At 43.2% G+C, this 72,089-nt stretch overlaps 1 protein-coding gene and 1 long non-coding RNA gene across 2 annotated transcripts in view; one reads left to right on the top strand and one right to left on the bottom strand.

Annotated features, from left to right (window-relative positions):
* Positions 1-13,061: 13,061 nt before the first annotated feature.
* On the top strand, positions 13,062-41,509 carry tmem161b (transmembrane protein 161B). The gene is made up of 12 exons (XM_064296497.1): positions 13,062-13,292; positions 23,057-23,160; positions 24,973-25,056; positions 27,542-27,639; positions 27,878-28,034; positions 30,779-30,930; positions 31,193-31,253; positions 31,355-31,495; positions 33,908-34,021; positions 34,415-34,589; positions 35,417-35,513; positions 36,615-41,509. Exons 1-12 carry the CDS (start codon positions 13,290-13,292, stop codon positions 36,899-36,901), a joined length of 1,473 nt encoding a protein of 490 aa, XP_064152567.1. The 5' UTR covers positions 13,062-13,289; the 3' UTR covers positions 36,902-41,509.
* A 7,362-nt stretch (positions 41,510-48,871) lies between these two features.
* LOC135264516 (uncharacterized) overlaps positions 48,872-72,089 on the bottom strand; it is a 46,429-nt gene continuing 23,211 nt past the window's right edge. The window contains exon 2 of the long non-coding RNA XR_010332712.1: positions 48,872-50,187. This is a non-coding gene — a long non-coding RNA (uncharacterized LOC135264516). The remainder of the gene's footprint in view (positions 50,188-72,089) is intronic.

The following is a 72,089-nucleotide window of genomic DNA, read 5'->3' as shown; positions in this document are numbered from 1 at the left end:
ATCCAGGCTACTGACCAATCGTACCTGCCTGGCAATCAAGGGAAGAGTTAGTCATCTTTAATTATGCCGATGTCTAGGGATGATGTCAGGCATAGACCCCACCCCCCGCGCCGTTACTCACGGCGACTGGCCCGAGGGCCAGCCGTCAGCAACTCATCACGCCAGCTCAGACACCTGCAGACCGTTACGACACTATGACATCACTTGGACACTAGTGACAGAAATACTGCATCGGGTGGATTGCGTCACTTGCCTGGGCAGAAATATGATCCTGCCCTCCCCACACTTCTTTAAAAAAAGATTCAGAAACAGAGGTGCTGTTCGGACTATTGAGGGGTCTCTGGTCCGTCACAGCAAGGTCATGGTTTGTGAGGATATAGAACATGGAATTTGACCCCTTGACCACAGGTCTGAATTCCAACCCAACGGAATAAATAAATAATTGAACAAATATATACATATTGTTCAATGAACATATTGTTCATATTGTGACAGCGGCGCCGGCTCCAATTCACCAGCACTGGTCCAACACCCCATTGAACACTTTAGCATGAAACACCACATGAAAACAGAAGCACATGGAGCAAGGGAAGGACTACAGAAGGAGATACGACAGGCAGTGTGTTGGGGAACTCTCCTGAAAACAATCAGCACTCAAACAGGAGAATGACACTTCTCTCAGCTCAGGGACAATTCTTGCATGAGAAATACCGCTGCTCACCACTCTCTGTTTTCTTTCTTTACATGCAAGTGAGTGAAGACAGGAAGACCAGCCACCAGGAAACCCCTCTTTGACTGCCAGCCCATTCCTCCTCACTCCCTTTCACAAAATCTCTATTCTACGTCAGCGTCGTAAAGTGGGAATTCCCTCACGACAAACCTACACTTCCACAAACCAATGCACAGTCCCAGGGCATGCCAAATCCACGTTAGTCATGGAGAATGTGAGGTTTCTACGAAGGCGAGGAACTGCAGTTTTTAAATATTTTACATTTTTTAATTTACACAGGGTTGTTCTCTCTCTCCCACTCTTTCTCTGTGAAAGAGTATCTCAGCAACTCATCAACAGCTTGGAGAAAGTCACTAAGGAGCTGGTGCAGCTGAAATAAGTAACAGCTCAGCAATCACCTTTACTGGATCCAAGAACAACTGCTCACCAGCTCCAACTGATGCCCCAGCATGACACTGAAGCCTACTTCCACACATTTGAGTTAATGACTCAGCGAGAGGGCTGGGGCCAATGTGAGTGGGCTCAGAACCTTGGGCCCTTCCTAACAGGGGAGGCTCAACAAGCCTTTTACTCGCTTCCGCTCACAGGTGCTCAAGTTTTTGGACACAAGAGCCACATTGGGCCACCTGATAGTAGCACACAGGGCCTCCTCCTGTGACAAGCCCATGCCCACAGATCCTGGGGTCAGTCTCAAAACCTGGTTGATGGGCTGCTCCATCTACAGCAGTGGTAGTCACCAAGCCCTCACCAGGGAGGTGAAAATAGCCAGGAAAAACATCAGTACCCTTCTTGACACAGGTAGCAGTGAAGGTAGCACTCCCCCAGGTGCTTCCCCCAGGACACAAAGAGACTGGAACCCTGCCTGTGACATGTACATATGGCGTTCATCATGTACCAATCACAATGGGTGTAATGGCAGAGCTGCCCATGCCCCTCCTTATCAATTGTGACTGGCCAGGATTCAAGGCACTGTGTGGCAGGGTATTATAGCTATGGAAACCTTGCACATGGACCTGGGAGAAAAAAAATGACTATGATAATAAAGGACATCCAATCATTTTCTTCTGGTTTCATTGGCACACCTCTGGTCCTCACATGTTGACAAACACCAATAACAGACTCCAAAGGCAATCAAAAGCCTAGAATCAAGACTAGATACTGAAAGCTGTTTTATACCTGCTCTAAGGAAGCAATTGAAAACACCCGACTAATCAGAACAACCTGTGAAGCAATTTGTCCCAAACATTATGGTGCCCTAAAATGGAGGGACTATGCATGAAAAGTGCTGTAATTTGTACATTTGAAAACAAATCTCAATCTAACAGAAATGCGCTTTATGGGCCCTTCACATGACACATGACATTTAAACGCATTATGAAGGGGAAGCGGTTTTAATTTTACCTTTTGAAAAATAACAGTAAACAGTGAGAAATCTTTAGAAAATGATTTTGTCCATTTGCATGATTGTCATCGGTGTGACTTTTTCCTGAGATGAGGCTCAGGGCTGCCTGTTTTTGGGGGTCATGAAAAGGCTTCCACACTCAAGTTGGGGGATGGACCAAGAACCTGTTCACCCCCAGCAACACCACACCACGTTTTTTTTTTGCAAGCTTCCTTCGACGTTGTTGATATTCGTAAGTTTTAATTCAGGAGGCTGAAGACTGCAGCTGTCTGTCTCGCCTGGATGAATAGGGGGACCTTTTTTTGGTTGGGAAGGGGGGGGGGCGCGGGGGGGGCGGGGGGTTGCGCCGGGAGAATCTGTGAATGCTTTCCCAATGAGAGATCGGGCATATTGAAAACTATATTAAATTACCCTGATTAACAATTTAGCCACGAACAGGGGAGCTGTGGAGAATCTCTATAGACGGGACTGGGGGCCATTCATGCTAGCAGCTCAGAGGTCGAAAGGTCCCCCAAGTTCACAGGCTCCGGGCCTTTGTTATGCTAACGCACCATCTAGAATCAGCTGCCTAGTGGGGTGTGAAACAGAAATGATTCCTTGAGAACTTTCAGTAAGTTGTCATCCTGTCTCCCCCCACCCCAATGCCATGGCTGGTTCTTCAACTTGAACCTTTTTTTGTAAGGGGAAGGGGGGGGGTGGGGGGGGTGGAGGGGGTATGGGGGTGGAATGGCAAAGCAAAACAAACGGTGGCCTTAACGAATGGTCCCGCTCTCTTTTTCCCAGTCGCACCACCCTCCCCATTGACTCCCTCTGCATTCGTAATTCACCCATGGCCTTGTGAGACTTTATTTCTTTCAAACTCATAAAGACACATTGCTCCCTCGTAGAGCTACCTTACAAAATGGCCCAACACATCTTGTTATGAGAAAATAGAAGTAAATACTCCTTAGAAAGTTAGTAACCTATTTATTGACTTGAACCGTATTCATATTTGCATACACATGCGGGACATCTAGGAAATATGTACATAATTAAGTGTCACAAATCTGAGAAAAGTGTGGTTTATTTGTTATTAACCCTGTAAGGTGTGAGATCACAGATACACTATCTTAACTGAACATTCTAATGCTGATGTAACAGTCACAACTGGTAACTGAAAGACAGATTCTAGAACTTATTCTAGTAGACTGACTTAGAATTTAAAAAATTCCAACAAACTTACTTTTCAAAGGGTTAAGAGGCAGTGAATTGTTCTACGATGCCTGGGAAGGTACAAAGGGTACGATGGAATGTATCAGGCTTTCAGAAATCTGCCTTCTACCTTCTCGGGTGTCCCACTAAAACGTTTTTTTTTCTTTGATAATCCTACTAGTTCATTCAAAAATGTATATTTGATAGGAACGTTTTAAGTCTTGTGTTGACCATAATAAGTAAGCATATGATTGTTCAGGGGGAATCTAAATTCATAAGCACATTTTAGACCACAGAGTAACTACAAAAAGGATACAAAATGAAAACTGGCAACAAGAGGTCAAGTTCAAAATCAGAATTTAATATTAGAATACAGGAACAAAATTACTGTACAGTATGTTTTATCCAATGATCTCAATACGTCCACAAACAATTCATTTCTGTGAGAACATTATGCGATCAGTATACTGCATTTTTAATTAAGATCAATTAAGGTGGATCATGATGGATCAATACCTTTGACTTATACATTAAAATCAGAGAAAATATACAAAGGAATGAATAAAAAACATGATCCACATTTTAAATAGCACTTAAAATATGCCATCATGCATAGGTGCATGTTCACCAGGCTTAATAAAAGGTAGATAACAGATGATATTATCCTAGTAGTTTAATGTGATCATTTAAACATTAGCATTCCCTGCAATGAATGAAGTAAAGCGTTGTCAAGTGCTAAAAACCAGAAAAATGTTATCCTATGAGGTATTATTCATGTTCATTTTGAAAACAAAATCACAACAGGTCAACTACCCTTATAGCTATGTAAAAATCGCTTCAAAACACATCTGACGCACGATACCAAAAGTTTTGATTATCTTCCAGGTTAAGAATTTAGCACAGCCTATTTTGGCCGACGTTCCAGTTCTTTTAAACCTCTTAAGATGTGTGTAGTCTCCGTAATCTCTCAAAATGAGGCTTTTTAATAGAGAGCATAATTAGTTTCCTTTTAAGACATCACAGGAGGAAAATATAAAAATACATTAAACTTGCATAGGTTATAAATAGACGTAACAGTGTGATGAAATGTTCTACAGTTCGCTTCCAGATGTATATGTAGGCTATAGGCTATACGGCAATTACTGAGGAAGAATAACTAAAACGCATAATTTTGAGCGCTAAATGGGATCAAGGTGATCAACATGAGTTCCATTATGCTGATACTGAAATTTCAACTGAAAAAGTACGTGAAATAATGTTTTAACTTGGAGAATACTAAAATGATTAATGGCCGTGCAAATCTGAATAGTATTACATGATGGTATGACGGTGAAGGATTAGGTTACATTGTAAATTCAAATATTTAACCGCAAGGTACAGCATCAGAACAGCCTAAGCACACTAATTAATTATTAGGCAAGTAAATTATTTGGTTTTAACGACTTATGCTTGAACTACATGTGAAGAATTATGATTAACAACAATAATAAACTTTGTGAAAACAGTAAATCATTTAAGTATGTAATTTTGATGCATTTAATACTATAAACTGAAAGTAGCAAAAAAAAATTTTTTTTTTATAATATCGCGTTCTATTTAGAGAATGAATCTGAAATGTACATAGGATTATATTGATGAAACCACTGAACTATTTGAAAAAAAATTGAACAGAAAAAAGAAGAATCCTGGCAATGAAAACAGCATTAATGTGAGTGTTACGTTTAACAAATGCGTCGTTCCTATGTGAACCCCCTGGGGAAAGGTAATCAATACAAGTTAACAAGCAGGGGTTGATAAGATAACATATATGAGAGGTCAAAGGTCAAATGGCGGTCAAACACTCTTAACCCCAGGGGTCACAATCTTTAACAGGGAAGCACACATATTGTTATTTATCGAAGATTAACTGAATCTGGCCATCAATAAACTCCCGAAGTTTCTTATTATTTTGCCTCAAAAATATGAATTCGTCATTAAAAACATTCTATTTTTTCAAGAAACCAATGATAGCTAAAAGTCAATGCATTGAATTTGAAATCATATGCCATTTAAAATGAATAAGCAATAATAATGATATATTCGACATGCTACTGTAGCATTAGTAACTACAACACGCCTGCTACGTCAATACATAAACGGCTTAAAATGTACTATCCCATAATTGACCAAAGTATAATATATAAATTAAAGCATTTAAATAGTTATTGGATACCTAACGTGTAAATTAGTTTCAGAAACAATTGTTTTTTAACATTTTTAAAATGGAACAATCTGATTTTTCGTCCAGATATAGAAGCTAAATGGTCAGGACATGGCCAGGCTATTCTAATCTAAACAATGCCTATGAAAAGATACAAATAATCAGGGTCTAAAATCAAAACAATACACAGAAATACATATTTGTGTAGTGCACCGAAGCACTTTCATTACAGCAACGTTAACCTACACTGGGCTTCTAGCCAAAACGATTTGAAACATTAATGAGTTTTCCATCTAATCTGCATATGAGAAGGGATGTGCATGCACTCACCTTCTTTGACAATTTGTAGTAGGCCTAATGGAAATCGGGAAATGCGTTGCTTACTCGAACGTAAAAAATATAAAAGAAAATGAGAGATTAGCCATAAAGGCCTATACTATATATTTCTTATGATATTATATATTTCTTTACGTACTTTATGCAGACGCGCACACACACGCACGCACGCACGCACATAAAACCTTAATGACTATGCTGATTGTGTTATCAGCTACCAAATAATTTAACAGACCCTGTTTTGCATTTCACTAATAACACCTCATGGAATTATCATCCAATAACATGTTGCCATTTTACGCTATTACGACTGGTCTTTATTATTAAAAGGAAACAAGTGCGCACACGCAACAAAACGTTTATTAATACAGGAGATGGATACGATGTCATTAAACAGATCAAATAATAATACATAATAATAATAATAATAACATTTGAGGCTTACATTTCTGCTTGATCGACACCAACTACTAGCCATCACTTTTTCTTACTCTACCATTACTATTTTTGAAGATTAATGTTGTTCTACTATTTATTTTTTCATTATAAACATTCATCATAAACAAACGTTGGTTACACATTTCTCTTGTTGCGTAGGCATCTTTGGACAGTTAAAAGGCATGTAAAACGATCTGAAAACATCTAAACTGCGTTTCCTTAACAGATTGTTCAAAATGATACAGTAATAGGCTATAGAAAATACCACCAATCAATGAGCGTTTCTAAAATTTTGCGCTCCCGGGCCAATTTTGGCCTCCTGAGAGGAGCCGCCACTGGCAGCCCGTCGTCTCAAAGTGGACATGAAAGATGGACTTGTGGCCAAGTTACTTTGCTAAATGAATCTGCCAGGTGCTCCTCGGTGTTTTTACTGATGAATGCAAATTAGCGCTAGTCTGCACGTCTCACACCGGGGGGCACCGAGAACCACTGCTCGCAGTTTGTCGAAAGCAAAGGGAATCATACAGATCGGTTTATTTGGCACAATGAACCTACAACTTCATATTAGGCCTACCTACAGTATGTAGGAAAGGAACTAAGTAGTCATAAGAAGATTCTCAGATTGCCTGTAGTCTCCTTTAAAACTCCCATACTGAAAACACCGAAGAGGTACATATTTGTATACATTTATGAAGGTGGTTAGTTCAATCTATTCCTGTCCATGGGAATGGAATAATTTTAACGTTTGTCTTTAACCTGGCACAACACACACACACACACACACACAAACAAAATTATTTTCATTCCCAAATTTTGAGACTCTTGCCATGTCACAATGTATGGCAATCATCTGTTCAACACGGGTCTGTTGAAGAAAAACTGAATCAGGTATTATTTTTAGTATTTTAAAATTATTATTGTTACATTTTTTTTTGTCAGTCGTTGCTGATCTGTTTCAGTGGCGTTTCGAGCACATTTTCGGAGGGTCACGCCGAAGTCCGTACCATTCAAGCCGGCATGAAAGAGAGCGTGGGGAACTGTCCGTCTCAGAGATAATGTGGGTTCCACACACAGCCGAGGAGAAGGAATCTCAAGGAAAAGAGGCTCTCCAAAACTCGCGGCGCCTCCTCCACTATTAAGAATACACTTCACTGAAGCAGCGCATTGGGGGCGAAGGGGGGGGGGGGGGGTGGTTGGGAGGTGCGGGGGTTCTCAGCAGGGGTCAACCTGACCCAATAGGCCCACAAAGCTCCCCAGTCGTAGCCTGCCCGGCCCCCTTTTCAGCTCTCCACCATGGCCTCTCGAAAGTGCCAGGAGAAAGAAGCACGAGCGACAGAGGAAACTAATGGGGGGTGGGTCTAATTGCCATTGGACATTGTTCTAAAGTTTGAGATTGAATTTGAGAAACTGCTATATCGGTTGAGGGGTGTTATTCTATCTCCGCACACAATTTTGGTCATTTCAGTCGAGGCTGAGGTCATAATTTGCACCAAATGGACACCGAGTACTTCCATTTGTCATTCAAATTTCGGAACGGAGTGTTCTGCAAGTTGGAATGAATCTGCACGCCTTAGCTCAGAGTGGAATAAAGCTAAAAAGAAGGAGGAAATTGTGATGTAGAGGATTTGTCTGAGAAATGTATCAGAAAGTTCATGATATTAGTAGCCTATATATGTTGTTCATTCTGTAAAAATTGGAAAAAATGTAAAATGAACCACTTGTGTCTCATGAAAATCAAAAAAACAGTGAACAAAAAAATCTATCCAAACAAGATCACTTTATCAAACATATACACAGTGGATGTAGATTTAATCACAGAAAAAGACAGTTATGCTTTTACTTAGATATTAAAGTCAGAAAAAACATGCTTTTGAATTGTCTGGCACATTGGAATACCACGCACTACTTTAAACCATCTGTGAATGAGATCTGTGAATCTGACACTTTTTATACTGTAACTGAGGAGGAAAAAAAATGCATTTGACCTTTAATGTTTTAAAAGAAAAATCTTAAATATCAAATTCCATTACGTCCTATCTTCTTGCACAGCGTGTGCTCTACACAGCAAGGCTCTCTGGTTCCCTTTCCCATGTCAAACATGTCCTCTCACAGGAGTGGGCCTACTGTAAAGAATCCCTGCGAACAGAACTGGGAGCGTGCAAACACGTGCGCGTGGTGTGCTTCGGCATGTTCCCAGGCGGAGAAGAGCAGAACCGTGCTCAGCGGAGTAGCGGCAGTCCCACCATTGAGGCCTGCAGAGCTGAACGGGAGCACAGAATGACAGACAGAACATCTTTCTTCCTGGTGTGACACAGAACCCTAACGGTAATGCCACTTCACTGTTGCATCAAGTCCCTGGCAGATCCTCTGAAGCCTGTTTTCAACAAGATGGCCAGGGAACATCCCCCCTTTTGGACTCCTTAATGCGGAGGAGCAATTCACCGCACAGCTACTGCAGACGAGTCTCAGAAACGTAAACATCTTCTAGCCAATCAGGGCCGTCTCTAATTAACACAGGCTAAAGGAGGTGGAGTCTCTGGTACGGACTGGCTGCACTTGGGGGAAACAGGCAGGCCTTTATATCTCACCAATGAGGACAAGTTATTAACTGGCATAATGATTTCGCCTTTGATGAAATCTTCTGTAATTTCTGTACTGCCTTGCAGTAGATGGCGTGGATGTGTAATAAACTACTCGATAATCCAGCATTTTTCACTGTAAAATGGAGAATATCCCCAAAGAGCTGAAAATTCTGCCGCTCCACGGCTCTGTATTAGCAGAAAGCATTAAGATGAAAGGGCCTAATGTAGTGTCGGCTTGATGTGACATTTACATTCACAGGGTAATCTAAATATAAATGGCAAAATATAACACTACTAGTAATATCGGTATAATAGTGATTTGTTGAAGTGCACATCATATTTGAATGAATCTGGCCAGTTGTTTCAGATTAAATTTCCATTATTTCTTAGTGATCAAAACACAAATGTCCTCTGTAATATAATAACATATCAGAAATGGACATTGCAAAAGGGGAGGAATAGATAAACATACATTTTTTTTCCCACCGTAGAATGCTTTTATCTGGGCTAATAAATATAAAGTTACAACTATGCATGGTTATGTTAGGTGCATAACAGCTCAGAGACAGAAGGGTTACTGTAGAGAGCAAAAAAATACCAATGACCTGACTGGACATTTTTGGAGGATTTCATTTAACACAGGCTGCAGAGTCCTTAACATAAAATAGAATTACTTGATATGTAATCGCACTCCTCTATACTTACCATTCTATTTCATCAGCTTCGAAATTTAAATATATATGCTCATGTGAAAAAAAACCCACTTTATTTTATGATATCCAATTGACTTTATTTTATGATATCCATATAATTAGGCTTTTTATAACACTGTAGCATTTCCTATAATCTTCTCATAGAGATTCCCTTTTACATTTTTTTCCTTTTTCTTGTGGTGGGAATTTAAGTCTTTGGTGCCACAATTGCATGTTTCAGGTTTTGTGAATAGTTGTAGTTTGGAAGCAACAGCAGTGCATAAATAATTCAAAGATATCTGCGTTTGCATGATTTGCATTCCCATAGATTATGGCGGAAAAATAAGAGGAAAACATACTAAAGAGACGTCAGACCCGCACTTGAAACTATTTTATTTTATTTTGTATTTATTTATTTATTTTTTGCCACTGTTGGTATGAAGTTGACATCTTTTCTGCTCTGTGGTACTGTGGCACAGATCAATGGCACCCATGTCAGAATGTCTTTGATTAATAAAAGAAAAAAAAAAAGATCTATAGTGCTCGCCAGCTTTAAAAAAAAAACAAAGAAGTCAGCCATTAAATATGAAGTGTGACACTGTAAAATGAATGTGTTTTATTGATTATGCAGAGGCATTGGTGAAACATTTTTATCAACTTATTTATATTGTACTTATTTATATTGCAGTAAAATTCAGAAGGAGGGGAGAGGAAATCTCACATGGATTGTGCGGAAATAGAGCTGAAACCACAGTTGCATATGTAGTATGCAGTTCTAACCTTTATGTTTCATCTAAAAATAAAACAGGCATTTCATCTTATCTTGCTAATCGGGAACATACTGTACATGTGTAATTCTGTGTAATTTTTCAGAGAGTAAATGTATTGCCATTGCTCCTCACATACAGTATTGGAACTAGATCAGGTGCAAACAAACATGTATGTACCAATGACATTCCTCTGCCACTTCTGACACTATATACAACATATTCATATTAATGTACAGGCAGTGCCAGCTATTTACACCTGCCGTTATTTCTAATAATTCATCATTTAAAAAAAGTTGAGCGAGCAAGAAGAGGAATCTTTCAGGGGCTGTGGCTACCTGTGTGGACCCCTTATCAGTGCCCCTTAATCATTCATCTGTTGAGAAGGTGAGGACACTTAGGCGAGGTCACTTATTCAGGGGAGCCCAGTGAGTGAGTGACTGAATGAATGAGTGCAGATCACCCCTGTTTCTAAGGCTACTTCAGCATTACCGGTGATGTCGATCTTCGAATGAAAATTACTGCTCGGACCCAAAGCATCAGCAGGTCATTCTGTTCTTTATTAACACTGTGAATAATGTGGCCCATTTAGACAAAGGTGTGACACCTCCTGCAATGTTTACATGTCTGACTGACACCGAGCTGCGCTCGAGAGTGATGCCATTGCCTCCCGGCGCCACAGAGATTCATGACTGAGGGGGAGGGGTGGGACGCAACTGAAGCTCTCTCTCTCTCTCTCTCTCTCTCTCTTCATCTTCAGTTAGCTTTTACTGGCATGACAAACATATGTAAATACTACATTTTACAGCAAATACACATTTTAGGAAAGCTTAGTATCACAGAATGAAAAAAAGAAGGGCAACTATGATGACCAATTAACCTCAGTAAGAAATAATCATTTAAATCTCTCTCACGCTCACCTTTAACTTAGTGTGATTCATCAAATATAACGCACCCAATCACCTATTACTCAGTACCTGCTTTTGTGAAGGTTATACACACACACTTACAGTTAAGCATAATTGGATAGATGAGTCTCATATTGCTGTATCAAATTGTAAGTGATGTTCCAAAACTGAAGAGCTGCTCTGCTCTTTACCTCCATTAAAAGCACTTATTAAAATCTGTAAGTTGCTATTAGTTTTTATGCTTAATGAAAGATGTTTTAGATCCTTACAGAAGTGCCTAATGACAAGTCATAGTCTAAAGCAAGAGAAGCAGCTGGTTAAGCGACGTCATATATCCATAGGCTGTCTGAGCCACAAAAACCGTCTGAGCCAAACAAAAACACCCCAACCCAAAACTTTTTTGAACAGGGCTCATTTAACCGTTTATTTGTTTACACATCAGAAATGATGGTTACCACCACAATAGACCTGGGCATTTAGCTTTCACTGGCTAACGTCTTGTAAACAGATAGAAGGGTGTGTGCTGTGCTTGCAAAACACTGAAAACACTGAGCAAGGAAGGGAAACAACAAGTTTATCTGTATGGTCATTATGCACTGTGTTGGCCAAAAAAAATTATTCGGTGATTTCTCATTACTGCTCTATTCTACCAGATTTAGTGAACTGAACCTCCAGTATGGCCACGAAAACTTTGCTCTGCCACCATTACTTAAAAAATTTAAAAATTTGAAATAAATTTACACTCATTGCATCTTTTCATTCATTGTGCCATTTTCAGTGTTACCTGCAATGTTTATAAATGGATCATGTTGAATTTTGAACCTTTACTGTAATGAGTAAAAACAGATTGCACCAAGACTATGAGGACAGATTCATGTCTTGTTGAAAAAAAAAGGTGTGATATAGCCAATGCCTATTGACCTGAGGTACAGTAGTAGGTAAGATGGATCATTATTGATAAAGCATAATGTCCCCTTTTTTCCAAAGGCAAAAAAAACAACAACAACAAAAAAAACAAACAAACAAAAAAGAAACCTTTGTGGGATTATTATTGATAAAGCATAATCTAAATAACTGTATTTATATAAAATTACTTTTGTGGGAGCAAATGTAAATATGAATACAGTAAATAATTTAAATACAGTTATTAATGTATTTTTTGTTGTTGTTTTTTATTGTGAGCTATTGCAATAGATTGCATGATTGCATGCCATAGTGTTTGGAAGCCGGCTGGTCCAGAGTTTAGCGCTGGAAAGGAGATTCAATCGCGATACATCTGTTTCAGTTTGGCTCAGTACACTATTGATTACAATCTAAACACTGACTTCGTGCTTTAATTTACCTCGTGTTTTAATCTGTATGAGATTATACAAGGATAAAATAGGAAATAAGATAATTCTGGATAAGAAACATAATTCGTAACTCCGATACAGTACTATGCACAACCGCAGCGTAACGGCAGCGTAACCAGATTCTCATCAACAATTCAGCATGACGCAAGGAGACCCCTCACAGCTAGCAAACCGGCAGAACAAAGTCACGTGTGTTCACCTCTGCTTCTGACAGTGGGGTCCTTCCATATTCACAGTGATATCAAAATTAATGCCTAAATAAAAAGAGGAGACGCGAAATAAAAATGTCAACATAAAAGTCGTTAAAAAGAAAACGACTCGGGAATTTTTACTTTAACAGAGAAGGAGCCCATTTCTAGTGGAAACGTCCTTATAAATATGTTTTACGTCAGACGATGCAATGACGCTTTGGTGCTGCGCGACAGGCAAATGTAAAGGCCAGCTAAGTACCAGGAGTCTTAGCGTGACCTCTACATACAACAGTTGAAAACACTGGAGCTGAGGTTGAATCGATTGTGGAATGGGCTGTGAATTAAAATTGAGCGAGGAGGTGATTTGAATAATTAAACGTATTACTCCTAGGTATTACCTACGTCAAAAAGGCATATGTGCTCCGAGCCGCTTGATTTCCGACTCTGGGTGCTCAGTGTGACAGTCGGTGTTGAAGAGTCTGTTCCTGCAGTGCAACAACATGGTGAGTACATACAGCATAAGGCTAACGCTGGACAGGTAGCTTGCGAGATGGAGGTGTACCTGCGTGGTGGTATATGGCTAGTTCTCCAGCTAGCTTGCATGCCATGGCGAACTATATTAGTGCATTATTTCCTGTGTCAAGCAAATGACAATATTATTAAGAGTTATAATAAATATGTGATTCGCTCTGCATTTTCTTTCTGTTTCATTGGCCCTAACCAAATGGTTAGCTAGCCACCTAGCTAGCAAGAAATTACTGACTTTTCATCGACCGTTAGCTAACATTCGCTGACATTACTGCAGCCAGCTAAACCTCTGTTTTGCTTTAAAGTGTGAAATGCGTTTTAATTGATAATCCGTTTTAGGATTATAATATGGGTGGGCTAGGTTGGTACGAGGCCAAAACTCCTGTGCAGAACGACCTGTGCATGCTGTGAAGGACGCTGATTCATGCTGAGGTGCGTTTCACCTGCACGACAAGGTGAAGTGTGACCTCGACTTGCCCTCCACTGGAAGCCACAGACTTTCCTGGTTTAGGACATCCATGTTGTGCAACCCTTGCAGTGTAACTCTGTTGTTTCACCTATGCACATCTGTATCTTGATTAACGACTCTCTTGTCTTAATTTGGCCATGGTGGAAATAAGCATCAGGTGTTATTAGCATTAGTTTGTTTGCTGTGTAAATTAATTGTGAATTGTCAGGACTAGGCCTGTAGCCTCTGTAATACCCCAAGGGGTGCAGGTGTAAACTGTACTGGTGTGGCCTTTGTGCTTTTCTATGGAATTCTACAAATGGATTGGCTGTCTATTTTACGACCCAAACTCCAAATGAGCCTGTTTTATAATGTCTGGATTGATGTTTTGGCAATGCAAAGCATCTGTTTGTTTGTCTTAATTAAATTAAATCTATTTTATGTTGTTGCATACTTTTTTTGCTTATTGAAAACCTGCAGTGTCTTTGGTGGTCTGAGGAAGAAGGCTGTGCTCTCATTTCACTGCTATTTTCTCATATTCTGCTGGTTGGACAACTGTTGAGCAGTGCCTTAGCAATTCATTTCCTTAGAGTTTGCATACAGTTAAGTGCAAAGGTATTGGGACAGTAACACAGTTTTTGTTGTTTTGCCTCTACTCTATACACCGTATTTTAAATGAAACAATGAATATAAGGTTAAAGGACAGTCTGTCATCTTTAATTTGAGAGTATTTGCATCCATATAAGGTGATCTGTATAGGAATTAGGCTACATTGATTTGTTGCAAGTACGTGGAGTCATTGCTCTGTTGTGTTACTAATAGCATTTTTTTTTATCTTAATGAGCATTTTTCAAACTGATTAGCCTGATTAATTGTGTCACTCCTTCAAAGTCCTGTGCTCTTTAAAATGGACCTAAAGCATTAAAAGTGCAGTAAAGGCCAGAGCTGCATTGATCTTAGCCAGGGTGATGACAAGTTACAGATAATGGTAGATAGCCTGCTTGTTTGCAACCATTCATTTTAACATTCAGGAGTTTAATATTGTAGGTCTTCAGCTAGCTATAACCGGGAGTCTTCTGCGCATGGGAGTGGTTAGCTTTGTCCAACACCTATTAGCTTCCAACTGCTGCACCTGCTCCACTTGCTCGCGTGTTATCTGTTATCATCAGTGAGTGATGCTCATTGTAGGAGTGCACATACCGCAGATCCTGTGACCTTGTGTGGGTGCAAGCGGTGCTGTTAAAAACGCGTTGCGTAACTTTAAAGGTGCAGAAAGAGATTAATGTAGATTAATGGCACCTGTTGGATTATGGGCTGAGGTTTGCACCTGAGCAACCTCACAGTACAACCTGCAGCATGTGCAAGCTGTGACCTCACAGAACAATGATTCTCTGCGTGTTTCTGTGGGCTTACACTAAGGATGGGTACAAGTAATTGACTGATCGATTACTCCTCAGATACATGCCTACCTGACATTTTTTTCCCCTCAAAGACTATATATGTACAACTATGTGTTGGGACCTGGCTCTATTTATTAATTTATCATACAGTATTCATTCAGTATGCTTTTGGTTTGTAGGCCTTTGTATATGAGCAGAATATACACATATATTTTGAAACCCACATTTTGACTGCAATTATGCTTTTTTTTGGGTAGGCCATTGTATAAGGGGAATAAAGTCTGAGGGGCTGAGCACAGTTTGAATGCCCTGTGCTGAGGGAAATCGCCCAAGGAGAATTTTCCACCTCCTTCAATTGTACAGTAACCAAAAATGTGATTCCATTGCAGTGGAAACGTTACTCCAGCCAATGTCCCTTACCCTATACCACTTGGCAGCTAACACGTCTTTCTAATGCCTCAAACGGGTTGCCTATTGAAATTCATCTTGGTTTTAGGTCAAAATGGTCTCGCAGCATGTTTGTTATCACAGATAGCTAGCTAGCCAACTACTAAATTATATTCAATACAGAGGCTAAACTATAAGTGTTGTCAAGCTGTGGTCATTCATGGACAGCAAGCTGACTTGCAAGTATGGTACTGCAACTGTTGGTTTGCTAGCTCTTACAAATTTACACTTTATTTATCAAGTCAGACCGATAAGCATTCATTTAGAATGGAAAAGCTCAAAAATTGTAATGCTGTGTTCATGCGATGGGACTTTACAGGTGTTTGACTCATGCATGTAGCATGTTGAAGCTAGCCATGACTCTTAGCCATGTCATTGGTCTGTTCTCACTCTTTTACTCTGTGTGATCATACAGCCGTCTCGGTAATAAAAGTGTGTATTTTTCCATAGCAACATATGTGAATGAATTAACCCCAAATTCTGTAATTCCTGAAACGAGTTGGGTGGAAGAGAAGTTTTAAATATCCACATTTTTGAAACGCTGCAGAATTTTTTATACCTAGTGACATTGGTGCCTTTTCAGTAACATAGCTTCCAAAGTCTAGTTTATTTATTTTTTTTGTGGGAGATGGGGGAAGGGAGAGCATGGGGGGCACTGGGTCTTCTTCCAGTTGAGCTCATGAAGGAGATGAAAGTGGAGTGATTGAACTTAGGGGGGTGGTGGTTATCTTTTTTGGGGGCCCCCCTCTGGCCTCATTTGGCCCCGGTGTGTTTGGGGTCACGGGGGCCCCCGAGAGATAAGTTGGCGCACACTGGTTTAATTTCCCCCCTCCTCGGGAGTCCGACGACCGTCTTCAGCGCGATCGATGGAGTCCCCCCCCCCCCCCCCCTCGCAAAGCGTGCAACCGCTGTCCCAACACCCCGCTGTAGAAAAGAGAAGACTTCATTTCCACCACCATCCTGAAGGTTTTCGGGTCTGAAAATAAATTGGCGCGTAAAAGCTCCCCCGTTCGTCCGAGCGACCGGCGAGCGCACCGACCGCGGGTTTGAGTGCGCCGAATGACCGAACGCCGCCCGGGGTGGGGGGGGGGCTCGACCGCCCCTCGCCCGCGCCCCTCGCAACGGTGGGAAACCGCCGGACCCGACACGCCGCGCTTTTACTTTTCAGAAAACGGCTCTTTGCCAAATCCCTCTCAAATCCCCCCCCCCCCCGTACTCAGATGGGATTCGGGGAAGCAAATTACTTTTTACCCCTCCACCCCCCCTTGCATTACCGTGTGTTTTAACAGAATACCGCTGTTCCTGGAAATGTGCTGATGTGCAGAACGGGATTGTGGGAGGGCGGGGGAGGGCGGGGGGGGGGGGGGGGTTGAAGTCTTAATATGGTTGGCCAACGCATTTGTTGGGAGAGACGGGTGGGAGGGGGGGGTAGGGAAAATGAGCCAATAAAAATGCACATCGGAGACATGATAAACCAACACTTACCTTCTCACCCACGTTTCTCCTGCTCTACATGTTCACGGCTTTATTCCTTCTCATCGCGTGACCGAATCCGCCGGCCGGTGCTAAAGTTTGCCTCCGTCGTCGTGCCGGGGAGGCCGAGCGGCCCCGGGACGGGTCTTCCCGTATTTCCGAACGCCCGGCGGGGTTAACTCGGAGTGACGGCCCACCCCGGGGAGGATTTGGCGTTGCCAGTTTTGGCGGGAGATGATAATGACATGCTTGAAGGGCTTCCGTGTCTTATCCCTGCCATCCTCTGAGACTTATCATATCAACAACGTTTTTGAGATTCTTTTTTACATTTATGTTTCACTTGTAAGCAAAAGCGCCTTGCGGTTATATGATGTCAAACATCCTCATGTGAAGATTTATTTTTCTGTTATTGGACTTACTGTAATATTTTATTCAGCTGCAGTACTAAATTTCAAGAGACAAGTAGGCTACACATGTCTATGTAGCTATGTCCTTCTGAGGTATGTCTGAGGTATAGTATATGTCTGAGGTTATGAGCGTTTATTGCCATTTCTTTACTTATTAGACTTTGTCAGTGTTAAAATGAGACTGTTAAAACTGAAGTGTTACTGGGACCTGATCGTTTGCTTTGCCGGTTCATTGCAGTCATTCCTTTCACAGAATTGTTTCAGTTGTTTTCTTGGCGCTGATTGCTAGGCTTCATTAAGATTTGCTGTGGAAGAGAATTGAAGCAGGCCTCGGCCTTTACACACGTAGCATCTCCAAATAGGAGCGCTTGTGTAGGACTGGGTATGCCTTAGCTCATAACGGATAAGGTTATGATATGGACAGGAGGAAGCTAATACTAGGCCAGCCCCCCCCTACTGTGAAACGCCACACAGTTCTCTACGAATACAGGCTCTGATATTCTGTGTCTCAACCCCCCGCTCAAACGCGCATCACACAAGTGATCGAGAAGCCGCTCGGTTTGTGAATCGTACTAATCAAGAGCAGCCGGACGCACGCGTCGGACCGCGGCATCGACGTCTCGGTCGACCGGAGCCTTCCGTGCTGTGCTGGCTCGGAGCCCAAGTTCACCTGCAAGGCGCGGGGATGACGAGGCCGGTTCTAGGGGTCTGCCCAGGCTCTCTGAAGGGAGGTGCCCCATTACTGTAGCACCTTCAGAAATGTGAAACCCGGGCGCTTTCTTTTGCCTACAAAGCCTCTGCTTTTTTGGGGAAACTCCCAATTCAAGCGCGTCCAATGGATCCACCCGCAGTCGCTGAATTTGTTTTAGGTCCTCGAAGGCCTTCGGCAGCGCACGATAAATGAATATGACTATTATCTTGCTTGCTTTTTTTTTGCCTTCGTGTTTCTCATAGTTCGGTTTCCGCGCAAGTACCCGTTCCTTCCGCCATTTCGACTAGGCGCTCGATTTTTCCCGTCGCCGAGGAGACGAGAGAGGCCGTGCGGCTTTTTGTCCTAATTCCTCCGCCGCGGGAAGTCCTAATTTCGGGGCCCGGGAAAAAAAAAGCTCCCAGTCCCCTCTCCCCGGGGTGTTATCTGAGGGACGCACGCGGGGGAAAGGAGTCCCCGCTCCACTCCCGGGGGCCTGATAAAATGCCGTTCAGCCCGGCCGCCGCGTCCTCGCGCGCCTCTCTATCTGCGCGGAACAGGCGGCGGCGCGACGCGCTACGGCGACCGCAATTAGGCCTCCCCGAAGCTCCCCGCTTCAGGTGCGGTTTGGCGCTCGACGCCAGCGCGACTGCTGCCCCGACGTGATTGCTAAGCTACGGGGCTGTCTGGCGAAGGTAGAGTTCCGTGGTTACTGCCGGGTGGTTTAAACGTGGCGGTAACCTGGCGCACGGGGTTGAAATGTCCGCTCGTTTTATCCCTGTGATGCCGTTTTGAGCTCTGTGAAGAATTTGTGCCTTGCGCGTTATGCCTGGTCTATCTGGAAAAAAGTGCAGCAGGGTTCCTGCATCGGTTTGTGTTTTAATGGACTAACGCCACTTTGGGAACTGGTGTCCTCAAACAGATGTTTAGCTTCTGTAACCAGTGTCGTCACTTTGGTTTGCTTACAGTAAAGCTTCCTGTCTCTTCTCTCAAAATCCAACAGCCAAACCTATTAATCACTGTTAATCCCCTTTCCAAGGGTATCTATGCAAACTCTGTAGCTGACATGAATGTAGTAATTGTCTAAGAACTCATCTGACTATCCTAATTACCAAAGCTCTCTGGGGGTGGGAGGGATTGATTTTTTAATGGTGCATGTGTCCTTAGTAGGGCTGCCTAACAGTAGTGATGCCAGATCATAACTAAGTGCTAACCGACAGTAGAGACGTCAGATCATTACAAAGAGCTAACTGACAGGAGATATGTCCAATCATCTCAAAGCTAACTTGCAGTAGAGATGTCCGACCATGTTGAAGAGCTAACTGTCTGTGGGGATGTCCGAACATTTCAAAGACCTAACTGACAGTCGAGATGCTTGGTCATTACAAAGAGTTAGGCTAACAGATGGTAGGGGAGTCAGATCATTTCAAAGAGCTAACAGACAGTACAGATGTGCGGTCATTACAAAGCGCAAACAGACTGTGGAGGTGTCCGATCATTTCAAAGAGCTAACTAACTGAAGCGATGTCCAATCGCTTCAAACGACTTTCTGTCAGTATTGATGAGGCCTATTACACAGTTTGTTTATCTTAGCATTGCGGTTTTGGTGCCGACAAAAAAAAAAAACGGTTGAAAGAGCGAGTTCGGGAAGCCGTGGATTAGGCTTGTGCTTATGGACCTACAGAAGCCGCACACCGAGGGACCTCTTAGCCAGACAGAATGATACACACTCTTATAACGCGGACAGCAGCCTTCCGTGCTGCCAATAAACTGCTCACACTTCTTTGTTATTGTGGTAGTCAATCATATATTTTAAATTGGTGAAAAAAAAAATGCCCCATTTCCTGCTTGTTCTTATGTGGACTACACAAATAGCAGAATTATGTCGGTCTTGGGAGAGTATCTAGGTGCGTTTTGTTTGCTATACTGAACGAAGCCTGGAGAAAGCGCTGTCTTAAATGATTATCTTTGAAAAAGCTCGGCCTAATTCTTATCAAAACACACTTGAGCCGAAGCGTGGAGCTCCAAAGTGGCGTACAGGGGCCCGAATATTTTCAGTTAATCCTGTGGGGAACTAGTTTTATGGGTCCTCTCATATTCTCTCTCTCTCTCGCTCTCTCCCTCCTTTCTTCATCTCCATCCTCTCTCCATCTCCCTGTCCCTCTGTCTCCCTTTTGCCCTTTCCTTCTCTGTCTCACTCTCATCTTGGTGCGTGTCAAATGGCAACTTTTGCAGTGTCTCAGAAAATTGGTTTGCAAGTTCAGATTTGTTGAGCCTTCCAAAAAGGAAAAAAAAAATCCATAACCGTTTTTTACAGTGGAGGGAGAAGAAGGTAAAGAGTAAAGGAAAGAGGAGATGCACTGAGATCTTGGTTTCTTGGAGTTCAGCATGAACTCTTTACTGGTCTACTTCAGCACAGCAGTAGCCATTGTTCTCCCTGTTAGCTAAACATTTAGGAAAAAGTAAAGCACTTCAGCACTTGAGTGAGCTTGAAGGTCAGCAGTGCTGTAGGTCATTTGTGGTTTTTTTTGTTTCCCATTTTTCATTGTTATTCCCTAATCTTATCAAAAATCAGTCGAGAGCTTTTGATTTCTTTGGTTTGTACCACTTGTGGAGTTTTGCAAAAGAGGCGCAGTGTAGTTGAAGTTGGCTAAATTTTTGCAAATGAAAGATGAATATAAATGCTGCTGTAATCATCATCTAATCAGTTGAGTGTCCACTTTATTCATCTTAAATAGCTGGGAACCCTTCAGTGTTTTTTTGTCTGATGTACTCTGTCAAAGTTGTACTGCATTAGAACTGGAATGATAAGAAATTTTGAGGAATCGATAAATAGGGATAAAATTTTCGATGAATATCATTATTTTTATTATTATTTTAATTGAAAATGTATTCAACAGTTCAGTATTCAAATATGTCTATGTTCATATCCTGTAGTTTTTGCACCAGAGGCATTAGTTACCGTGACTAAACATGAGACTGAAACTAGAAGAAATCTTCTTAAAACAATATCCTCTTCAGTTGTTTACAGTTTGTCCTGACTTACTGAACACCTTACCAAACTTCTTTGCATAGCTGTGTCCATGCATCTGTGGTGATTGTTATTGATCCGCATTCAGTCAGAAACTGATGTGCAGAACATTTATTTATGCATGGAGGAAGAAAACGATAAGTTCTCATTATTTTCACAACATTAATGCTATCGATAATTATCAATAAATTGATAAGTGGTATCAGACCTATGGTGCATTGCTTTAAATTTATAGGTACACGGCGTACTAATGTTTTGGACGTATGTATCTATGTGATGGCAGGCCAGGCGACGCGCGATGTCTCCAAATAATACCGACGGTAAAATGCATCGGGTGGGCGTTCGGTAAACCTAACGAACTGCGCGTTTAAGTGGGCTAAGGCCAGGGGTGATATTTACGGGGCCGAGCAGAAGTGTCGCTAAAACGCGCCCGAGCGCCGCGGCTCGTGGGCTGGGGGTCACGGGGTCACGGCGACGTGTCGACGGGCCCTCGGCCGATCGACGGTCGCCGTCCTCTCGGTTCGCCGCGGCGGCGCGTAATTGCGGCGGCGCACTCGACGAACCCGTAGCGGTTAGCGCACTCGAGCGCCAACAGCTCCCGCCCGCTTGACGGAGGCAACCCCCCCCGAACCGATACGGATGCGGCTTTCAAGAGACTTTTCAGAGGTGGCCTATCAGGCCATGGTCAAGCTACTAGCTCGAGATTGGAGCCCTCTCGGATTCAGGTTTTTTTTTAAACGTTTTTATTTATTTATTTTTTGTTGCGGTCGCCCTGTAGCGCGTTTGCTCAAGCAGATGTTTTCGTGTCAGAATGCGTCCCCGGCCCTCCCACGCGCGCGCCGATTATCGCTGGAGTGCTCGAGGCTGAAGCATGGTGGGTGGGAGACTCTGGAACTCGGGTAACATCGCTGGTTTAAATTTCTCTTTGAAAACTTCTTTGGACTTCGGCTTGCTCGGATCTTCAGTTTGTGACCAAGCTGAATAAAAGCGCAGGTGAATTTGCAAGTAGTCACCCTGCTTGACTCTTCTATTCAAAAAATAAATTTAGGCTAATTTTAGGCACCTGCCAAACTGACATTTTGTATAGAGTAGGGCTGGGCAAGGATAACTGTACTGGTTTTTTAATTTCTTATCAACTTCTGCTTTTGCTTAGGCTGTGTAATGAACGCATGGTGACATTTCTACTAGCCTACATTTATTGAAAAGCTCACAAATGACCGCTGATACCTGTTTTTATGTGGTGATATGAAACGTTTTACTGCTGTCTATTCTACAAATAAACTGACATTGGCAAATAGCCTAGAGCTAATTACCAAATTGAGGTAGGGGTGGTAACAAAAACCAGAATTCACTCTGCCCCTCCAGGAATGGACTTACCCACCCCTTTTTTTTTTGACCATATCGCCAAATTCCCTACGCCCGTCTTCTCTGCTTTGTAACTACAGGAAGTTGGGGTTGGTAACAGCAGTATCTGGTCCTGTGTTGCAGTATACTGCAGTTCATTACTGTAGTGTTGTCCTTAGTCGCAACCTTTATCGAATTTTCAGTAGAAGCGTCAAATGAAGATGCTTTGGTTTCAAGACGGCAGCGGCTTTCAGTGTTAAGATTATTGAGCTGGATGTCTCTCGCATCTACAGCATCTGTCAGTACTACATTTCTTACTCAGTTGTAAAAACAATGCCCTATAAAGGTTAGCTATGTAAATGTAAATGCTTTTTGTAGGAGTCTCCATTAACATTTCACTCTCGTTTCATTGAATTTTCAGTTTGTGTGTTTTTTCTTTAAAAAAATAAAATAACATTCATTGTTCCTCTAAAAGTGCTTTCCCCTCCTTGTGTTTACCAGGGTGTGATTGGCGTGCAGCTGGTTGTTACCATGGTAATGGCCAGTGTCATTCAGAAGATCATACCTCACTACTCCTTTGCAAGATGGCTACTCTGCAGTGGCAGGTAAATGAGACTTTTGGGGACACTAATGTCGTCCATTTATGTGCTAGCATCGCTACAAGTCTTTAATGCTGAAATGCTATAAGCGTGTGTTTGCGGTTTCCCTTTTTATAACCTCATGGTTTATTTCAGCCTAATTTGAAAGCAATCCTGACGATGTGCGACGGAGTGCTTCTTTATTTACCGTACTCGTGAACGGCCTCTTTCATTATTAGGCTGAGGAGGATTTCAAAAATTCATCATTAAGACGGGGAAACTGAAACCAAAGGGCATCATCAAATATTTGTATGACCCCAAGAGTACGCAGAAATAAAGTGCTAGCCTCATTTCCTCTAATTAGCGCACATGTGTGTATCTGTGGGTTTTTTTTTCTTTCTTTTTCCTCCCTCCTCGGTAAACAGGGCTCTGAACGTGCTCAATAATTCATCAGTGCTTGTTTTGGTCTGTTAAACTATTTTCTGAAAAGTTTGGCCCGAGCCGAGGCCTGCAGTGTCACTCCGGAGGCTTGCCTAATTAAGTTTTCACCGATAAATAAATAAACATGAAAACCGTAAGACGGCATCAGTCCCCTAAAACGGCACCGCCTCTGGCTTCTCGCGACTCGCGGGTTTTCCTCTAAAGTTTGAGGTTTGAAAGATACGCAGCGTTCATGAGCTTCCTCGCAAATTAGTGTATTTAAGCTCAGCGCTAACGGATATCAAACTGCTTTGAAAAGCCACTGTCTTCTAAATTGTCATTAAAAAATGTAAAGATATTGATTTGCCGAGTGCTGTGACACATATTATTTGCCTTTTTTTTTTTTTTTTTGTAAATTAATAATGCTTAAACATAAGCTTTTGTAATTACCAGTTGGTTAATTGGTGCGCCTAGTTGTTAATAGCGAACCACGGAATTGAAATTTGAGCCGGCATATTGACACTGAGGATACTTGACTGTCTTAAGAATTATGCTGAGGCTATTCTTTGTGCCCATATTCCCTTCCTAACCGGACGGCGATGTATTCAGACAGTCGCGTTTTATTTTTCTTTGTCTTATGATTGAGGCCAGGAAAGTACGGAGTGCAGATAATTCCCCTTTAGTCTTGGTGGATTCTGCTCTGCAATCTCTGTTGAAAACATGGGGTACCACTGAGCCAGTTCATTGTTTCAGTATCTCACTCTGTAGAATGAGTGGCTGTCAGTAACAGTCCAATGCATAGAATACATGCACTGCATTAGAATACACAATGGGTTGGCAAAATACTTTCATTCGGTTATTTAAGATTGTTGAATTATCCAAATTTTCTGAGGTCAGGTTAAACCGAAGTCTACCCGATGCCATGTAGGATTTTCATTGACACCGTTAATATTACGTGCTCTTTATCCTTTCTGTTAAAGCTGATTTCCTCATCCTGCTCTTCAGCACATTCTCTTCTCTCTCCCTGCTCAGACTAGTTCCTTCTCTCCTCGCGTTTCTCTTTCAAATCTCTTCCCCTTTTCCCAGCTCATCCTCTTCCCTTCTCTCTCTCTGCTCACTCGTTCCTTCTTTCTTCTCATTTTTTTACAACTTCCTTTCTTTCTCCCTGCTCACTCATTGCTTCTTTTCTCTCATTTTTTAAAAAATAATTTCACTTCTTTCTCCCTGTTCATCCTCTTCCCTTCTCCTTCCCTGCTCACTTTTCCCTTCTTTCTTCTCATTTTCTATATCTTCCCTTCTTTCTCCCTGCTCCCTCTCTTTTCTCCCTCCCCTCGCCGGCGTTCTGCTCCCGCCGTTAAAAGCGCACGCCGCGTGACTGTGTTTTTTTTTTTTTTTTGCATCGCGCCTTCCTCCTTTCAGTCTGAGGTGGTACCAGCACCCGACCGAAGATGAGCTGAGGAGCCTCGCCGGGAAGCAGCAAAAAGGGAAGAACAAGAAGGAGAGGTAGGGAGCCGAGCGCCCGCCGCCACCGCCGCCGCCGCGGATCGATGCGCCGCGCGCCCCTTTCATCAGGACGGAAACGAAAAGACGCGCCCCCTCCCCCCTTCAGGCAGACGGGAGAGCGTGACCGAGCCGGCGAAAGAAACGAGGCCGACGCGTTTGAGGGAGTTAGCGCTTAGCGTCGGGCTTCGAGCGTTTGAAGCGAGAGGCCCGGAGAGTTCCGTTGTTCTCGGCTTGTCCGACCACATCGCCGTGCCGAACTTCGGCGAGTGACCCGTCGTTTTTATAGCCCTTTTCGTTTCGTGAGTCCAAAGCCGGCTCATAATGGACTGGGCCTATAGAGAGGCTTGTGAAACTCCATATACGAGTACTGACAGACGACTTCAGAAACTGTTAGATGCACAAACATGGCCACACAAATGCACACTCAGGAGCAATACTTTAGTCACGGAGTTGCAAGGTTAGTGTTTGTTCCTCGTTCTCTCTTGTTGTCTGAGAGTAAAAAGGGCAAAAGGTCAAACTGTCTGACAAAGAGTGTAAACAAGGCAGAAGAGTGTAAATAAGGTGGTGAAAAAGAGAGTTTGACAAAGTCGGAGAAACTAGAGCGTCTTTCGCCTTGCTGGGCCGCGCGTTTTCACAAAATAACTTTTGTCCCGATTCGCTGGGGTGCGACTCAGGTGAAAGCCATGTTTCGTGGGAGGTCTGTGTGCTGTTTCTGTTGCTTCGAGTGCCTTGGAAAAGCTGATTAAAAACCCATTCAATAAAAACTTTCTTCAAACGAGGGGAAAAAAGAATAAGACGGAAAAGATTAATTTCTAGGCTCTTGCCGGCATGCTGTTGCAATATGCATTTTTATTATGATTTTTTTTCGGTTAGCTTTTGTTAGCATGTAGCGACCCGTCGCCCACGGAGGGGGGGCTTCCAGCGAGATGCCCGGCGATGAATGCCGCCAGAGCGTGTTGTCATAGTGTCATAGAGAGGGGCTTTATCCTGAAAGAGGGGCCGCCCGACCCGCTAACCCGCCAGCCCGCCGGCCGGCTGGGGCGCACGGGCTGAGCAAACAGTGCGCGGGAAGGGGACGATTCAGGGAGGCCCAGAAGAAAAGGGCTCGGGGTCCCAGGGACAGCTGCGACTCCGCCACGGGGCGCGCGGGCGCGAGGGCCAGCGCCACACCCTCTGACAAGGAGCCCCCCCGTTCCCCCCCCCCCTCCCCAAATCGCATTCAGAATAAAAGGATGATGGGAAATCTGGTTCATGTTCGTGTTTCCCCCCACCCCCCTTTTTTTTTTCCTTGTCTGGATTCTTTTAATCCCCTTCCCCCCCCATGCCACTTTACAAACGCAAAATTGGTTACCCTTGGAAACGGCTTTCCCAGTTTTTTTGTTAGTTTTTTTTCCGCGGGGTTGCCCCACGCTGTCCAAACGCGAGGTCTGGTTGCCAGTCGTTGGGCAGAGCGAGGTTGCCGGTATCAGAGCTGCTCGAGGAGAGACCAGCTCAAAGGATGCCGCTCCGTCCTCGCCCTCCCGTCGCTTTTACATCGCGTGCCGGGTTCGCAAGATGGCTGACAGGGTTTCTAATGGCGGATGACGGTAAACGGACAGCCTTGTTTGGGGTTTTCATCTTTCCGGCTTGTGACGGTTATTAAACGCTCCCGTGGTTTGGCAGCGGTTGGAGTCCGCCTTCCCCCGTCAGATTCAATCATACCTGGCCATGAAAATAACGAGTGAGGTTTTCTCTCATGTGCAAAAACGCATCGATTCTGCGGGCTCCTTCTGGCCGGAGCAGCCAAATGGGCCACAGGAAGTGGGCTTTGACAAGAGGAAAGCGATATTCATCCTCGCCTCTTGAACGACACCACTTGTTAGTGTTTCCAGAAGAACATATAAGCATATTTCCATAGGCATCTTTTTAAATGCCTTATTAACCCTTTACAGTATATATTTGTGATTTAGAATATTCTTGCCAGAACATTCTACTGCTGATGTAACAATCGCTACTGGTAACTGAAGGCATTGGCGTTGTAGAGCACTGGTCCCTGGTCTGCGGGAGAGTCGATCATCCCGGCTAGCTGAAGCCCTCCCACCTCTGAGCTGGGCTGGAGCCCTGTGGGGATGTCGGCTGTAGTCCGCACTGGCGCAGTCCGCATTCCACATGCAGCTGCGGGGTCCAAGGTCTGCATTAGAACAGTGACTCAGCAGGATGAGAAGGCCAAAAACCCCGTACAAGTCCACCTTAAAATTGTTGCCCAGTTATGTACACCACCATGTTCACGTTTTACATCTTCCTTTCGTTTTGATGTGGGTTTTGCCTGCTGTTTGTTAAACCACTCTGTAGCAAGTTGTAACATTGGGGTTGTTTGTCCACTTGTGCACAAGTACACACTATCTGACGGCCTTTGGTTCTCCTTGTTACTTCAGCGAGAATATGACATTTTCTATTTTTTGTGGGGTTTCTGTAATGGACATTTCTTTTTTTTATTTTTATTCAGGAAATACAATGGTCACATAGACAACAAGCCACTCACCATTCCCAAGGACATTGACCTGCAGTTGGAAACTAAGACCATCTCGGAAGTGGACACATTAGGTATGGCGACCATATTCGTTTCAGTAAAGTTGTGAGTACACGTTCGATTGAAACAAGGTTTTTTTTTTTTTCTTCCCTGTACCGTGGCCTTCTGTTTTTTTTTTTCTTGCTTGTTGTTCAACACTGCAGCACCCATGGCGGCTCTCTCCCTGCTCCCTTTGAAGCGTTTGACTTTCAAAAAAAAAACACCCCAGTGCCCTCCCCTGCCATAACCTTTTCATGTCCTCCCTGTTTTTAGCCTTGCACTACTTCCCCGAATTCCAGTGGCTGGTGGACTTCACAGTGGCGGCCACGATAGTGTACCTCATTACAGAGATCTACTACAGCCTGTTCGAGCCCAGCGGCGAGATGAACATCAGTGTGGTGTGGTGCCTGCTGGTTCTGGCCTTTGTGATGTATCCTTGATGAGACCTCCGTAACATTCGGGGGGGGGGAGAGGGAAAAGATTTCTGGCTCAAGGATAGCCCTCCATCCACCCCACACCCCTGCCCCCTTACCCTTTACTCCCCTGTTTCTTTCAGGACATGTAGGCTGTACCTAGCCAAACTTTTTTTTTTTTGTGATGTTTTTTGCGAGGTCCCCTTTAGCCCTTAGCAGGCCTGGTGACGTATGCATTTAGCCATAAGGAAATGAGGGGATAGGAGGCACGTGCCAGGCTCACGTAGGATTACTGCAACAACTGTTTCCTCAGGAAGCCATGCAAGGCTAAATGTAAACAGCAGTGGTTTCCTTGGGAAATGGGAAGGAACTATGCTTCAATATATTTGCGAACGTGACAAATGTATTTCACACGGACTTATGTGTACTTAATTTCTATAAGGGGCTTAGAAGACGGTTTGCAGTCAGGTTGATGTTATTAGTGGGTTTTATTCATTTGTCTTTGGTTTACTTCAGTAGTGTCATTTTTAATGAATGAATATACATATAGGTTTTGTGATGCGTTTTATTGCAGTATCAAGATTTTACGCACATCTGATTTTGAGTGTTCACGGTACCATTACTATGAAGCTACACAGGAGAGTCGGAAGGTGTGTGTTATTTTTACACCTTTCCTTGTGTCGGAGGTCTGGAATTCGGTGCACGTGTCGGTCTTGGATGACCGGGATGCCTGGTTAACTGCGGAGAAGAGCCCCCCATCGGCTCGCACCCGCTACTTTCTTCCGCCAGAACGTCGCTAGATCATAACCATTATCCTGGTCCGCCGGCCCGAGGGCTCAATCTCTCCCCTCGTCAAAGAGGCCTCCCGAGCCGCGGAAGAGACCGGCGGGAGTCGCGTCCTCCCCGCCCCATTTTCACGGCCCGCCAAACCCATTTTACCTGGGCGGGGGGAGAAGGGGGCGGGAGACGACGCGATGATGCGGCCCCGGCGTCCGAGGCGACCCCGCTCGCCTCCCGCTTCATTTCGGCCTCCGGAGCGCCTAACCTCCCCACCTGTATCCCAGAAGCCCCGGCCTCCGCCGCGTAAACTATATTTATGCCTGTCAAAGGAGCGTTGGGGAAAACGGGCCTAACTACATGGTGCGGGACCTCATTCCCATTTGGGCGGTTGACCCAATTACCACCCTGCGAGAGTCCACTCTACTACCCGCGACGGAACAAACAGGCTAAATACAGCGAAGTGTGTGTAATGGTGCGGCCATTGCTTTAATAATCCGGCTCCTAGCCGAAGTCCTTGAGTGTGTCCGTACTGTATAATATACCTGGGATGGTGGGGGGGGGGATAAGACCTTTTTTCTTAAGTTTTTTACAGCGGTAATAAGCGCTTCTGGAAACCACTCGAAAAAAAATTAATGTTTTGTTGACGTTGTTAAACCATTCCATTTCCCTCCCCGAAGAGGGGAAATAAGTCTTCTCGAGTGTTTTTGACCGAGTAAAAAAATCAGTTATCCTGATTTTCAGTTTTCCCCCACCCCTCTCATCCAAGTGTCCCCTACTTTAATGAATTTCTGGCCAATAGCAGAAGGCTTAGGCAGAGTAGTCTGATATGCGATAGAGCCAGCCTGGCCCGGTCTCAATAGTTGGGAGACAGGGATAGGACAGGGGGAGTGGCTTTCCACGGGCTGAGCTCGCTGTCTGAGCTGAGCCCGCCGCGCCCTGTCCCGCCCGGGAAGCCGCTGTAAAAATCGGCGGTCGACCCCCTCTTTAAAGAGCCGCCGCTAATGATCCTGGCAGGGGTTGGCGGAGCGGTTTGGGGCAGAGCGATTTGGGAGGGCTGTCCTCTTTGCTCGTAATGGCCTCTGATGAGGGCCGTGTCCTCCGCTGCCGTTAATGCATTTATGGGGCCATTATGGAGAGTCAGCAGATTCCCTGCGGTTTTAGAGGATGGCGCCCCTGAGAGAGAGCGGGAGAGAGAATCGTCGGTCGCGGTGTCTAACAGGCACACGACCAGCTTCTGCTCTTCGTTCTCGAATTAGCCTATTCGCGTACTTCGCCCGACGGTTTTCAAGCCATGAGCCACCGCAGCAAACTGCACGCGGTTCGATTCTGGAGCCGTGGATTTTGACCTCTGACCCTGAGAATGACAAGACACCTGAGTAGAACATAAAGACTCCTGAGAATGACGATACGCACCAGAATGATGTGAGAAACACTTGAGAATGCCGTGAGACACTGCTGAGAAAAAATGCCTGAGAATGACGAGACACTCCTGAGAACGACGTGAGACACTGATGAGAAAAACACCTGTGAATGACGAGACACTCCTGAGAACGACGTGAGACACTGATGAGAAAAACACCTGTGAATGACGAGACACTCCTGAGAACGACGTGAGACACTGATGAGAAAAACACCTGTGAATGACATGAGACACACCTGAGTACGATGAGACACTGCTGTAATTTGTATTGTGTATTTTCTTCCACTTGTATCACATCAACAATGGAGGACCTGAGTGTTTATTTGTATCGATTTTTTTTTTCAGTTTTTTTATTTATTTATTATTTTGAGCTCTGCCTTTATATGAGCATTGTTAAAGGGATGTCCTTGGGCTTCTTGTAAAGTGCCGCTGGTTAATTTATTTATTTTCATTCATTTCAGATTCATTCGTTTCTTTATATTTGTTGCAGTTATTGATTTGTTTGAGTCTGGGTCTTTATAGCCATTTGTAAGAGTCTTCCTTAACGCTGCCATCTCCCAGCAAGGTCCTGTTCTCTCTGACTGCTCACTACTTCAAGGTGGAGGAAGGCGGGGAGAGGTCTCTCTGCATCACCTTTGCCTTCTTCTTCTTCGTCAAAGCCATGGCCATCCTCATCGTCACTGAGAACTACCTGGAGTTTGGGCTCGAAACGGGTATGATAAAGTCGTCGTTGGCAACGAGGCCAGTGGCTTACTCGCGCTCTTCTACGCAGTGGCAACGTTATTGCATAATGATTATGGGACTATGTAACTCTGAGCTTGTAGGTTCAGTTACCAGGTGGGGTCCTACCTTTCTTCCTAAGGTACTTCCGCAAGTAAATGTGCAGCTGTATGAATTTATTGTATCTGAAGGGATAATTGCTGTATAAGTTGCTCTGAAACCTTATTGGTTTTGTTTTTTTCTTTTGTTCTTTAGGATTTGCGAACTTTTCAGAAAGTGCCGTGCAGTTTCTCGAGAATCAGGGTCTGGAGTCGCAGTAAGTCCCCCGTGCTTTGGGTGCTTTGGAGTGTGTGGAAGGTGCGGGTCGTGTGCCCTTAGGAGCAGTCATAAAGTGGGGGCCTTTGCATTCTCCCCCAGGGGTCCCATCTCCAAACTGACCTTCAAGCTGATCCTGGCCCTCCTCTGCTCCCTGATCGGGGCCTTCCTGACCTTCCCTGGCCTGCGCCTGGCCCAGATGCACCTGGACGCCCTCACCCTGACCACGGCCAAAGTTACGCAGTGAGTGCTCCATCTCCCAACCCTAACCATAACCCCTAACCACTAAGCCCTTAACCCTAAACCCTAACCCGCAAACCCTAATGCTTTTTTCCTAGCGCGTAAATCCTATAGCCTAACCCCTGAAGCCTCAGCTCTAAATTCTGACATTTATTATTTACTTGTACACGCTAACTCATACCCAAGTTGCAACAAATGGCAGCCTTCCAGACTCCGAGGTCTCTACAGCAAGGATTCCCAACTCAACCCAACGAAACTAGTTTTTTTAATTCACTGTTAGATCATCCCTGATTCATCCCAGATATCAGATGAGGGGAGTTTATTGGCTAATCGATCGATTACGCGGCGAGTGAAATAGAAAAACTACCACGCCCTGGAGTTCTCAGGAACCAGGGTCGAGGACCGTAGCTTTTCAGGAAACCGAACCACCGACGGTTTTTTTATTTTCCGTGACCGTTTTTGCATTCCGTTTCACGTCCGACGCCACGTCCCTCGTTTGAGCTGAAACGGGTCGCTCGCCTCGCTCTTGCGCGGTCCGGGGCTCTCCGAGAGGACGGAAATCAATCACCGGCGCGGCTGAAACGCGGGGCGCGGGGACGGAGAAGAGGATAATTCCGGTGTAGAGCGCGCCTCGGCGAAAACGGCGGTCCGCCCGCCCGCCCGAGCGCCTCAATCCAAAACAAGATGATGGAATGAGATGTGCGGCCGGGCTCCAGCCCCGTAAACGCGCGCGGGAAAGACGACATATAGCACTGGCCGGCCGCTGGACCGCGCGGAGGAGGAGGAGGAGGAGGAGGAGGAGGAGGGAACGAGGAGGGTGGGCTAAATTGGTGGCGGCCGGGCCCCCACTGATCAAGGATCGGTTTCCCTTTTAGAGCGAGCCGTGTTTATGGGCGAGGAGGCTGGGTGGGGGGTCTGGGGAGGCTGGGGCTGGGGGGGGGGAAGTGAGCGTGCTCAGTATGTGGGCCATCACCGCGGGGCTCAAAATAAGCGCTCCCTCGTATCGTAAAACGAGGAGAGGAAAGCCAGGCGAAACATTTTGGGCACGGCAGCCATTTTTTGAGTCGGCTTGGGCGCGCGAGTGCCGCGGACATGCCCACCGAGCATCTGCCCGCGGGCGTCGCATTTCAAACGCTCAGCTGCCGGCTTCTTACCAGGAAATTCTCAAATAACTGTCACAATTTTTTCTCGCACTTGGAAATGACTTCATTTTAAGGTGAACTGCTGGTCATTTTTTGATAATTCATTTGGGGGGAACGGCCCCAGATATGGAATTTCAACCTCCATCCTCACCACGGTACTCAACACTACCCCCCCCCCCCCCAACTCTGGGGGGGGGGGGGGGGTGATGTCCAGAAAGACTTAAGTCGAGCTTTGAAGGGAAGAAGCTAGGGAGGAACTAACGCTGGAGAAAGACCTCCTGCTCTTCTCCCTCCTACCTCACCTTATTCTGCCCCCACACCCCAACCCCCCCCGCCCCCCTGCCCCCAGAACCTTGCACAGCGAGCCGGGCGTCGGCGTGACCCCCTGCTTAAAAGCATCCCGAATGGGATAGGCGAGCGCGGGGGGGTTGGGGTGGGGGGGTGGGGGGCGGTAGGGGAGCAGTAGATTATTTTTTTTCCACCTGGAACTGGTTTCCATTTGGCGACGCGTCAGGCGGTGTAAATATGATGCATGGGCCGGCGGCGGCTCTCGCTGCGGGGGCAGATAATCCACTTTACGGCGCGGGTCTCGCTGCCCCCCCCCCCCCCCAACCCTAGCCCCCACCCAGCCCTAACCCCCACCCCACCAACACTCACCTCTGGTTTGGGGTTTATAAGCCTTCGTGCCCCCCCGGCTGGATTACCTCTCCCCTTTGCTCTTTCTGGAATATACTGCACCCCCCCCCCCTTGTTGGAATGGGTTGAAAGGGCTTAACACCACTTCTCCCCCCCCCCCCCATTTTTTGTGAAAATGTGTGTTCCTTTGCACGCTTCAGTGATAATATAGAATTACTCTGTATACATGTGTATATGTATGCATGTGTGTGTATTCTAAATTATGCTTTGGATTATGTATTATTTATAATAATGCCATTAATATTACTTAAAATGTATAATTATATATCAATTATGTATAAACTGAACGGTACAAAAAGTGGAACAAATATTGTTTATTGGAAATGGGATTATTGCAAAGTGTCACAATTCATTAAAAGCCACGTTATTGAAAGGTATCGTCAGCTGTGGTAGTGGCGGTTTTTAAGTCGGGTTTTGTCTCGTCGTCGAATCTGTCCCTCAAGGTGGAGAACAGGTCATGTTGGGTTACCCAAGGGCTCTTGAGTCCTGAGATGTAAGAACTCCACACAGGAGCCTTTGATGGTAGCGGGGTCACCTCCTTCGCATAATACCATTTTTTTTGTTGTCTCTCTTCCAGGACCCTGCTGCATATCAACTTTCTGGCCCCGCTAATAATGGTGCTCCTGTGGGTGAGACCAATAACTAAAGACTACATAATGAACCCCACTCTGGGAAAAGAGAGTGTGCCTTTGTAAGTTACCTCTGCAGTCTTCTTCTTTTTATATTTTCATGTCCATTTTTACTTTGCTTTCTTTTTCATCCCGAGACCCCCTTTGGTAAAGCTGATCTCATTGATCCTAAGAAGTAGCTCTAAAAATACATGGAGACATAGACTTGGGGGCCGGTGCACTTAACCCAGTGTAACAAGGCCTTCAAATGAGAGGGAGGCCATTTTGAAGGGCCTCGCTGTCTTTCTTCAGGCTGTGAATTGCTTGGAGGAGCGTAGAATTAGCCGCACGTGATTGGAGGGGGAGTGTTGTTTTTTTTTGATTGGTTAGAGGCGGCTGTAGTCCCAGGTCACGTGATGTGCAGTCGGGCTATGCCATTGGCTCACGTGGGTCTGCCCCTCCCCCCCCCCCCCCAGGATGACGGAGAACACGTACGACACGCTGCGCCTGTGGGCCATCCTGCTGCTCTGCGCCCTCCGGCTGGCCATGATGAGGCACCACCTGCAGGCCTACCTCCACCTGGCGCAGAAGGGCGTGTCCCAGATGAAGAAGGAGGCGGGGCGAATCAGCACCGTCGACCTGCAGAAGATGGTACGGTGTGGCGGGGCGTGGCAGGGCGGGGCCGCCGCCGCCGCGAGCGGCCAATCGCGCGGGCCGAGCGGAGGGGTGGGATCCTGTCCTTGCCTTGCAGGAAATGGACCCGTTTGGATTTCCGCGATGGCCAAATTCATTTTGGTGCTGAAGTTTGTCTGTTCGTAGAATGGATATGCCCAGACCCTAATGAATAACCCTGCATATAAGATGTGAGGCCATGTCTGAAATCAAAGTTGAACACTGAACAAGCACTCAGCCAGTACACACACTCTCACACACACACACACACACACACACACACACGTAGGGAAGGAACAATGGGCCCCTTCATATTTCCAAGTTACGAGTGCGAGACACAAATGGACCCACGGCATACGCAGGAATATGGAGACATTTGATGTCCTCTCCTTTCATCTCCCTCCATATTGCATGTGTTGTGTGTGTGTATGCTGTATTAAAGGAGGAGTTTCAGGCTCGGGGGGGGGGGCTGCGTTTCCTCCATCAGGAGCATTGCTTTAGAATTTCGTAACCCTTTTTTTGTGAGGTGTCTGCTGGCCCCCGTGAACCCTAGCCTTGAGCCGGCCAGAGGAGAACGGGGCTCCCCCCTCTCTCGAGTCTGGTTCCTCCCCAATCTTTCAGCTGTCTTCCTCCATGCTGTCCAGGGAGTATTTCTCCTTGCCGCCATCCCCCCCTGGCTTGCTTTTGTGGGAGATCGGGGAAGGGGGGTGGGGGGTAGTGGGGACATGGTGTGAAGGGTGTTGTGAGGACCTCTGTGTAAAACGCGCTGTAAGAATAGGGCTTTGATTCGATGTGTCGCTTTGCAGGTGGCTCGAGTGTTCTATTACCTGTGCGTGATAGCGCTGCAGTACATGGCCCCCCTGGTCATGCTGCTGCACACGACCCTGCTGCTCAAGACCCTGGGTGAGTTACACACACACACACACACACACGCACGCAAGCACACACACACTGCGTGGGACACATACACATACGTGCACACACACACACAGCACTGAGTGGGACACACACATATGCGCACACACGTACACACACACACAAACAAACATACTGGGTGAGTTTCACACTCACAAACACACACACACTGAGTGGGACACATACACATACGCGCACACACACACACACAAACACCTGTTCCAGGTGGGTGGGCAGATTCACGACCACATCACCACGGCCCTCCCTCTTCCTCTTCGTTCTTCACTACTGCCGCTCTCCACGTTTCATGGTATGGCTCCTTCATCTTCTGTTATTTCCCCCTTGGTTTGGCACGTGCGCATGACAATATGTTTACCACAGCATGTTTCATACAGCGATGCTTCGTTTCGATACCGATAAAGTTATTTTTGTATCTACATTGGTACTCGCCGAACCTTATCGTGTGGTCTTTCGCCGTTTCCCTATTTCCCACTGAGAGCAGCTTTGCGTGCTGGTCTTTTTGTTGTCACTCTGCACGTAATTGGTCGTTAAAGCCGTTGATTACAAGGTTAACTGGCCTCGTCTCGGTTCTGAATGGGTCGCTGATTTTAAGGTGAAAATAATAAGCAAGAGACCCTGCGGCTCTTCAGGGGCGACCGTGAGCACCTCTGTCCCGTGCTTTAAATTAGCCTGGCTAAGAGGTGAACGGGCAAGATGCAGACGTAGAGGTAAATGCGTCAAATTTAGATGCGAATGGGTAAATTGCAGATGTAGATGTAAATGGGCAAAATGCATATGTAGGTGTAAACAGCTAAATTGCAGATGTAGATGTAAATTGCGGATTTAGATGCAAACAGGTAAAATGCAGATCGAAACGCAAACTGGTAAAATGCACACATTGACGTAAACAGCTAAATTGCAGATGTGGACTTGAACGGGTATAACACCGATGTAGATGTAAACGGCTAAAATGCAGATTTCGACGTAATTGGATAATATGCGGGCACAGAGGTACATTTAAATATGCATATATATGTGTACGTCAGTGCTATGCTCTGACCACCGTTCCCCACCCCCCCCCCCTTACAGGAGGCCATACCTGGGGCGTGTACCCCGAAGAGGAGCTGCCCTGCGACATGAGCTCCGACCCGGCGGCGGCGGCGGCGGCTGTGGTCCAGCCCCAGCTCCCCCCCGCGGCCCCGCAGGCCCCCGTCTCAGTGGCCCAGCTCTCCATGGCCCTGGGCGGCCTGAGGAACGTTTTCAGCCCCCTGCTCTTCCGCGGCCTGCTGTCCTTCCTCACCTGGTGGATCGCCGCCTGCCTCTTCTCCACCTCCCTCTTCGGCCTCTTCTACCACCAGTACCTGATGGCGGCGTGAGGCCCCGGGGTCCCCCGCCCCCGGTTTGTCCCAGCTCGGCCCCGGCACGGAAGGACACGGCCAGCTCCGCGCTCTTCCTCGCTTGGGGGGCCGCAGCGTCGGAGCCTCCTGCCCACTGTGCTTCCTCCTGGGACGTCTCCCTCACCCTCTCCATTTCTTCAGAGAACTCGACTCACTAAACTCCATTAGCAGTGCAGCGAAAATATATAATATTATGTGTGGGTGTGTGCGCGCACATACACTCGCACTAGCGTTTAGTGCGGGTGTATGTACGCTGTACTTATGTATGTGTGTGTATATGGACCGCCAGTTTGTGTGTAAATATACTCACACGCACACACCGACACACATACGCGCACATACCGGTCTTGCACAGACTAGCAGTGGTGGTTTCTGGGCTTTGCGGTCCGGAGGGAGGAGGAAGGGAGCACAGGTTTGAAAGGGCCGGCGGACTCGGGCTGTTCGGGACTACAAACGCCTGGGGCAAGCCGAGGAGAGGGAGAGAGAGAGGGAGAGAGAGAACACACCGAGCACCAGCTCCGGGCCGTTAGGATATATTTAGGCTCCTCTGGACGGACGGAGGGAATGTGTTGAAGGGGAGATGGGAGGGTGGGGGGGAGGGTAAAAAGACATTTTTAATATAATAGTTTCTTAATGTGTTGTATTTTTATGCCCAGTTGAAACTGAGCCATATTCGACGAGAGTGGAACAATCGGCGTGTTTTTTGACTTGTCCCGCATAGCTGAGCTACAGGAGAGACGGAGCGGTTTCTGCTGTGTGTGTGTGTGTGTGTGTGTGTGTGTGTGTGTGTGTGTGTGCAGGTGCACGTGCTTGTATGTGTATGGTCGTGCATATATACATGCATACCCGTGTACATGCACATGCATGCAGAGGTAATTGTAGGTACACGTGTGTGTACATGTATGTGTGTGTGTATGCGTACATGTGTGCGTTCGTATGTGCGGGAACGCACTCAACCCCCAGAGAGGCGGAGGCTTCTGTGCAAGTGCCCTCCAGCTGAGCAACCCCCGCCCACCCCCACCCCCACCCCCCCACGCAGAGGATCGTTACTGAACAAAGAGGCACTTTGATCGAAACGCCTTCGCCGACAGGGCGGACGTGCACACCGCCGTTAAACGCGCGCTAAAGAAGCCACCACCCCTCTCCACAGTCCCGCCTTTTCACTTTTGGGTTCAGGGGTCAGGGGTCAGCGCCCCTGCCATGCCCAATACTCCACCTACATTTCACCTTTGTGTTACGATGAACGATGTATGGACATTTTTGGATGAGGTGCCAAGTTTGAAGTTTTTTTTATTTTTATTTTTTTCTTTCCGATCTGTGAAGATGCTGATTGGCGGTTTATAGTGTGACCCTTACAGTGTCCATCTTGGGCGGTAGGTCAGGATGAAACCTGTGTATCCGCCTCTCGATGTCAGGTTTGCGTAATAATAGACTTTGGAGCACAGGAATGCAGAGTTTGTGTACAGTGTACACTCGGTACACTCGATGCTGTAAGTTATGGGTGTCTGTTCTGAACATTCAGAAGTGAAGACGGTTTTATTCGGGCTTTGCGAGAACTGAGCCGTGTGTCCAAGTCCGTTTGTTTTAGTCGAAAACACGAAGTCGCTAACTGAGCTTGCTGAGCTATGTCACTCGCCTGTTTCGTCCCCCACCTTGCCATAATGTGGCCACCGCGAAGCATGTCGGATGCAGGAAAGAGTTGAAAATCTAATCGCTTTGCTTTTTTTAAATTTTCTCTTTTCTCCCAGAAATCTCTCTTAGAACTGTTCTGTCCGTTTTAGAGGTTAATCCTGTCCTTTAGCTGGTGATAATTTTCCTGTGTTGTTTTTTTTTTTAATATACAGGGAATATGCACTGTAAAAATGTATCCGTCCTGCCTAATTTTTAATTATGTTGATTACATGCAAGTGTGAATTCAACCTCCCAACATGCGAGTGTGAATTTGAACCTCCCAACACTCCATAGGCTGCTCCCATTGGCCCATGCACCCCCCATGTGAGACTGTAATGGCTAATTAGAGGCGAGCGTGCTCAGTGTTGTCAGTATCTTTCCTTGTTTGTGCATCTCGCTGCTCCCTACGTGTGGGGTACATTCCAGATTCCCAGTCAATAGTAATTACCATCAGGAGAACGGCCGCTACACATTTTCTTGTTTTGTTCAGTCGCTCTCGGGTTCGTTCTGCTTAATTGCGGAAAAGTGAACAATCGAAATCAGAATCTGGGTTGCTGTCTGTCGCCACACGCAGGCAGATGCCTCTGTAGTTCAGCCCCATTGGCTGGGTCAAGGATTGGGCCCGCCCCTTTATTAAACACAGGCTTGCCAGCCAATGTTCTGCGAGGTTACGCCTACCGTTTTCACCCCGTTTGCTTTCCCAGTGTTTCCTCTCTTCGTTGTGAACGAAGAACCGGGTTTGCCGTAAACCGTCACGTTCAATGGTTCTGGTTCACTGCTGAAGGGTAAATCAAATGGAATCGGTACGTTGGGTCCTGTTGGCCCATCGTCGATTGGCGCACATTCATTGCGGTTCAGCTAACTTCACCCAAAATCCCGTTTTAAGAGTTTTATTTATCGTAGCCGTTATAATAACCGTACACACGCCTAATCTTACCGGAATCAGCGTTAAGGACGGGTGTCCCCGCATGTACTTGTTTGGATTTGTTTAAGTCGAATCACTTGTAAATCAGACTGATTGTATTGGTTTCCCTCCTCCCTGTCTCCCCAGTCATTTAGAATGAAGGTTCCACTGTACCAATCTGCATTAATCATTGTTTGTCCATTAACAATCACATTGGTTTTTTTTTTACATCAGGTCTAAACAAAGCTATTTCTATTTTTATTTACTTCTGCTTGTATTTGTTTGTGTGTTTTTTCTCTCTTTCTCTCTGAAATAATCAGTCTTTGTTGGAAGGGTTTTTTATTTTAATTAATTTTTTTTTTTTTACTTGATTTACTTGAAGTTCCCGATAAAACACTGGTTAATTTTCCTGTGATTAGCCTCCTTAATCCCATTGGTTAAGAGGGTGTGGTCTTAATTGATTAATGCCCAATGTATGGTATGGGGACTGGCCACTGAGGATAAACATTTAACGGCCCATGAGGTGTAGGCGTACGCTCTGAGAAACGGGTGCATTTTGTTTTAGTCTTGGAGGTCGGTCAGAACTTTATGGATCATACCGCACATCAGCAGTTCCTTGCAATGTTATGTTTTAATTGTCAGTAATCACAACAGTATGAATGGGAGCACCAGTTGAGAATTTATAGCCATTTTAATTATCCTGAAATCAAGGTAATTTTGGTCATGTTAGAAAGCCTCCTCTTAAAAGGCAAAAAATGTTAACTTAACATTAGAATCAAAATCTCTGGACTATCTGAAAAACTGCCTAATTTTGTGGTGTTCGTGTTTGAGGTTTATTTATCCCACGACATGTGACTTATTTTAAAATGCTTCTTTTTAAACCGTTCAAGCCCACAATGTAAGCATATGATGGTACTTTTGGATTCACTTGTAATGACTTTGTTGGTTGATTGGCCACTGGCAGTCGTCTCCCGGTTTTGCTGGGATACGACTGGTTTCCAAGAGCGTAGCTCGCCGACGCAAGACATTCCTTCTGGCAACCTGCGTTACCGCAAGCGTAACGGTGTTAAAATTTCAGTGCACTTTTATCATCATCCTAACAGTCTGCCTGTTACGCAACCTTTTAATGGCGGACATTTTGATGAGCCCGGAAAGGCCACAGAGAACTGAATTTGATTTGACGGGGCTGTTCTGAATGGCCCCTGTACAAGCAGATTGTCAGTGGTGCATGGGTGTCTAACCATATCTCTTCATACTACAGATGTTTTCTTGTCTTATGGCAGCCTTTCAAACTTTAATGTCTTAACTACAGAAGAATGGCGAAAGTCAAACATGGCTCAGTATCCATCTGAACGTTCGGCTCTTGTTGAACCGCTGTGGTAAAATCTTTCAAGTCACAAAGTGGGGATAGTTCTTCGAAGGAAGCGGTTCCAATTAGAGAGCCCGAAAGACGTCCGCACACCGCTGTCGCGATGTCATCGTAGCTACCTGTACTTGAGCCCGCTGCTTTTTGTCGATTTTAATCTCGACATGTCAGTGTTGGATCGTTCTGCATGCAAGTTATACGTGTTAACACTTTTAAGCTTAATTTAATTTAATTTAGTTTTATGCGGTGTGGACTGAAGTATGAGGCAAAATCAATTGAAGAAGGAGAATACCAAAGACAACATTTCAGAATAATATATTAAAGTACATTTTAGGTATGCTCCCCACTTCCTGGTTTGAAGTCATGAGATCCTGCTTTAGCACATGCATGACGTAAGTGAACAATGGATGATTTGAAAGGACTAGGATTGTTTTTTTTTTTTTATTTGTTTTTTTTTGTTTAAGTCGTCGGCATGCCATGTGTTTTGTGACATAGCTCCTTGGACTTATTTGCTCAAAGTCAATGTGTTAACCAACAAATAATTACTTATTTTTACGGATTTAAAACTGACTGATTTTATACGTTGTCTGAAGTCTTGAAAGCTGTAGACTAACTTGAATAAAGTGGCATTGTTTTGTAAATTTTACCTTGCAAAAGTACTCATTTCAAGTATTAGTACTGTGCAGTATTTGGAGCCCCATCTCAGAAGTCAAAGTATTGTTTTGGCGGTCGGGCTATAGTTGATCAAAATCGTCCATCGTTTTCGATTGTCAATGTCCGCATTGTCAAAATGTGCAAGAATCACTAGTAGAGTACAAGGCAAAGCTAATATGACTGATATTATAAACTAACCAACTGGATGAGCTTCTTACTCTTAACATTGAAAGGCCTCCTGCTACAGTCGGCACATTCCCATGGTACGCCATCTGAAAACTCCTCCAGGGGTTTGACCAAGGACAGTACTGTGGTAATGGACATTTCGAAATACAGGAAACTCCTGACACCATAGAGTATGCCATGCTGTAGTTTGGAAGACAGAAGAGCAATTGCAGCTGACCATTGTCTTTGACTATAGTTTCTGAAGTTATACAAGTGAACTACTCAGGTTGTGGAATGTTCCAGGATCGATGACCAAGTTGGCTCAAGTCGTTTACACTTTTATGTACACTGTGTGTCAAGTTGCTCTTCTTTCTTCCATCTTCAGTTGGCTGCACTGTATATCCCAATTTTATTTTAAGAAAGCTAATAAACAGTAGATTGGGTCCAGGAGGACCCTTTTCATATTAAAAGTTTATTTTTGCAGCCATCTAAAACTTTGACCCAAATTAATATCTTTCTAATCAGTGACCCAATGTATATCCCATTGTGTTTTGTGGAGCGTGAAAGTCCCAAATTGGTGCGCACTATGAAGGCATTACATAGTGCGAATGATCAAACTGATGCCAGCCCCCCCCCCCCCCCCCCCCCCCCCCTGGGAATTTATGTCTAGACTAACAGGACTCCTGGCCACCGTCAACTTGTAGCATAATTTATAACTTAAAATTATGTATCACTGGGATTGACTGTATATTGACTGTATGTGCCTGTATAATACTGACGATTTCTCTGTAATATTTACATCTGCTATTCAAAGAAATGTACAAATTATTCACTTATTCTGATTCATTCAAAATGTTTTTTTTTTTTTTCCAGGATTTTTTCTAAAACCCATGATTTAGCTTTTATGCATCTTGTAATTCGTCATGTACAGTAATCCCATTTAAAATCTGCACTACCCTATTTGTCTCTATAAAAAGACGACTGTTGGTTCTATAATTTCAATCAATACTAACTGTTTCACAGCAAGCGTCTTCACCGTGGGAGAGATGCATATATCTGTGCAATGAAATTACAACATGGATTTTTGGACCAAAAACTCTGGTGGCTTTATTGGTAAAAAATCATTCACTTTAGCAGTACAACGATGAAAACGACATTCCCTGGCTTGCACGCAGTACTTAGCTGTATGTAGGGCTGTAGCATGGGTCCTGAGCTATATAGAAACCTGAGCAGCTGCTTCAAAGAGATCTGATCTGAAGACATGCTGGGGTGAGGCGAGGTCTTCAGGTGACACTCGGGCCTTGGCAGGACTGGTCCATGAGTTATTTTCTTTGAACGTCAGTTTAACCCTTTAAGGTGTGAGATCACAGATATGCGATTAGAATCTTCTTTACTGCCACTGTCAACTTCGACGTATTGAATGCGCGTCAAAGTTGACAATGAAGTCTCCTGAATACCAGAACTTCTACCATCTAAATGTTATAGCTTTGGTCTTCAAGAAACCCCAACAATGCATTGAGATGTAGATGTAGGCTGTGAAAAATGACACACGTGACACATTTTTCAAAATTAAATATATATATTTTTCTTAAATACAATATGTAACCTCAATAAATATTTAAGTGCCAGAATTGGGTGGAAAATATAGCCTATATTGAAGGATTTATACATTGTAAGGGGGTCATTCTATGGAAATTGCGGTAGTTGGGATTGCAAGATGTCTTGTTTTTTTGTCACTCAAAACTTAACTTAATGAATCCATACAAATGCCAGTTTACTGTATTTGAATTACTTTTATACATTCACTCAAAGAATGTTTGCATCATCCTTTTTGGTGTTACTTGTTCCATTTAAGCAGCGTTGAAGGCTTTTCAGAATTTCAGAAACAGGGGCAAAAACAGTGTAGATTAATGATACTCAAATTATGTGATACTGTATTATTTGCATAGAATTGCCAGATCTCGAAAGATTTCCCATCCATTCTACTGTAAAGAGATCACATATTTGCATAAACCATTAGTGCATATTTGTTTTACATTTTCATGTCCAATTATAATTAATAATGATCTATAAATATACGTTACAAGACAGCAAATCTGGCATAAACAAACTCACAATTGCCCTATAAAGACACAAAACCGCCAAAATTTACAAAGCTCTGCTGAAAATCACATTGATAGTGGACGCCTGAATGGAACGTGCTGTCTTTGGGCCTCTCCGTCTCATTATTTATTAAATTAAGCGGATTCTATTGTAGTATAGGTATAAGTTAATGTAATGACGTTAATAGCCTTATCAAGCGCTTACATGATGCTCTCATTCGCCAGAGCGTTAGGTAGTCTGCTCAAGACACTTCGACAGCCAGCGGTTGAACAACCTCACTGCAGCATCGCTTACTCGAGATGTTGCCCTGTGCCGAACTTGAAACAAACTATCCTGAATGCAGGCCCATCATTCACAACCAAATTGTACCAATAAATGTCGGACTATTTCTAGTTGTCTTACAGGGTTTTTTTTTTGGTTTTTTTGGGGGGGTGTGATTTCTCCTATAGGCAGCTTTGACAGCTTGAAAAAACACTTGGGGGCCCACCTATGACATTTCAATATAGGAAACCCCTGTTTGCTGCAGTTCAGTCTCACACAGACAGGAGTCGGAGGAAGACCTTTCATGTGCAGTTTAACTGACTTGCAGGCACCTGTCAGACCAGCAGGGGTTGCTGGTGTGCAATGAGACGCTGTCATTCTGGCTGACTGAAGCCTTCCATTCCCTGGGTGATGCAGTTTCTCTTTGGGGTTGTTGGCTAATTTTTGGCATGGGGCACATTTATGCACTAGAATAGGAACAACATTTTTTGATCACTTTCTTTCCTCCACAGTGTCAATCCTAACAATGGGGCAGTGAAAACGATCTTCAAACAAATCCTTCCTTTCTATGAACAATTCAACTGTTGTTTGCACACCATCAAACTTTCAAATTTGCTGTTTTTTTCATGTGAAAACAAATGGCATGTGTGACTTAATAATAAAAATTGATAATTCATTTCATTTGGTATAAATCAGTGAGATGAATCTTGGAACAAATTGGTGGAAAATTATTTTCTTTCTTGAGAGCACTCCAGATTGTTCGCATTCGACCAAGGTTCCCATCATTGCATTCAAAAGGCCAAAGCATTTGTTGTGTCCCAAAATAAGGGGAAAATATTGGAGAAGTGTCTTGGAGAACAATGTGTCTTAGAGAGTTGTAGAGAGCATCTGTCTCTGTTGAATAGTCGAAATTCATCCATTATTTTATTTTGATTGTAAAGGGGGAAAAGCACTCGGTGGTCTACCTGACCTTGTTCTCAGAAATTAACGGTCAAAAACAAGACTCTTCAATTTGCTGCAGCCTTTGACCTGTTTTATAGACCATTTAAGAATTCTACTTCACATTTGAATAACGTTTTGTTACTTCTTAATCAACTGCAAAGATTCAACCATTAAACATTGGGAGACTTTTTTATTCCCATTTTCCTCCCTTGTTTCTTAAATAAACGGAAAGCTTCTTTTCAAAAGCCATACATGCACAAGATTTCAAAGCGTTCATCTATTAATGAAAAAAAAAAAAGCACACTATGATGTCATTTTCAAATAGCAGTTTTTTTTATTTTATATAAATGAATTTGGAATGAGTTTTGGATACCCTAAAGACTTGGACCTGACCTAGGACCTTTAGCACATGCAAAACCTTTTAGTACATATAAACCTATAACGTGACAAACGATTGGTCATGGCATTTGATTTGCACCAGTCATTGGTTGCGTTATTAATTTTGCGTGTGCTAAAAGGTTTTTGCATGTGCTGAAAGCCTTTGTAAATCTGGCCCTAAGTGTGGGTAATCATGTCAAAATTATGTTTACTCACACATTGGGACAAATTTCTGTATCACGGAACATTTTAAAATCCCACACAGATTCTATGTCATGCACATACTCTCCCTGTATAATGCACTGCTTCGATACTCCTGTGACACAAACCAGTGAGGTCCCACCTGTTAACACCTGTGAGCCATGTAGAACAGAAGAGAGGAATGGATGCTGGCTTCCTCCCGCATGTGACTTTCTAGAACTCTGTGATTGGAACATTTACACCGGTTGGGTTACACTGTAACTCATAAAGTCTCTTTTCGAGAACAGCTGACAGATTTGGAAATAGGACCATTACTGATGCTATTTATGAGATATCATGCATCTGCATTTCAAAATGACAAGGGAGAAAATGAGCAAGTGAAGTCTTCAAAAGCTGGATGGAATATTTACCAAGAGTTCATTGTTTTAAGTAAATGTAAAATCACCAGTAACATTAAGGTTGTTATTGTCCAAAAACCAGAAAAAAAAAGAAACCTTTATTTCACCTTGTTTGAGGTCTTTTTTTCATGTCTTTAAGCACAAAGGAAAAGTCGATCGTAACCAAAACTACTTTGTAAAGTAACAAACTGGGATATTTTCATAGACATTTCTGTTACTTATTTTCCAACTTAATTTTTATTTTATTTCTTTCCATGTTCAATCAACGAGTAAAGCGTGGCTTTGCGGGACTTTGATCAATCTTGAATTATTTTCCCATCCAAACTGATTCACTCTTGGGTCTAGTCAAGTTAGAAGAAATCATTTAAAAGAAACAGATTTTTGGTTATGATCCATTTGCAGATATAAGAAGCAGCTGCTGAGTGGTAATTGTACAGTTTATTATTTTTTATACTAGCTGAACCAGCATGGCTTTATTTCCAACGACTTGTAAAGAATACAAAACAAGGCAAACGTCAGGGTTCAGGGAGGATGCTAGACCTGTCAGTCTTTTTGATGGGCAGCTCCAATGCACAGAAAATGCTTTGGCCATCTGAACTGGAATTGGATGTTTAACGTCCTGCTTTTAAATGCAACTTCCCTGGTCAATAATACTAATAATAGCAATAATAATAATAATTATAATACATTTTTTCACTAGTTGTTAATGTATTAACCCTGCTCATTTTCTAATGTCTAATATGAAAGTGGAAACTCAGTGTAAAAATTAATAAGGTTGGTTTATTTATAAATAAATAAATACATCAACAACAGTTCAGTTCCAGAACCTTTTTAATTATAAATACAGGGGCCGAGAGAGGAGACACATTCATGGAGAATTTCCAGTTAAAATGGATTTCAAAAGGATGTCGGACACTGTTTGTGTTGGCTGTGACTGCTTCCCACCCTCTTGTACCTCTAATGGTGAAAGACTGTCAGTATATTAGGTGCTTACTTTCAGTGAGTGAGTGAGTCAATCAGTCGGTCAGTCAGTCAGTCAGAACATGGAAACTTCTTTTTGCAGGCTGTTTCCTCACAGGAAAAAGCCAATCACAGCCAGAAGCAATAGGTGTGGCTACTACTTGTTACTATTCCTATCCCGTACTTGAAGACTGAGGTCCAATCTAATGATTTCTATTGAATTTCTTTTTGTTTTTTTTGTTTTTTAATTTTTTACCTCGCCATTACAAACAAATCTTTTCTGAAAATAACAACAAAAACCATTTGTACAGAAAACCACACATCTTTGGAATCTTTCCATAAAATTAAGGACATGGAGTTCATTGGGGTTTGACCTTCTACTGAAACTGCTGTTAGGGATAGGTTTTGGGACCTACAGTTTTGGGTCTCTTTTTACTCAAATTCTGCTGTTTAATGTTTTTCAGAAGATGGAAATGGTTATCTTTTTTGACACTGCGGTTAAGAGGGAGAACAGAAAAATTAACATGTTTTTTTCCCCTCTGGAGAGAGAAAAAAATATCTTCCTGGGACAAAAAATCGAGGGATCTGAGAAACGTTGCTATGCGCCCTTGCGAATAAAGCAAAGCGCCGTACAAGTTTCTCATAATTAGTAGCGATTTTACATTAATTCACATTCAAATGAACATCTCTCCTTGAGCGTATGGCCGCGTGCCAGCAAGTCCTTAATTAGTACGCTGCCCGTGGACATCCTCCGTTCGCCGGAACAGAGCCCCAATCTGGAATGCGGTGATGGAGTCGTTTGCACTCGAAGGTAGAATTTGTAAAGAGCTTATGAAAACACTCTCTGGCAAATGTGCATGCGAAATGGATGATAAAATGGCCCCGATCGACGAATCAAATTGTACACAATAAAGGTTATCTTGCATAATACGGAAGCGATAAGTAATAAGATGCAAACACTACAGTTCACGCAACTGCATTATAGAAGTGTCACAACCATCACTGATGCTAATTATTATTTTTTTAAATCCAAAAGAATTTAATAGTAGTGTGGTTTTGGAATAGTTGTAACATCAATGACGGTATTGACAACCAATGATTTGTATTATTTTGAACAAATGTTTACATAATGTCAAATACAATTAGGAAAAAAGCTTTTTAAAGCTTGTTGTACTAACATAATTGTATCTCTGATTAATGGTGTGCAAGAATGTAATTTTATTAGGTCCTTTGTCCATACCCCTTTTATTCTTCGTCTGTTATGAACTGCAGTCGAAACAAAATATAGAGCACATATAGATCTGATGTAATCACCTGTAAATGTAACTTGGGGATGATGTGTAAAAATCTGCAGTTTTTTTGTCTGCTTGCATATACTATAGATTTACTGCGAGCAATACAATACTTTACAGTGTGATCTTTTGAACTTGCAATGTGCTTTAATAAGCTGCATGAAAGCACATGTTTCCTCAACATGGCCACAATGTGCAAGCTAAACTGTGTAGAATTCAAAGGGTCTCAGTGCATTACATGGGGCTCGAATGGCACCGCTCCTCTGCAGAAAATCAACAGGATTTACTGCCCCCTGCTGGTTTGGTGTGTAACAGGATCCTCTGGAAAAGGGTTGGTGAAGAGACTAACCATCAGCTGATCAGCCTGACACACCCCAGCCTCACAGCCCACCAATGGCAAGCAACTTATAAAATACCATGAAGGGCCATGCCCTCTCAAAGTCCCAAATTAATCATTGTAAATATTTCACTGAGGCAACTTGCAGAAATTATTATTATTATTATTATTATTATTATTATTATTAATAATAATAATAATAATAATAATTGTTATTATTATTTTAATTTTTATTGCTTTTTTATTGCGCAACTTTTTAAATTCGGATAATACAATAAGATTTTGCCAACTGCGAAATGATAAAGAGAGGCTTACTGTGGTGTTGCCATGTTTGTTTATTGTGTAACATTGAATTAAGAATGAAAACAAAATATGGAAGCCTGTGATAAGAGTGGGGTTTAGATAATAATATGATTCACCAGTAGTTCTGTCCTCTTCAATAACTGTACCTTTGGTCTAACTCTGTGGATAACATCCTTCTTGTGCTTCTCAAACCTGGACAGACAGATGGACGCACACAGATTTTAATTAAATTCTGACACTTGCATCTCAGTTGCGCACGAGACCCACATTTCTACACTTACACCGTTCAGATACCGCAAGCCCGCCGACCACAGAAGTTACTTATTTATGGATATAGTTATATCCTGTCATATTTGTACACGTTCGGCATACGGCCTCCGTCGTTCCAGCTCGCACACAGTCGATTAGTGCCGAAGACCCCTTGTTTCCCCCCATTTCCCTTCACAAGCAACTCGATTTGCGACAGTGCATTTCATTAAGCAGCCCGCGTGAGCTGCAGGATCCTGTAATCATAAATGCACAGCTCGCTAAAAAACAAAGGGATTTGTCTGGGGTGGCAAAAGCAGCAGTGGCTTACGTTTATTACAAAAGCAATTAAAAAGAGAGGAGGGCAAAAAAAAAAAACTGGTTGAAATTAAATATAGTCACTGCAAGAATAGTAAAGTCTCCGAGCCAGCAAGTGTAGAAGAGGATAATGAAGCGATAAGGAACTGTGGTATGCTGACCCCCTATACTCAATTTTAAGCACAGGTTAATTAAGCATTTTCTGGTAAACTATACGTTTCATTAGCAAACCCCGAGATTATTTAAAATAAGAAGATGGAAAAATAAGAAGATAAAGTAACATTTAAACGCTTTTAAATAATTACTGACCACAAGATTGAGCAAGCAAGTGTGATTGTCTACTGCAAAGAGGCCAATGGGGGGTTTTTTTTTCAATTTCTAACATGCCTTCTCTTGGTCCCTGACACCTGTTCAAACACTGGCCATTGGACTCGGTGGATCACAGGTCATTAGGTAACCGATGGAATGTTTCCCCGTCCTGGGGCATTGTGGGATTGGAATGGCAGGGTCTGAGAGTGGCCGGCAGGAAGCCCCGCCTCCCCGGTCCTGGCTGAGAGAGAGAGGAGCAGAGCAGGTCTCTGGGTCGGTGATCGATAGGGGCCGGCCCTCTCAGACGACCGCGTGCCCCGAACGGAAGGCTCTCCACCGGTCCCAGCGTGACGCTCGCGGTCGCGGTCGTGGTCGTGGTCGATGCAGGGGCTGCGCTTCCTCTCCTCCGTCTCTCTCTCGCTTTCTTCCCAGCGCCTCACGCTGCTCCCGAACCCGGCTGTAAAACAAAGAAAGCGCGCGTTAACGACGCTAAAGGAGACCCCGCGCGCGCTTGACGACCGCACGCGCGGCGGGAGACGTCTTCCGCACACCGTGCGGCCAGAAAGTAGCGCGCTATCGATTTCCCCGTACATTTGAGGACAAAAATGGCAATGATAACAATAACGACATCAGCAAACGTACTTTATATGCTTAGAAAAGAGTAGGCTTTGAATAGCATTAACCCAGCAATAGCAAAAAAGGGGGAAATAAGAAGAAAATAATTATATTTCTGTTTCCCCCCATCCTCATTTCCCCATTAACGGTAAATAAGCAGTAAAAAAAAAGGCAAAATTCTCTTTGAGTGCGTTCCCATTCTATTTCTTACAAAAAGACTATTATCAGTTAAAGGCTACTGCTTATTAAGTGTAAAAGGCAGACATCATTCATCTGGCTGAATGTGCGACTGTAAATTATGACACTCAGGAAGGATGGGGAGAGAGAAAAGGGAGAGAGAGAGAGGGGGGGAGCCGGTGGAGGGACGGGGGACGGAGGGTGGGGGGGGATCCGGACTGCGGTCGCTGGGAAAGTGAGGGCCGGGACCTTTCCAGTAAGACCCGTCAGATTTACTCCCAACATCAAGGGGCCGGGTTGTGTCACTCAGCCCGATCCATCAGGAGGCTGTCTGGGGTTTATGCGGCCCGGTCTGCCGGAGACCCCCCTGCTTCCAGGGCCGGTTGCCAGAGCACACGGGTCGGAGACGACTCCCCCCTCCCCCCACCCCCACCCCACCCCAACCACCCCACCCACCCCCCGACCACCCCTCGTTTGGTGTCCCGGAGCGACGACAGAGCTGTGCTCTCGGTAAGTCACGGGCGGAGGTAAAAAATCGCTGTCGCCGGGATAAAGGCCTCCTCCTCTGATCTCCGGGAAAAAAAAATAATAACAGCAAAAAAAAAAAAGAGGGAGTGGAAAAGGGGAAGGTTGGAGGGGGCGGGGGGGGGCTCACTGTACCTTTTAGAATCTGAAACACTTCCATGTAGGGTGAGCGCAAAAAGGGTTTGGGGGGTTCATTGTTCCACCAGCACCGCCCTGCACTTACCCCACCCCACCCCGTCATCCTGCGACGTGTAACCTAGCAACTATTTAATTAAAACCGAATAAGCCATTTGAAGGGTGTTTATATTTTTCTGGATCAGGATGTGCTCCAGTCTCAGTATTTGCTGTGTACCACCTGCGATGGCAATTTCTATGGTTTTATTTCCTTCCCAAGATCAACTTATACCGTATATAGGGTATCTGTCTGTATTACATATCTGTCCAGTTTCTAATGAAATGAACTTTACTCTCAGCATATCTGGGTATTATTGTTTGCAGTGCTTAAATTCTTATACCTTAAACATTACATTTGTTTGCATGACAAGTTCATTCGGTGCTCTCCCATCACCCCAGAAGGCCAAATGACTTTGTTCTTAATATTCTACTAAATTGTACAGGCCACATTGTTTACATTGTTTCGTATATGTTTCAAATATAGATAAAATATGATATTAAGGCCCCAGTCAAGGGGGAGATGATTTAGTGGTTAGTTTTTATATGAAAACTATATGCTTATGAAAACTACATGCTTGAACAGACTCATTCTGTTGCGCACATATTGCTTTCATACATTTGATGAGGTATTGGTAGGTTTTAGTTGTTTTTTCTTTGAGGACATATATTCATAGTTGGTGTGTGTGTGTGTGTGTGTGTGAGAGAGAGAGGCAGAGAGAGCAAGGGAGAGAGAGATGATGTGTGTGTGTGTGTGTGTGTGTGAAGTCATGTACTGTATATGGGCGTCAATGTGCATAGGTACTAATTCCTGTTTTATACGGTTGTATTTTCTTTGGTTTAAAACAAGCCGTACACGCAGTTTCCCGTCTGTTCAGTCGTTTATAAGTAGCGTCGTCCTTTTTTCCTCTTCGGTAGTATTCTGCATTTATTATCAACACGGCCCGTCTTTTAACCAGAAATAGCTCCTTTGCCGCATTATATCCTACCGCAAGGAAGCGCGAGGCGACGACGCTATTAGTGGAAACTCAAAGCAGCTCGGAGTGTGGGAGCTGTCACTCAGACAGCACACGCGGCTCCTCTGTTCAGGAAATGAAAAGTTGCACAGCCCGAGTTTGAATCTGCCGATGGGGGAGTCAAAGTCCTCTCCCAGGAATTAAAAAAAAAAAAAAGATCGCGTTCTAACCATGTAGAACAAGAAAGGAAATCCTTTCTCCAAATGATGTAACCAGTCCTTCCTGCAAATAAAGGCATCCTTATGGGATTTGTGCCATTTCAAACCTTTTCTTTTTCATACTACTGCTTCAGAGGGACCCTATGTAATTACTGCAAGACTGTATTTTTTTTTTTTTTTAAGTCACGATAAATGGCTTAAATGATCATAATTCTAAATTAGTGCAAAATGGAAATAACCTGCACTTTAGGTGAAGATGGTCTTTCCAAAGTGTAAAATCTCTTTCATATCCACACAAGCTCACTATGTTTTCTGTTTTTGCTCAAACTCAAAATAATTTAAGCATTTTAACTAAAATATGGGGGGCAATGATGGTCAGTAATGGCTACAAGTAAGACATGGGGTATATATTCTACACATATTGACCTTCAACCTGTTGTGTTTCCAGCTTGGTACTGCAGCAAAGATCATCAGTCATTTTGTGTGACAACATTTGGATCTGTTTCCTTGAACACTGTGGGATATCACAATTACATATACCTTATGTGCTATATAATCCCAGAATAAACCATGCAAGGTGCCCACTATTACTGTAATTCAAAATATCAAAACATACATGTGTGGTTGTCCTTCATTGTCCTCTGAGAAAATTGCTATTCGTAACATATTGATTTTCAATATGAGGAAATCAGTAGACCAAACCAGTCATTTAAAAAACAATTAAAATAATATTTTAACCCACAATAAAATACTTCACCAAAAACGTTTGCTTATTTGTGTATGTGCTGTATATGTTTATGAGCTTTCCCTATAATTATATATTATTTGATTTCAGCAAATGTAGCTTTGGTAATGTCATTATATTCATTATTGTGGTTACATGGGTTGTATCTATAGCTACATACATGTGTAATGTGTTTTATCTACTGCTTATACATTTTATCATAATTTGGTTTTAAAATGTAATGTTACTGAGGAAAGAAAAAAATAATTTTGAATACAAAGTATGCTTCCTTTTGGTGAATTTATATGGAAATCCGTTTTTGCACAACACACACACACACACACACACACACATCTGTTTAAAACTGCAACAATGTTACCTTTTACACACACTGGGTGTACTGATGGTGAATATTTGGCCTATTTGGCTCTGCTCTACCTACTCTGAATGTTAGCATCTTGCTACCATGTTTTGATGTTTTTACCATTGTACGCCGCTCAGAATGTAAGCCATTTAAAAAAACGGATGCTTCAGTGACGTAAAAGTCACAGGAAGTGCAAAGTGGCTTGAATAAATTGATGCACTGCAAGTGCTTATGTTCATAAGGCCATTTACATAATGATGCATAATGCTGGCATGGATTTTTTTTTTTAACTCTAGGCCTCTAGTTATTTGATAATGGCACACTGGAAGCAGTGCATATGGAAAGAATAGAAGGGAAAAGATTATGACTTTAAATGGGGTCAACATCAAATACGCTGTGACCTCAAAACACATTTCTTCTCCTGTCATCATATTTTCTGAATATTTCAGTATTGTTCACTGAGAGGGAAAAAAAAAGTATCAGGAGGACCCAGTTTCTGATGTTACTGTAATTCCGTTTTATAATTGCAATCACATATTTTTCCTCTCTTTTTTTTCCCTCTAAAATACACCCTCCCTTTTCCAATTTGAACAAATTAAAAATGGATCATCTTCCGCCAGAGGCATTTCAGTGACCTAGAAAGGTGAAAAAAGGGAAATTTAAGATCTATGCATTTACGAGGCTCCGACAAGGCATTACAAGTGATTGTTGTCAGGTCGCCTGAGACGCCTTAGTGTGTGAACTCCCAGTGCGAGTGGAATTAAAGGGCCTAATTATGATACTTACTATTGATTTTTCACCTGTCGTGTTGCCGCAAAGTCGTATTCATATGAATCACAATAAAGCACAACTGAACACTGCCCAATAAAATGCTCAGATTTTCATATTTGGAGATAGATGTCTAGTTATGTAAGGCAGTTACAAATTTAAAAACGGAATAATAAATATTTATCTTGAATCGGCCCATGCAATTGTACTCATCAACAATAGTATCGGCATTTAAAATAATTTGCTGTTAGATTGATCTATGTCATATATTTTTCTGAAGTAGTTTTGTACCATTGTAATTGTTGGTGCTGAATTAATTTATACATGAATATGTATGAATATTTATATATTTATATCAATTAATGGAACTTTAAGAATTGCATTTTAAAGGGAAATCCGACAAATTAAATCACCTTCAGTTATAAAAGATTGCCCCGATTTAAAAAGACAGTTGACTGCTTGCACCTTATGGTGCCGTGGTCCACTGTCACCCATTGTGTGGAGAAACAAGGCTGAAATCCTGGCCATGCTTATATCCGCACACCGAAATGGTTAATTACTCTGAAATTGTTGTTATGGAAACAGGAGTGCAAAGGAAAGCATGCTGGGAGTGGCTCTAGTTCATCAAAGGCAGTACATGTGACGATGGGGGCACTTCCTTGGAGAATGGCGTCGTCCTGTAATCACAGTTTTCGCCCAAATACTCGAGCTGCTTTCCAGCTCCTGCCACCTATTCACTTTCTAGCTCCTCCCATCTATCCACTCTTTTTTTGAGGCTTGGGGTGAGACTCCGCCCTGGCGGCATGCATTAATTAGCCTGCCTATAGCTAACTGGCTCCTCCATTCACACAGCACTACTTATTAGCATAACAGTAACTGGCTCTCCTCCTGGGCCTCTGATTAAACAGACCCAAACCCCCATCGAACAGCCATTTCCATTCATCACTGCCTGGAACAACAGGCTTGTTGCAGGTGGCAAACCATACCTGACCTGCTCCATTTTGGGCCTGTTCTCCCTGCAATCTCCAGCTCAGTCTGACTTTCCTCCATTTTCCTTAGGCTCTCACACTGTCACACCTTGAATGGGCTTTGACTACAAACCCTGTGTGCGGTTCGGTAAGGATGGATCAAAGTCAATCAGCCCGTATCCCACCCTCCCCCAAAATAACACCGTACGGTATGTTCCAAGCCATGACATGACAGGTAGCGTTGACCATCTCCGTTTCTGTCATCGCTGTTAGCATCGCCGTGGTTACTATTACGATTTTATTTTTTTATTTTTCGGACAATGTCTCATCCCTGACAGACGGAACCAAAGCCGTCTCTGTTTGACCCGCCCGATGCAGGACTTCCAGTCCCCTTCAGATTTTGAGACGTTTTCGTTATATTCCGCCTCTTGAAGGAGGCCCGCTCCGCCCTTTGTCTTGCTGCACGTTTCCTTTGAACGGCAGGGAAAAAGAGCAGGAAAAAGGCTGATCTCCAGCACTGGAAGAGAGGAGGCCCCACGCAGATCCAGTCATTTAATGCAATCATTACTACCTCTAACCAGGGATTTATTCTAATGTCGTTTTGAATGGAGCTCTTTTGGACTAAAGCTAATCTTTGAAGAGAAAAAACTGACAGGTGCTTGATTTTTTTTTCATTATTATATATATTTTTCTATTAAAACCAATGTCTGCCATGTATGTCTTTGAAGGTGAGGAGTTCTCATACAGAACATCACAAACAATTGAATCCTGAAAATATTTCATGACGGTGATTTTATTTTATTGTATATTAATTCATTTTAAATGTATAACGTGCCTGGATTATGGAAAATCACATTACGTTTTCTGTGGGTCTATTACAAAATTAAATCTATCCCATAATTATCATATTTTCTATATCAGAATGAGGTTAACACTCTCCCTTGCTTTCACCCTCTCTCATTGTCTCTCGCCCTCCGAATTACCGGGTTCTGTCATTCTAGAACACTCTATATGAACACACAAGGCTAATGGCAGTCCCATCCATAGCTAAAGAGGTGACCCAAACTAATTACAAACGGCAATGAACAAAGAAATAAGTCAGTTTGTCATTAAATAGCTCAAATTCATATTACAGCACCCATCTTAGTACCATAATGTTTTCCACTGCCAAAGAACACAGCCTCTGTCAAATGCAACAAATTCAGGGCCATATTTGAACTACAATTAGTTTCAAACTTCCATATTATTTGAAGAGCAAAACAAAACACAGAGCAGAGAAGATGTGAGATACAGCCAGAAACAGACCCATGAGAAATGTATAAGTTTATAATGGAGGAAAGGAAGGCCATGGACAGCAATGGAGTTTCTTTAGTTGGCTGACTTATGGCTGTCTTTGCTGTTCTGGGGCTTTCAGACACTACCTCCCCCTAACTACTGTGGGCCCAACAGATGCAGGAAGCTTTGAGAAACACCACCATAGCCACAGGTCCGTCTCCCGTACAGGAAACTGGGAGTCCTTCAACTTTGGGTTCCCTGTGGTTGGCTCAGAGCTAAGTGGAGAGGTGCATTTTGAGGGTCAGCAGCACCAAAATGTGTTTAAGCATTTGCAGGACCTGGGGTTGGAGCCCCGGTCCTTATCTTGGGACTGACAGTCCCCAGATTTAAGAGGAGGGAAAGCTGCCACAGAGCCAATGTCACCGCTTAAAATGACATCTTTCACCATTGCTGGTGGGGATGGGGGTGACTGCTCGGTAAAAGGGGGTTCTAAGGAAGACTGGCCAGTAAAGAAGGACGATTAAGGTTGGGAGTGTGGGATTACCCTGCTGGTCAAAAGACAGCGAGCGGTGTAATCCAACGGTGCATTATGTTCCAGGGGCAATTCCCCAAACTGCCGTCACTGTCAGGTCGAATGACACGCCCCTGGAAGTCAGATTGGTGGGGCCTCTTTAATGAGCGGTTGGGATTGACCTATCACCCCACTGTCCTCCTTCATGTGACCCGATTAGAGGCTGGTACACCGGGCGGCATTGTCCCACCGGTCTGTTGTTTGTGGCATTACCTTCTCCGCCCCCTGTGGAGGCACTGGCCCGGGACGGGATGCTGCCACCTGTCCCCCGAAAAATGTCCCGCTGTCAGCCCCCTAATGAAGACTTTAGGGGGCAGCCTGGGATGAAGGGGTGAACGTGTGGGTTTAGGGGATTAGGACACGGTCTCTGCCAGACACTGATCTCCTCAGGTGAGGGAATGGGTTTCACCTTCTCACAGGTCACATGGTCTATGTCTTTTCCATCACCGTTTACTCAAAGATGTACGAGAATTTTAAAATATTAGATATTAGCTCCGCAAATGAGTATCAGGTTGAACTAAAATAATGGGTTCTATTCTTGCACATGCTTTTTACGCACATGCTGTAGAATTGGTATAATAATTATAATAATACTATTAATAATGTTAATACTATCACCAATACTACTAAAACTAGAACTACTACTACTTTTACTACTGCTATTACTACTAATACTACTACTACTACTACTAATAATAATAATACTAATAATAATAATAAAATAAATAAATAATAATAATAATAATAATAATAATATAAAGAGATTGAATTTATATAGCACTTGCCTCATGATCTCAGATTTTGAAAGGCTATACAGTAAATGGGGTGAGCTTGCAATTGCAATAATTAGTATTATATTCATGCCCTTGATATGATTTATATTTACCTAATTTATTGAAATGAGTTTAATATGTATTTCTTATGATTGATCTGCATCGACTTGTACAACCAAATTGTTTGACGATGCAAAACATAATAATTGTGTATTTTAGACGCTCTTTTCTTGGGTGTAAACGCATTTCCCGTCCCGAGTAAGCCGTTTCTCTCGCTGATGAGGATATCCGAACGCGGAAATCGTCCGATCTGTTTCGTAATTGCCCTGCGCATCACGTCCGTTGACGCGCGCGCTCCTGCGCAGGCGCGCGGCGTTCGCCGTTAATCCCGAGAACCTTGACTGACGTTCATTTTCCCCGGCGTTCGCCGAATCCTCTCGACGCCGAGCGAGAGATCGGCACGGAGACGCGCGCTGACGAGAGGGCGCTAATCAAACGGCGCGGGTTGAAGTGGCGAGATACCGAGGTAAACGCTCCCGCCTCGCGGCGCGCCCGGGGGCTAAGCCTTCCGTTCGAGCCGAGATAAGAGCGCGAAGAGACTCCGAGGCGAAATAAAGGCCTTTAAACGTCTCGCGCAATCGCGAGGGCGGCGGCTGCAACCCCGCGTCGCTTTTTTGAGCGACCCGGGAGCCGGGGTGGAATCGGCGGCGCGGTGACCTCATCCCCGAGGAGGAGAACGTCGGGCTCGCTCGCCAGCTCGTCAGAGCGGTCAGATCTTACCTGACACTTGTGATGGATTGCAGACAGGAATTGTGCAATACATATATATATATATAGATTTTGCCCTGCCCTGTATCTCAATGATGTAAAGGATCCTTGCCAAAGCTTAAATGCGTTCACATTTCCCGGAATATATCCACCCTAATTGTGCGCTCTTCTTAATGATTTAATTGGCTTAATCGTGTCTTCGTCTGACATTTGTAGAAGTGCACCGTAAAACTTAGAGTGTTAATTCAACTCCAGCAGAGTACATATGGTCCTACTGTATGCCAGAGCATGACCATGAGTAGGTTACCTTAAGAGGTGATTTAACACTGGACATTTTACAGTGTACCAGCAAAAGCTGTTCAGTGTATCCTAAAGATTTTACTGTTGTCAAGTACAGGAATGAACCCGCATGGTTTATAGAGCTGTCTGGAAAGTAGGGCTGGAACAAAAACCAGCATGCAGACCAGCTCGCCAGGACTGGAATCGTGCACCCTGGACTAAAGTGTATCAGGGGAACGGTACCTTAACTCACTTGATTAAAAATTTCCCCTGAAACAGAGTAATAGTAAAAATGGCCTCCCTTCTTTTTCACCCTGCCTATGCTTTCAAGTACATTTTTACTAAAACAAAATTTGAATGATTAAAGTCCATAATAAATCCCCATTATGCAATGTGTCGCTTTAATCATCGGATTAAATCACACGCTTGTTCTTCAGACCGGAATATCAATTTACTCCTCAGAATGTCCATTGCAGTAATTTTTTGAAATTTGCTTTAAAAAAGAACAGCAATTATGTAAAATGATATTGTGGCGAGATCAAGGGTAACGTTGTGGGCAGAACATTACCACAGTGTGGGTCTGCCCCACCGAATATAAAGTCAGCAATCAATTAAATCATCGTTGGAACCTGTTAACTGTGGCCTGCAATCAATTAACTGGTGGATAAAAGTTCACCAGTGTCGCAAGTCTTTGGAAGTGGGCATGGAGGAGGAGGAGAAGGAAAAGAAGAAGGAGGAGGAGGAGGAGGAGGAGGAGGAGGAGGAGGAGGAGGAGGGGGTTAAGAAGAAGGATTAACAAAAATGAGAAGGAGTTGTAGAATGAGAAGAAGATGGCGACGATGACAATGACAACTGCTAAGTGTTTTGACTTATATAACTAGATATAACTATTAGTGCAGTTGAATGATTTGGAAACTGGCTTAGTGGGCTAACCATAGCCTATTGCAGATGGTGCAGGCCAGTAACATTAGTCTCCGAACTAGAGAGTAGATTTTTAATTTTTTGTGGTCCATCACTTCCTGGCTGGCCTTTTAGGTTAAACTTCAGCAATTTAGTAATGTTTTATTGGATGACGCTGGACAATACAACACCAAGCCCTGTTATCATATCTATTGTATATCTATAATTAGGGTTGCCAGATGCCTGGTGCAAAGTAATTGTTCAAGTCCGGGTGAATAATCAATTGAAATGTGACTGCTAATTTCTAATAAATTGCTGTAGTCTCCACTATTACACTTTTCCACTATTATCCACTATTACCTGTACTCTCCCTCCAGTCTGCAATCTGTTCCGACTGTGATCCCCCCCCCCCGCCTCTAGTCGAAGATCGGTTCTGTCAGCGTGCACGTGGGTGATGTCTGGTTTTGAAAAGTTATAAATCTGGCAACCCTGTCTATAACATCTATATCAGACCAACATGTAAAAATTATTCTGAAGTTTCCCTGTTGGAGGCTGATTGCAAATAAATGCTATTCTGAATTTATCTAATGAGGGCAACGGTGCAGGGAATGAACACAGGTGGTTTTATGAAGAACAAAATGGCTTTATGAAGATCCTGAATTTTCACGGACCAGTCCTTAATGTTCTGTTGTAGCCCTACTTCAAATTAAACTGACAGAGTTCCTTTGCAGTGAACTCTATGCAATCCTGCTGCAGTCAAACTGATGACATCCAAATGGTCTCCCTGTGCAATGAAATCTGGCGCATCACACATGTACATGTATTTCAAATAAATTCTAATTATTTGATCAGGAAAGAATTAATAGCAAAAGGGGAACTCAATTGTGAGAGTACATTTTACACTCACAGAACACATTTCTATTTCGTGTGGACTCATAAAGGAATTTTATTATGCTTTGCAATTAATATCCATTCATTTCTGAATGTCTCAGTGTTATAATCTCAAGATAAATGTATCAGCATAAATGGATAAATTTAAAGAGGATTTTTTATATCCTGAAGTACATTTTCTTGGAACAGGGTACATACAAAGTAATATCTATACCCTTACACTGAAGGTGTATCCCTAATTTAGTTTTTATCCAGCTATGCAAGCATATGGCAATGGGTGCTGGTTTCTTGAATGTTTCCCTTTGAGATATATACATTTATTTATTATTATTATTATTATTATTATTATTATTATTAATATTATTATTATTATTATTATTATTAATTCACCTGTGTACAATGTGAGAAAGAGACCTCCATTGCCTTGTGTGAGCAGAATTTCTTCCCCTCTTATTATCCTGTTAAGAAAGAATCTTAAGATTTTGATAAAGGTATGTGGGTGTGTGTTATGTACATGTGAGTTGAAGTACCCAATTCAAGACAACAAATATTGTGATTATATCACAAATCTATCCTGATACAAGTCCTGTACTGCAAACGCTGTAACACTGCAGTCTCAACATTGGGTCTGAACTGAAGACTGCAATTTTTAACCATCTTGAGATTTTAGTACGGAGGTATATAGAGCAATCACTTCAAATTAATTGTGAAGCTGTTTCACATTCACTGGCAAAATGAAGTATACACACAAAAGAAAGAAAATTCCATAGTTCCATGTGGAAAGATTCATGCATTATACTGGTATTATAAATCTCATTTAATTTTTGCAATGGCGGCTTTTTCAATCAGTAAATCCTTACTTTTCATTACCGGACAATTTGGTCGAGCCATGTTAAAACAAACACTTTAGAGTACACAAAATATAATTCAAGATATGGGAAGGAATTAAAGAAAATACTCTCACCAGTCTAAGATTCCATACAGTTTTTGCAATTTAATGCAATTATTTCAAGTCAAAAAATCTAAAATGATTATGGCACTGTGTGTGTTTTAGGTTTCAAATGTGAAACAGGGGGTCAGGACGAGATTTAGGCTGAGCCTTTTTCTGGAACTTTGGGTTACTGCCCGCCTTGTCCTTTTCCTGACCCGTGGGACACTCTAACGGCTAACCTGACCTCAAACGCTTTTCTCTTCCCAGTGGAAATTCCAGGAGACAGTGGACCTCTGGTAGAGCCCGTTCCTTAAATCCACACTGTTTCCCTGGGCGAGTGCTGGCATCCCCGCAAATCACAAATATTTGGGCGGGGGTAGTTCAGGACTGGGTCAAGTCTGAATGAACGCATCAATCTGGGCAACCTCCATGTGACCCTCCCACCCCTTCAGTCTTTACCAACGCTCCTTATTGTCCCGGTCCCAAGACATGCGGCCATTAATTTGTATTTAAGATGGAAATTAAGCAGCCGTCTGTAAAGTTTATGCGTGGCTGTAAAAGAGACTATTTTGGGGATGTCTTTTGTTGGAGACATTTTCACAGTGTGCGTACTAGCGCAAGGCTGAATAGGAAAGTCCGTTACTCGGGTTGACATTGGGAGAAACGGGAGGTGTGTGTGTGTGTGTGTGTGTTCTATTCAGCATGATTTAATGGGTTCATTTTGCCTCAATGAATTGTGGGACAGCAACCTCAGACAGAATGCGTGATAAAAGAAAGATTCCAAGTTCAAGTTAGTTTGTCTGTGTCCTTTCCAGTATACTGAATCTTGACTGCTTTTTATTTGAATGGTATTCATTGAATTATTCAGGTATAAATTTAGGCATAATGTTTCAGTTATTTTCTAAAGTAACTTGAAAAAAACTTTCTTTTAAAAAGCTTCACCTTAGTAATAAATGTTGACAGTCACATTCCAGTGTTATTTAGTGCCCTTCAATTCAAATACCCAGTAATTCTGGGTTGGCCTATGGTACGCTCAGAAAGTAACCATTGACTCCTGAAGTGGCTGAAAACCAATGCTCAGCCTTATTCTTATGAGACTTATAAAGAACACTCTTTTAGCATATGCATCTACTCATTGGACCATGACTGCAAGCCCTGTAGTTAGCCTGAACTGGCCCCAAATTAATAAAATTGCCCTTTCACTACACAAACACAGTTCAGACACACACTCATTAAAAAGATGACGTTGAAAAATGCATCAATGAAAATGCCATTGTTGGAATCTGTTTTTTGAAATTGTCTCCAATGCGAGCCAAGGCAAACATTGATTAGCTTCAGCTGAAGGCTACAGATTGATTGGGCTGCTAGCATCAAAAGCTAAAGCTAAAGGCTGTGGGTAAGGGATCCATTTCTGCAGTGTTTCTGTAGCATGACCAGATATCTGGAAACAGCCATCTGACACAAGGATTGGAACTTGTTTATTCCTTTGAAAAAAGTGCAACCAGGCTATTACCCAAACTTACTATATAGCACTGCTAGCTATTGCCTTTAAAGGTCGCTGGAAGGCTGCTTTCTCTCCACACCTCCTTTCTCACAAATTGCACCACCTCTCTCTCCAAACTACTGCGGCCTTCTGGGTACACACAGTATCTATGGATACAGCAGTTCACTCTCACATCACACAATATGACAGTGCTCACAGCTTACTGATATCCAGTTGTTTTTTTGAGAAACTCCTTCCATCCGTCATTATGAACTGTCCCTTTAATGCATTAGAGGGATTCGCCGCTGACTCTTTGCTCATGCAGTTCATTAGAAGGAGCTTCCGGAGAACCAATCAGCAAAGTTTTGTTTGCGAAAAAATCCTAGATGTCCTTCAGTAGTTTGGCTTCATTAATCTTTCCAAACAAATCCCCTAAGAATTTAACTGGGAGGCAAACAGTGAGCACTTTGTAATAACGCTGGGGCCTGGAGTGACTGTATGAATATTTACCTTGTCATCATTGGTTGAGAATACATAAATCTCCCAGTCACTGAAGCTCTGGCCCGACAGACTCACAATGAACTGGAAATGGCTGCCCTGCTCTCGAGTGATTTTGCTCTGCCATTTGACTCCCCCGCAAGCAAGCTACTATCTGACCACCAGTGGTGCCAGCTGTTGCTTCACAAGTGTTTTGTAAACCAGAACTACGACGGTCAACTAGAAAGAGGGCTGTTTGCCGACTGTTTTGCATTCTCTTACAAGCTGATCCTCATCTTGACTGCCCCACATCGATTGTCTGCTAGGGGCTAGCAAACCTCTATTTGAGGAGTTTTCAGCCTTTTCTAATCCAGAGACCCCCACCAAAGCTAAGAAGGCATCCAGGGGGCCCCCATTGTAAGTTTAAAAGGGTTATATATTTTTTTTTAAAAAAGGTTTTATATTTTAAAATATTTTTTGAAATATTCAAATCTATAAATTGTATTTGCATATCAAGTCTGGCCAGGGACCCCTTGCAGTACCTTCAAGGACCCCCAGGGGTCTGTAGACCCCATTGAAAACCCAGGAACTATATTTGTCATGGATGGGTCTTGGCAGGCAGAGATTGTGCCTTCACACAGGCAGGTGAAGGCGACTGTACACTAGTGTAGGGGTCTCTCCTAACATCTGCTGGAACTAATGAAATGGATCTTTGTGCCCTTAAAGGATGTTGAACTGAATGGACAATTGATGACTATATTAATTAAATAAAATAGCTTATGTCATGTTGAAACCACTACCCAAATGAGCATGGGAACAAAATTGGAATGGAACTTTAAAGCAGTGTCATTTTGGAGTGGCCAGTAGCATATATAAAAGGATACAACAAAAAAAATAAATAAACCTTTTACAAAAGTTCTAACGGTATAATTCACTGTGGTGTTTCTTGATTTTATTCACACAAACCAGTATTGCAATGATTCAAAATACCCTAGGAAGTGACAACAATCATTTGATTACTATTAACTGAATTAAAACGGTGGAAATAAAATGAAGGAAGATTTTCCTATGACCCTAAAAATGGTCTTGTTTAGTTATCAACTAAGCACATCTCTATGCTACCCTGTGACCCTGACCAGTAAGCGGTCTAGAAAATGGATGGATGGGTGATTGAATCTCTATTCGAGAGGGGGCATGACTTGCTTTTCTCTAGCAGAGGAACAAGGGAAGTAATACGGTCCTAATTAAAGAAAGACGATACTGACATAATTAGCCTGGAAGAGGATTCTAAAAAATAGTGCACTACTGCTGAGACCTTGCTCTAACACCTATTATGGGGGATGTTATCACATGACAAGTGACAAGTCAAATGAGCTGCAGCACAACAGACCATAGCCATTTCTTTCATTATGCTTTTGCGTCGCCATGGGAGCCTATTCCAATCATTACAATAATATCTATGCAGCAATGTACCTGATAAACAGGCAACCATGCTGATGAAGATCCTGCAACAAAGATACAATTTTATAATTGAGAACATCACTGCGGTAAAAATGATCATTTTAACTTGAGCCCTGACAATCCACATGAAATGAGACTTACAGCAATGCAGGGTAATCCAAAACAAATAAAACCATGAAAGTTGCTTCGAGTAGCTTTCAAAACAAGTCAAGGATGAGGGGATACAAGAAGAGAAGGTCATGAGAGCAGTTCAAAGTGGATGAATGGTCCTTTTTATAGTGCGAAGATCATTTTTAAGTGGAATGTCCTTCGTTTCACCCAGTCACTACCGTGATCAGGCTGCCCTTCAAAAACTAGCAGTGAGGGGAATAGAGCACACGACAGGAACACCACTGTGAAATAAACAAGCCAGAGATTTTCTACTACTATGTGTGGAATGCAAGCCAGGTTTCATAAATCAACAGCGTGCCAGTCCCTGTACAAAGATGGCTCAAGTACCAGCAGTAAATAGCCTTTGGTGGAAAAGGACAAATCACAAATCTCGAGTTTTGCTCGAGTTTTTTTTGCGTTGCTGATGGTTTTGCGTTCAGAATCTTGGCCGGTTGTTTTCGCGGGGCCGATTCCATCAGGAAACCTGCGTGGGTCGGGCAAGAACCTGGGTTAACTAATTCAGATTTCAGCAAATCAATGGTTCACAAACACAGGCCAGAGCCTGTCTGGTCTGAAAATAAGACATTCAATGTCCTTGAGTGTCCCAGTCAGAGGCCAGGTTTGAATTCTATAGAGCATTTATGGCAAGACTTGAAGATTGCAGTCCATCCAGCCCCAAATGAAGAGGAAAGTCAGAAGAAGAGCAATTTTACAGGAAAGAAAAGACTAAAGTGAGGCATTGTGCAAAGCTAGAAGAAGAGACCTCTCCAAATAGATTCTCAGCTGTAATATCTGCCAAAAGTGTTTCCACCACGTACTGGCTTGGAACCCCCTTTACATGCAAGTAAATTCGTATTTCATCAAAACATGACAACTGGCATGTCAAAATTCTGCAAAACTGAGAACATTTTTTGCAGTATATCATTATCTAGTTACTCCATGATTAAAATAAATGCATAAATAAATAATGAATAGCATAGTAATTAGTGGAAAAAGGAAAAATGTTGAACTTAATTACCTTGACTTAAAAAATGATATGCCCCTTATACACCTGCTCATTCATGTGACTCTCTCTCTCTCTCTCTCTCTCACACACACACACACACAAACACATATTTCTCTTACACATATTCAATCTCTCTCTTTCTTGCTCTCTCTATCTCTCTATCTCTTTCTCTCTCTCACACACACACACACACACACACACAGACACACATTCAACCTCTCTCTCCTAAAGTGTCGTGGAGGAGCGGCTCCAGTGAGAGCTGTGCTCTACCGCAAAAAAAAAAAATGAAAAAAAAAATGGATGTGTCCTCATTTTCCTAACCCGCATCCCCTCCTCATGGATCACTGTGGATCACAACATGGTGACAAGAGTCATGTGAGACAGACAGGAAAAGAGAGGGAAAGATAGGAAGAGAGAATCTCTTTTTATTGTCACTTCTCCTCCGTGCTACAGGCTGCTTTCTCTTCAGATGAACAAAGGCCCTGTCACGTGAGCAATGCTACAAGGTACCGGATTGTGAGAACCTGTCAGAGACCCAAAAGAAATGAGAACATTAAAAAAGTATGACCTCATTATTATGTGAAAATAACAGTTTATATTTTGTGTGTAGACAGCACAAAGTAAATAATGGCAGGGGAGAAAATATTTATTTACTGATATGCATTCATTATTCAGTGGCTTTTTTTTTTTTTTAACAGAAAATTATGCCCCTCCACTACAAGCAGTATAATGTACATGACTATCTGCATATTTGGAATAGATATTTCTGCTAGCTAGTCATAACATTAATATTGTGATATCATGTACAGCAATGAGCATTGCCCATATGGTTCATTTACGTGAATATGCTTCAACATTTGAACATAAAAAAAATATGTCAAAATTGTGTGCTGGCTATTCCCAAATGATGCTATATTCACCATTGGAAATTATTTGTTATTCTGCTATGCATTTGGCGAAACTTCATTGACAGTCAGTAATATGGCTGTCATATATAAATGCTACATATTGTTTTGATTTGGAGATAATTTGAGTTATGTCAGGGGGGATTCAATTTATTGCCCGGAATATAATGTCGTAATGATAATGTAGGCATTCCGCACTGTGTGTCAGGTATTCCCAAAGTGTTTCAATAATGGCTTTCAAAAACTGAGGAAAATACTACTCAATTACAACTTTCTAGTAGTTTGATGCACATGTTCAGCATCTAGATAAAAGTACAAATATTCTCTAACCAAAATAATGATAGCTGTATGTGGTGCATAGGCAGTGCTCATGAATACCATTCCCTTTGCAGATTGGTTTTTGATATGCAGATTTTCACATCGCCAGAGCAACAGCTGTGAGAATGATAGTCCTATTTGTGGGAGGCCAGGCCCGAACACACACTTCACAGTAAAACAACCTCTCAATCACAACCCTTGGCATATCAGATATCTCCTTCTTGTCAGTTACTCAGTGTTACTCCACCCCTCTTCTTTCTCAACGCCTCTCGCTGTCTCTCTCACACACACACACGCACAAACACGCACACCCGCACCCCCGCACACCCGCACTCTCCCATAACCACGCTCTTTCACTAGCTCGCCTGTGTTCCAGAACTCTTTACAGGAGCAGCAAGCTGGAAAATGACCACATGCTGTCACGGTTAGCTCTGGCGGGCTCTTGTTGCGCCCGTTTCCAAGGGACCCGTTCGTGGGGGGGGGGGTTACTTTACATACCGGGTAGACGCCCTGCCACCGCGTCTGAACCGCGCTAACTTAGAGGGCCAAACGTTAATGGGGAGCTCTGTGCACAGGACAATGGGCCAGTGGTACGTGGGAAAAATTGTCAGACAGCTCCCTGACACTGGCGGAGGGGCCCCGTGGCCTCTGAGGTCACCCTGAGACGGCCCTTTGTGTAAACAGAAGTTAGGGGTACAAAGCCTGTCCTCTGTGACTATATTCATAACCCACACAGAGCTGCTAGGCTGCAGAAAATGAACCAAGAAAAAAAAATGTTTAAACACCATTAATACACAGAGTAAAAAACTACATACCCGGAGACTTCACAGGGACTGGCCCAAAATAAGGAACGTTGGAGCACATGTTGCTCAGGGCAAAATATACTGTTTTAAAGCTGTGTTTTTTTTGCTCTCAGCAACTGTGTACTCCATTGTTCCTAATTTCGGGCCAGTTACTGTGAACTGTCTGGGTAAGGAGTTTTTTTTTTACCCTAGTTTGAATGTCCTGGCTGTTGAGCATCTATCCAGTCCTCTTTTATTTAGCTGGCTTGAAGCGCGTTGGGGCATCTTCGTTTCCATTAATACATCTCTGGGTAAAGAGTTTGTTTGCGATGTGCTTCTCATCTTTTCGTCATGTGTGTGTGTGTGTGTGTGTGTAGTGATATCTTTGACTGCACTAGTTTTATTTTCCCATGGGGAAATACATCTCAAAGGACTATGAAAAAAAGATACTTGATGTGACAACATGACAATATATCACTAAAATGTTGTATAATGTAGAAATTATATATATAATCATAATCATTTATAAATATAATTATAATACAAAACTACGGTTGCATTTTCTTACAAGCAAGTGACACTTTAACGTTGCTTCTTACCTGTGTAAAATGAAAATGTTAAATTTTATTACACTTAATTATATACTTAATTAAATATATTTTATTTATAAAATTTGACAATGACTGAATTGTAAAATTCTTCTGAATAAATGCAGAATGTCAATGGCTGACCACTATAATTGTATGTATTATTGAGGTTAATGAAAAAATTAACAGGTATTAATAAGTAGTCCTTGTAAATAGTCTCTGTTTGAAATTGCATTTTATTTTACAATCCAATGTGTTTTTTTTTTTTTGTTTTTGTTTTTTAATGAAATGTAGTATGTGTGTCAGCCATTTCATGAAATAGACCACTTAAAATGAAATTAAAAAAGCAAAAATTGTATCGTAGTTCTGGTGAAACGAGCATAGAAACTTCATCAGTGAGACTTAATTAAGCATCTAGTTGGGAAAAGGACAATGTCCTTAAAGCACTAATGTGTGCAGTTATATTTTCTTATGAATAGTCTTGGCCATTTGCCCTCTGACCCGAGGGAGTCTCCGGACAATGTGTCCTAATTCCCTAGCCGTACAGAAAAGAACTGCAGGTCAAGAGACGCTTTGACGACTGTTTAAACTGGTCAAGGGTGGAAGTGGCCACTGCATGGGAAGTCTGGTCATTTCAAAGACAACATGCGAGTAATTTCTACAGTGACCCCTGACCCGCACTCTTATGTCTTTTTGAGTCCATTAGAGCAACATGCTTAGCTTCAGAGTGTACTGGGAGCTTAACTCCTTTTTTTTCCCTTTTGAGATGCTGCAAATCGGTACTGTAGATCTGTTACTCGACCGAGACCTATGATTTATCTCACAGTAATTAATGAAATAAATTTACCCTTTACCACAAAAATGCATTACAGAGCTTTTTTTAGATTTTTATCCGGAAATAAATGAATAAATAAATAAATCATGCATTTTCTGATTTTCTACACTGAAGCGATTAAACCATTTTATAACCATGCGGAGGAGACAGAAAGTTGTTTGATGATGTCAGAATGTGAGCAGACACACCCAAAAACGCGCCGCGCGCCAAGCCACAGGGCGAGGGGTCCAGACCGTTTTCAATCAGCGCTAGCAAACCGCGTGCATCTGCGCGGTGGGCGGCGGGGGTCAAGGGTCAGCCCATTGTTGTAATGGACCGTGTAGCTGCTGACCGGCTTCAGTGCCTCAATGGGTTATCTATATTCTCAGGGGGCAAGGGACCTTCCTGTCTGCGACCTCATCGGGGCACCGCACGACCGGCCAAGGCGGTGCTGGTGACCTTCTCCAGTGGTCCCTGGCGGAGGGTCGGACGAAGACAGGGGTCAGTGGTGAGATGAAGGGGATTATGGGGTACTGAACCAGATACCGCATGGTGTCATTAGGGAGATGATAGGATCAGGTTCTCATGTGTAAGGTACTGTTACGCAGGGCGACAGGACTGTGCAGGAACTATGTGTTTTGCTGATGAAGTCCTTATTAACCCTTTAAGGTGTAAGATCTCAAATATGTGATTAGAAGGTTCTTAGCTGAACATTCTAATGCTAATGAAACAGTTACAACCTTGGTGCTTGGCCCCCATAATAATAAACCTAGCAAAACAATAAGGGGTCCTATGCAACCTTGGTGCTTGGGCCCCTAATAACAATCCTAGCAAAAACAATAATGGGTCCTTTGCACCCTTGGTGCTTGGGCCCCCAACAATAATTAAAAAAAAAAAAAAAAGGCTCCGATAAAAAGGAGGTTAATTTCCCAGTGCCCTTTCAAAAAAGGTCTTGTTGAGATCTAAGCAGATCTTTCGCTTTCGAAAATTTGCTTGTGTAGGAGTTTTCACTGCCTCTGACTTTGAACATGGAGGAGTCCTGCTGTCTCAAGAACCGTTGTTCATTTTCAAGTCATTACACCGGTTCTCAGATTGGCCGAACGATAAAACAATTTGTGTCCACAGGCCTCACTCCCCCGTTCTTTTCAAACCAGACTCAATAAACGCTAAAAGGACAAATGAATGCCTACGATAAAACAAAAGCTTTTTGCATTTAAAGGAAAGACTGTGCGTAAACAGTAGAGAAGAATGGTGTGATTTTTTTTTTAAACCTTTTCAGTTTGCTAATGTCCATAATCAAGGTCGTGTTCACTTTCAACCGAGCCAGGGTCTGTGCGATGACAGTGTAAGCACCCAAAGGCATCACCCTTACATTACCGGAGAAGCCAAAGGTGAACAATCAAAGGGGAAATAAGAGCAAGACAAGTTCTTTTGAGCCAACCTGAAAGAGCATGTTTTAAGGGCAGAGTGTTTTGTGTTCGGGCATATTTATGTTTATTAATGTATATTACAATTCAGCGTGGCGGGGAAATAGTTCTCGTTTTATTTACTAAATGATAAGAAAAGCAAATGGGGCCACACAAAATGGCAACGCTGATGAACCAATTCGAGCTATCCAGAGTGCGGTTAAGTGCTGAATAGGTCTTTGTAAATGTATGGCAAAAAATGCCGGTACTTTAAGAAAAATGTAAAGATTGACATTAATGGTGGAATATAATAAACCCTTCAAACAAGGACCTTTCGGGAGGCTTTTCTAGCCAGTAATTTGCGTCTCAGGGTCATGTCTGTAGAGTGTACCCCAAAGGGAAGGAAGCACTTCATTCAAAGCACTCTCATTACCATATGCACTTACAGTTCCTGATGTTCCACACACACACACACACATGCTCACACACACACACACACATTCACATACATACAGTACATCCTCATACACACGCACACACATACACACACAAATTTAGAATCGCTATGTAATGCACAGTACTTCATAAATTACTCCAGATAAAAATGATAATAATAATAACAACAACAACAACAACAATAATAATAATAATAATAACAACAATAATAATAATAATAATAATAATATAATAATAATAATAATAATAAGATATGCAAGGATATCATCACCTTTATGATCAATCACGCAGAGATCGTAAAGACAATGAAATGTGTTCAAATTTGTATGAATTTGGGTGTCGACAGAGGTAGTTTTAACAAAGTTTCTGGTGTCAATGATCCTTGTTGGGTTGTGCATAGCAACTTGGGAAAATCTGCGTGCAAAGTTTGTGTGCCCCCACACTGGCTTGGAGTGACATAAAACGAAGGAGATGGAGTTTGTGTTCAGCTTACTGGCAACAGTGCTCAGCAACACATTCGCCGGTGGGTCTTTTTTGAAAGGTTCGTACGTTGTTTGGAAGTATGCTGTCTACGTCAAACGCAGGGTGAGCCCTGGCGCTGGGCTAGGGACCAAACGTCCTACAGCCCCGCTCATACTTG

Source organism: Anguilla rostrata, chromosome 10, assembly GCF_018555375.3.
Source record: "Anguilla rostrata isolate EN2019 chromosome 10, ASM1855537v3, whole genome shotgun sequence".
Classification (NCBI taxonomy): Eukaryota; Metazoa; Chordata; class Actinopteri; order Anguilliformes; family Anguillidae; genus Anguilla; species Anguilla rostrata.
This window is presented reverse-complemented; position numbering and strand designations above follow the sequence as displayed.

What these genes read in the sequence shown, in the direction of transcription:
- tmem161b (XM_064296497.1), top strand. An exon ending in CTGGTTCTGGCCTTTGTGAT is followed by an intron (nt 28,035 to 30,778) that starts GTATCCTTGATG and finishes GCCATCTCCCAG; the next exon opens with CAAGGTCCTGTTCTCTCTGA. An exon ending in CCGTCGACCTGCAGAAGATG is followed by an intron (nt 34,590 to 35,416) that starts GTACGGTGTGGC and finishes GTCGCTTTGCAG; the next exon opens with GTGGCTCGAGTGTTCTATTA.